Source organism: Acipenser ruthenus, chromosome 3, assembly GCF_902713425.1.
Source record: "Acipenser ruthenus chromosome 3, fAciRut3.2 maternal haplotype, whole genome shotgun sequence".
NCBI classification, from domain to species: Eukaryota; Metazoa; Chordata; class Actinopteri; order Acipenseriformes; family Acipenseridae; genus Acipenser; species Acipenser ruthenus.
Window position 1 is genome coordinate 84504237 of NC_081191.1, and position 72089 is coordinate 84576325.

The 72089-nt window shown below is 36.3% G+C and overlaps 2 protein-coding genes across 2 annotated transcripts; both read left to right on the top strand.

Annotated features, from left to right (window-relative positions):
- Positions 1 to 1414: 1414 nt before the first annotated feature.
- Positions 1415 to 20523, top strand: LOC117435392 (transmembrane inner ear expressed protein-like). The gene is made up of 4 exons (XM_034058506.3): positions 1415 to 1724; positions 14494 to 14611; positions 18753 to 18902; positions 19324 to 20523. Exons 1-4 carry the CDS (start codon positions 1617 to 1619, stop codon positions 19428 to 19430), a joined length of 483 nt encoding a protein of 160 aa, XP_033914397.2. The 5' UTR covers positions 1415 to 1616; the 3' UTR covers positions 19431 to 20523.
- A 39074-nt stretch (positions 20524 to 59597) lies between these two features.
- On the top strand, positions 59598 to 65482 carry LOC117394310 (G-protein coupled receptor family C group 6 member A-like). Its single transcript, XM_059017848.1, has 5 exons — positions 59598 to 59845; positions 60055 to 60361; positions 60932 to 62654; positions 63721 to 63838; positions 65454 to 65482. The coding sequence occupies exons 1-3, from the start codon at positions 59649 to 59651 to the stop codon at positions 61823 to 61825; spliced, it is 1398 nt and encodes a 465-aa protein (XP_058873831.1). The 5' UTR covers positions 59598 to 59648; the 3' UTR covers positions 61826 to 62654; positions 63721 to 63838; positions 65454 to 65482.
- Positions 65483 to 72089: the final 6607 nt, after the last annotated feature.

Below are 72089 nucleotides of genomic sequence, written 5' to 3' on the forward strand. Positions count from 1 at the left end.
AAGCTTTAGTTGATGCAATATATTAGTGTGCCTCTAACACCATAATGAGCTGCTGGATGTGCAGCTAGTGCTGCACATCCACCAACTGTTTAAAAATCCTTATCTTATTAAATGACCATGTTTCCTGTTAAACATGTGCATGTCCTCTTCTCAAAGTCTAGGGACTGTTGTGTTCTCTATTTTCAATCAGTTATAGAAGAATTACACAAAATTGACACAAAAGTAAAACAACAACAACAATAACAACAACAACAACAACAACAACATAATAATAATAATAATAATAATAATAATAATAATAATAATAATAATAATAATAATAATAATAATTGTTGAACCCTTTGTGAGCATGTCTCCAGGTAGTCTGTACACTTGCTGTCATACTGGCTAGAGGTGCATCCACTTTATTCAACCTTCATATCTGAAGCATCACTTGCATACGTAGCTGCTGAAGGAGCATTTTTTTATTATTTATGATTCAGTGACTTTTGTGATGAGAAAACTGTGAATATTTATATATATTTATATATAACCGGCCTTTACAAACACAGAGTTTGCATCTTATTAGTCAGGATAGGGGAGAAAATAGGGCCTGGATTTGCTCTATATTTACATCAGTTCTGCTAGAGTTTCTGCAGTGTAATACACTGAAGTTACAATGGTATCCCAAAATTAAAATATTTGTACCTATTGAAATATTAGCCACATTGCAAGTTTTCTATATCTTTAACTCAGTCAAAGGGACAGTCTCATTCAGATTGTGTTTAACTTACTGAATTATGGTGTGTTGGTTAATTATGTTTTGGTGCATTGGTATCCCCTCGTGTATATATGTACAGACACTACTGAGTTGTGGTTTGCTGCCATGAATAAAAGCTTGCTTTTTCTTCCCAAAATCCCGCTGGGAAATGATGTTGCAATGTGGTTGAGAGTTCACCTCTTAATAAGTCTATAATATGTTCTGTACCCAAAACCAGGGCTGACCACCAGCCAAAACAAGTCTGTGTTTCAGCATTCCTGCAGCTGGAAAAAAAATCTCCCCATAGGGTTTAGAAGCCTATAAAAGGCATAGTGGAAATTACAACATTGAAAAATATCTGATTCCGGGCTTGACACCTGAATTCATGAGAAGGGACATAAATTAGATTAAACTGGTCGGTTTTAGCAATCTCTGTGCTGGGTTTGTATTGTTTGTCTTTTTAAGTTAAAATCTTAAAAAAACGTGTATTAATTTGATATAGACATTATTAATTCTAAAATTGCCCATTCCCTCACATAAACACATAATGGCATATCAACAAATCACTTAAACTGAAAGGGCAGCTACAGGTTTCTAAATTACATTTTCTTTTGCTTTCCCCTCCCTGCCCCTGTGTAATCGCTCTTATTTCCCCTACAGCATTGGTTGTAAGTGACACTGGCGCTTAATTAATTGCCCCTGAGAGACCAGTCTGGGGGCTGAGTGATGCAGTGGAAAGGCAGCTGGCTGCAGGGGGAGTAAAGCACCGTAACAGATTCTAGGGGTGCTGTCAACGGCTAGCTGGCTATATATCATCTGGGCCATTCTGGTCCTCCCATCACGGAGAAGAAGAAAGGGAGAGGGGATAGAAGAGAAGATGGCGTGGGACCTGCAACCTTGCTCATTCCTTTCTCTGCTCGGGACGATATCTGTGTTGTTGTCTCTCTACATGTCCATTGTTGTTCCACAGATCCTGGACCCTGAGGTAAGTGCAGGCTGATCATCTTGCTCAGGCTTTCCAGAATTGTGTTGTCAGGTTACCATTAACACTACAGTTACTGGGCTCTCAATACCTGGCCAGGAGCTGGGAATATAAGGTGGCATGTCAGGCTCACATTATATAGAACAAAACTGCAAGCAGAAACATTGGGTAGTTTCAACTTAAAAGGTACAAAACTTTTTTTTCTTGCTTGGTTTAAAGTGTAGACCACATGAGGCTTTCATGTATTAAATTAACACGCCAGGAGAATTCTTTAGAATGTACAGTAAGGGAGATACATTCAGCTGGCTTTAAAACAAGTCCCATTATAATGATTGGGTTTGTTATAGTCAAAACTGCCAGCTACATTTAAAGTGTAATTCCAATTGGCTATTTGACACTTAAACAGCATTGCTAAAAATAAAATAAATACAAGGAACTGTTGCAATGTGCCTTTAAATTATGTGTTACGCTTGAGCTTGTATCAGATATTTAATGCAGTCAAATGCGTAAATATTTTTACAGAAACGAAACATGATTAAAACCCTAATAGGTGTATTTTAATTCATTCATACTTTGCCACATACCGTTTTCAAAAACATAGAGGGGGAAGAAATTACTGGATTGTGGGTGTCAGCCACATTCCGACCAAAAGAACAGGCTATTGTCCTGAACACTGGGAAGGTATCTCCTAGCTGGGGAGATCTGTCTCCTGTCATGTGCATGCTCTTTTATGTGCCTGCTTTGAGTGGTCTGCATTGCAGACTACTGGGCTGTACTGGATGGTATACCTACCAAAACTCTTCATACTGCCTACCTGCTAATAAAGCTGTTAGTGGTGTTGCATGTGCTTCTTAAAGCTGTCCTGCTCTGTGGTACAACATATTTACACTGGCGCCCAGTAACGAACTGGTATCTCAGCCCACTGAATTTAAGATTAAATCTCTTATAACTTACCAAACCTTAAATAAAAACACCCAAATCGCTATATTAATATTGAAATGTCTCATAGTTTCTAAACCTTTTGTTTAAATGTTATCAGTGTAAACAATATGGAGGGGGATACCTCTATTTACCTTTTCAGCTTTGGGGTGGGGGTGGGGCGGTCACATTTTTTTTGTGCAATACATGGATGTACAAAAAACTGAAATACATGGATTTTCCCCTATGTACAAAAAACTGAAATACATGGATTTTCGAGATTGCACAAAACACTGAAAGGTAAACAATGGCTATACACCACAACTGTTACTTGTTAATATGAAAGCTTTAGAAGAGAGTGTCTTGTGGGAAGATCAGTATATCAGCTGCTAGGAAGAACTCTTCATGCAAGTATCCAGATTGCATGTGCTTAATGTATATACAAGCAGTTGCTATAAGTCCCTATTATTTTTATTTAGTATGCAGGGTTTGTTTCTTCTTAATAAAATACAGTTTTAGATTCATGAACCTTTTTTAGACCGTTTTTGGCTTCATTATCAAAGTTTCATAAATAAAAAGAAGAAAATTTCAAGAAGAAAAGCATTGCCCTGGGTCTGAAAATGTAAATAAATCCATTACAGAAGCATAACATGAACAATTGCATTCAAATGACTTTGTTTGATGTTTAGTGTCTCCTATGATACTATATTGCAGAGTTTGACCGCCTGTTCCACTCGAGTCTCATTTTGTTATGAAATAAGCAAGAATAAATCAATGTTAATCCAGTTCTGATATCGTAACAGAAAAGGTTCTGGTTTCTGTTTCTGGTAAATTATAAAAAACATTGAAAATGAAACAAAGGATTATTCGATTTAAAGATTAAGATTAGATTATTTGAACAAAAAAAACAAACATTTCCTAGCATTTAGTAAGATGACAAGTCTGTTTGTTTCCGTGGCCATTCCATATAAATAGGCCTAAATACATTACTGTAAATCCTTCTGAAATTCTTTGCTACTTAAAGAAACGCTAACCAATGCTTTAAAATAATATATCTTAGTTATTAGCTTTGTCAGTATTATTACTGGTCCTCCTTTATTGTGCTTAGAATCTTTTGGTTCTTCAATTGTTTTCTTTTTTTTCTTCTTTTTTTAAAATTTTAATTAATTCAAGATGTGTAAATATTTCAAATAAATTGCTATAGATAAATTGCTGCTTTCTAGTACCTTTACTGTAGGTCACATGATCTGACCAAAGCTAGATGATTAGAGTTTGAAATAAAACACACTAAGGGGTACCAGGAAGCAACTTTTCTTCTTTTCTTCTTTTATTTCTTTTTTTATTTTTTAATCTATATCTTTCAAATTGAAGTACAAATACATGCAATGAAATAAAACCAGAACATATTCAATCAAAGAAAACTCACCAATGCTTAAAAGGAAAGAAACCACTACTTTAACTTGAATAGCAAATTGGCAGTTTTACACAAAGTAATAACAAAACCATTAAAAACCTTTCTGCGTACAAACAGCAGATGGTGTTCATCCTTGTATGCTTTAGGCTCTTCCCAAATCCATTCCCTCTGTTCATCAAAGATTGAGTCTCTGCAGCCCCAGCTTTGATGATTTCTTGCAATACCTTATTTATATAACAGATTTTCTGCCTTGGCAAATCAGATTTAGGCATTATATTATACATCTATTGGATATAAAATAAGAATACTACCAAAAGGAAACACTGGTGTGTTGGCTTCCATTACTGTAGGCTCAATGAACACTAGGTTACTTACCATAACCCTGGTTCCCTGAAAGAGAAGATGACCACCAAAACATTACGTATGGGATATGCCTGCCTGTTGGTAGGTATTTTCTGAGCTCTCTATACCAGAGCTGCTGATAGGCCCCTTCCTGGGATGACGCCCTTGGTCCCACCTACTGAGAGATTAAAACCGTCATTCCACAGAAGATATTTCTCTTTTTGCATCAAACCCATGAGAGCGACCGATGCGACCTTACGGTTGGTGGTCGTCTTCTCTTTCAGGGAACCAGGGTTACGGTAAGTAACCTCCCTTCCCTTTCAATTTGAAAACGATCATCAAAACGTTTTATATTATATTACGTATGGGAAATGTATACCAGAGCCCTCGCAAGGGAGAAGGAACGGTAGCCAGCATATGAGGGACGCGTCAGAACCGTATGAGCGTGCAACCTCAAGGACCCTCGTGCCTATTGAAGGCAAAGAAGGATCTACCACATTCAAGTGGTAGAACCGGGAGACTGTATGCAGCGTAGCCCAGCTAGCCGGCGCACATATATCGGACAGTGAAGCCCTCTGAAGAGGGCCCAAGATATAGCCAACTTTCTAGTAGAGTGCGCAGCTACACTCCCAGGTGGGGGTAAGCCAGCACTGTCATATGGCACAGAGACTGTGTCCGCAATCCAATGCGACATTCGCTGCTTTGAGAGAGGCTGTCCTAGGGTCTGTATATCGTGACAGACAAAGAGCTGGTCAGTATGATGCAGAGCTCTTGTCCTATCCACATAACACCTCAATGCCTGCACCAGGCAGAGGAAATTCAATCGCCTATCCTCCTCCAAAGCAAACGGAGTTGGATGGAAAGACTCAAATTCCACATGTGGAAAGCTGTGATCACCTTGGGGAGGAAAGCAGGGTTTGTACGCAGTGACACCCTGCTGCCATCGTCCCAAATATGCATACAATAGCTGTGCACCGACAGCACCTACAACTCACTTACCCATTTTGCGGAGGTGATAGCCAAGAGGAAGGCTGTCTTCATAGACAGATGCTTCAACTCTATGGAGTGTATAGGCTCAAACGGGGCCTTCATGAGAGCCTCCAGTACAACATCAAGGCTCCATTCGGGGAGAACGGTCCTTCTGGGAGGGCGTAACCGCAAGCGCCTTTGAGAAACCGGGTAGCCAAAAAATGCGCACGCGGAGATATCGAATCTACGGGGGCATGGCATGCAGAGATAGCCGCTGAATACACCTTCAATGTGGAAGGTGACCTACCAGCATCAAACAGTTCTTGCAGAAACTGCAAGATAACTGGCATGTGCAGGGCTATCCAACGGCCCGACCAGGTGCCACAGACTCCTCTGCCTTCCCAGACCGGCCCCCAACCCAAGTTGGAGGCGTCCGTCATTACCAATTGGCGAGATAACGCCTCTCCCATCCTAACACCCTCGCGCAGGTGAGAGGGCATCCTCCACCATCGCAGGGCCACGGAGCACGTGTGAGACACTGTCAGCTGACGGTGTCTGTTGCACTTGGGGTGTAAATGGAACACATTGAGCTATGCTTGGAGCGGGCGCATGTGTAATAGACCCAGCTCTATGGCTGATACGACTGCGGCCATCAGACCCAACAGTTTTTAGAACTGCACCAAGGGGACCTTCAATCCCTGTTGGAACAGAGAGAGGCAAACCTGAATAGCTGCTATTCTGTCGTCCGACAGGTATGCGTGCATTGTACTGGGCCGACTCTTCGCATCGTTGATGGTGAGGCCCAGCCTCGCCAGATGCTGCGTCACAACTGCCGTGTGGGCCACTGTTCCCTCTCGTGACTGAGCGCAAATTAGCCAGTCGTCGAAATAGTTGATTACTCTGATCCCCTGCAACCGGGATAGCGTCCATGCACTTTGAAAATGTACGAGGAGCTAGAGAGAGGCTGAATGGTAGCACGGAGAACTCGTAAACGCTTCCCTGAAAGGCGAAGCGGAGGTACTTTCTGTGTTCTGGACAAAATGGAACATGAAAATACACACCCCGTAAGTCCAAGGTGGTAAACCAGCCACCTGGCGGACTGACTGGAGAATGTGACGGTGAGTCAGCATTTGGAACCTCCTCTCCTTCAAGAACTTGTTGAGGACTCTCAGGTCTAGGATGGGGCGAAAGCCGGCGTCCCTCTTGGGTACCAGAAAATATCTCAAGTAGAACCCCTGTCCGCAGGAGATGGGGTCTAGGAGATGAATGGTTCGCTTGCAGTACTGAGCTTCTGGATTTGAAGAGGGTCCGACATGGATGTGTGCGTGACTCCTTGGAAGGGGGGAGGTCCCAAACGGAACTGCAGCGCATAACTGTTGTGCACGGGGGGCCTGCTAATGCCTCAACCTACCCTGCACCGGAGCACATTGGAGTCGGGGGAAATCCTGCCAGGCCCAGCTTCTCTACGCCCTCCATGAAGCAAGCCGAATGGCTTGTTTCAGTACACTCGATCCTAAGAGGAGCGCACCTCCTCCATAAAATCAGGGAACGGTGGGAAGGGCTTCGATGTGGGAGCCACTGCCTGCGTCCAAAACACGGACTGACAGGGCTCTGCCTGTGAAGCCCAGGGGATCTGCAAAAAGTTTGCAGTGCCCCATCAATGTCGACATAGAGCTGGACAACGGTGGCAAACTAGCAAACTGGACCGAGCACCACATGCACCGAGCACCACGTATACCGAGTGCACAGAGCAACATACTGTATTCGTCAGGGTGCTATGCGCACCTAAGGCACCGAGCACCGAGCACACCAAGTGCACTAAGTACTGTGCACACCAAGCACCGTGTGCACTGAGCACCGTATGCACCGAGGCGCTATGCACCGAGCACCATGCGCACCGAGTGCACTAAGCACCGTGTGCACCAAGCACCATGTGCACCGGGGTAACGTAAGCACCCAGGCGCGATACACTAAGCACCGAGCACACAGTGTGCACCGAGCGTCGAGTACACCAGGCACCGTGTGCACAAGGTACCGAATCACCTGGGGGCAGCTGAAGCAGTGGTGCCTACCCTAACTGCGTGTAGTCTCACACCTGGTCAGTGCGTAGCATATACCAGGGGACACACAGGCCGAAGCCGCGGGGGGCGAATCTGTGGACAGAGTACAATAAACAATAAACAATAAACAATAATAGTGGGAACACACTGCTGTTGTTGTTGTTCGATTATTATAAAAAACAAATTTTTGAAGGCCCATCACACCGAGGTGGGCGGGCTGATGCAGCCCTGTGGAGGACAAGACCTGCTGTTGTTTATTATATATATATATATATATATATATATATATATATATATATATATATATATATATATATATATATTTATTTATATTTTCCTGCTAACAGCAGCCAGCAGAGTCGCTCAACAGCGGGGGTAAGGCGAAGCCTAGCCCCATTGGCGTGCTTCCACACGAGTGAAGGCTGGAAGAGACAACAACACTCACTCCTTTAAATCAATACTGCACAAGCAGTTGACTCACGTGCCACAGATAGAAAGCAGCAGCCTGCAATGCAAGCATGTGCAGGTTGCTGAGGAAAGATAGAAAGAAAAAAGGCTGAATCAGGAGTCACTGATTCCGTGAAAGCAGCAAGCCAGCTTTCAGCCTGAAAGGCAAGGGAACTGTAGCAGACTCAAGCTCTTTTTTCAAAGAACGCTCAGATACACACAGCGGGTCTTACCTTACCGTCCTGAGAGGCAAAAAGAGAAATGGCTTCCATGGAATGACAGGTTTAATCCCTCGGTAGGCAGGACTGAGGGCGTCACCCAGGCAGGGGCCTATCGGCAGCTCTGGTATAGAAAGCTCAGAATACCTACCAACAGGCAGGCATATCCCATACGTAATGTTTTGGTGGTCGTCTTCGAATTGAAAGGGAATCATCAGTTCATAGCAACTGTTAACTTACCCTGTAGACGAAGCATGGAAAGTCGGTGTAGGTGTAGGTACATATTAACAGCTGTTTTGCAGTCTTTCTTAATCCATAAAAATATATAATTGGAATAATGCACACCGTCCGTCTCTGATTCATGTTAATTTAGTCAATGAGGTAAAACTTGGCAAAGAGGACTGCTCCAGTGCTGTAGCTTCAGAGACTTTTCTAAGTGAAGCAAATTGACTACTACTGTAATGGAAATTTCAACTGCACAAAGATAAGATGCAAAATGCAACCCCTATTCTCTAATCATGGAAATTACTACTACTGATGTAGGAAGTAGTTAAAACACCTGTCTGCTTGATTTGACTTTACACTGTAAATTAAGTTTAGGAATTAAACTATTAAAATCTTATGTAACACATTAAACTTGTTTTTTTTTTTATATATATATATATATATATATATATATATATATATATACACTGCAATGTTTCTTTGTATGTCTAATGTACATGTATTTATTTAGCAGATGCTTTTATCCAAGGCAACTTACAGAGACTAGGTTGTGTGAAGTATGCATCAACGTCTCACCTGAAAGACCGGGCACAAGGAGGTTAAGTAATTTGGTCAGGGTCACACAATGCCTTAGTGGCTGAACCAGGATTTGAACCAGGGAACCTCTTGGTTCCAAACCCTTTTCCTTAACCACTGGACCACACAGCCTCCTGTGTATAGTTTAATATACGCGCTAATAATTAACTAAGATCAACTAAAATGTGTTTTTCTGGTATATGCAGGGTTATAAATAACATTTTACACAAACTGTAAAAAAAGATTTTAAAAAATCACTAAATTATGACAATAAAGAAGACCACTTCCTGCTATTCATAGACTGTCCAGTAGGTGTAGCTCATGGTCTAGACATAAAAACATGTTCTTTCAAGGCACTAAGGGACTTGATCCACATGGCTAAATATGTGGATCTAAGTTTTTAATATAAAATGGCAATTGTTCTTTTACTGTAAGTCCTTTTCATGTGTAACTGTTCTCTGAAGGTAGATGCTTTTTTTAAACTAACATCTTCAGAACAGTACTGAACCCTAGAAGCTCATCTAGAATGTTGTGTTCAGTTCTGGTCACATCGCAAAAAAAAAGACATTGCTGCTCTAGAAAGAGTGCAAAGAAGAGCATCCAGAATTATCCCGGGTTTAAAAGGCATGTCATATGCAGACAGGCTAAAATAATTGAATTTGTTCAGTCTTGAACAAAGAAGACTACGCGGCGATCTGATTCAAGTTTTCAAAATTGTAAAAGGCATCGACAATGTCGACCCAAGGCACTTTTTCGACCTGAAAAAAGAAACAAGGACCAGGGGTCACAAATGGAGATTAGATAAAGGGGCATTCAGAACAGAAAATAGGAGGCACAATTTTACACAGAGAATTGTGGGAGTCTGGAACCAACTCCCCAGTAATTTTAAAACTGACAACCTGGGATCCTTCAAGAATCTCCTTGATAAGATTCTGGGATCAATAAGCTACTAACAACCAAACTACCAAGATGGGCCGAATGACCTCCTCTCATTTGTAAACTTTCTTCTGTTCTTATGTTCTTATGAAGCTGCGCCCCGGGAAACCTCCAACCAGATTTATTGTGTCTGACCAGTGGGATTACTGTGAGATTAACTAGTCCCAACTGATATTCAACCCAAATCTGGTGCAAGCGCAAAGGTCTGCTAAGAAATAAATAATAATAATAATAATAATAATAATAATAATAATAATAATAATAATAATAATAAAAGGCAAATGCAGCACACACAGTCAAGATCGGCAACTGAGCACTAAGATTCGAATAAGCAAGAATCAGCAGACCCCCCCTCCAATGACTTCTTGTTGTCTTCAACCATGAAAGTACAGCGATAGGTTACCAACTTCAACAGCCGCTACTAAAGCATGTCTTCAAACTAAGGGGTTCAAATCATTCTGGCAGGCATCTCTAAAGATCTTAAAAAGCTTTGACAGGTTGACACTTTTGAGTTCATTTTTTCTAGAATCAGAATGTGACTCAGCTCTGGGTGCTGAACTCTAGCTAGTTCTCAATGACCTTGCCACAGGAAGTAATGAGGCTTGAAGGTATCCTATAATATTTGGAAGTAAAACCTAATTTAGTGTATTATTTTGCAGTACCCATGTCATTTTTGTATACTTCTAAATCTGTACCACAAACTACATGGCAATGCTTAGGTATTTGGTTTTTATTTCACAATAACCTGATAAAAAAAAAAAAAAAAAAAAAAAAATCATTAGTGTTTTTGTAATGATGTTTTTGTAATGTACAGTTAAACCCTACAGATTACTCCTTTTGAATGAAATCTCAAAAAAATGTCAGCTTTCTTATGTTGTATTAAAGCACATGGCAGTCCATTTGGTAATAATCCAAAAGTATGACAGTTTATTACATAAAAGATTCACTGTGACAGATATGGCCACTCCTCAAAATAAAGGGAAGGCTGATAGTCCAAAATGTATGTTTCATGTATTATTCATTAGATCTTTTTTCATTATGATTTTTTTTAACAAAAAACAATGAATAAAATATAAAATAATATATGAAGTTCATCCCCCACCATAAATAACTTCAAATTGCATCAATTTTCCGTGCTGCCTTCTGTATGAGTCTTGACAAAGTGACCCCCCCCCCCCACACCAATAAAAAATAGAAAAGTCAATTTTTTTATCTTCGTCATGACGTCAACAACCGTAAAACTACCATTGTGTATTTTATGAACGTTAAAATATGTAACAGTTACGACCATTAATATACAATGAATATTAGGAGAATAGAAGATTTTTTGGTTCCTGTCGGTAAGACGATAGTGACACAATCATATGCTTTTTGTATATTTTGTAAGGCACAGTTAAAGTTATGCATTTTATACAACAGGCCTATTACTAAGATTTTTTTTAGTAATTTGTGATTTGTATAGCAGGATTTAGGGGAGTTGTGTTTAACAGTATTCTGTCAAAGGATTCTGTCAAAGGATAACAGTATTATTTGTTTTACTCTTGTGTCCACACTGCTTTTAACATGATGTGGTAGTAGAACTACATCTGCTCCCACTTTACAGTTAACTTCTATGACATAGGCTACTTACCAAACCAAACAGTATGTAAAATAATAGATTTTTTTTTTTTTTTTAGCGTTTAAATAGTTGCATAGTAATCATTATTATTCAAATTGTTCCATGTTGGTGTATTGGATCAGATATAGCTTGCATTTTTAAAATTGATCAATTTTGTTGACTTTGTTAATCCGGCCCTGTTTACATGGGATCAACTGAGTAGAGAAATAGTTAATCCGCCCTGAGTAGAGCTGTAAATTTGATTAACAAAATAGAACTGTCATCTGGATCAGTGGGTCCTTGGGATGCGTATCCTGCTTCGTACTTTACAGTCCACTCACTATTTTCTGCAGGAGTCTAACCCTGAATAGGGCCCTGAGTCTCTTCTACATGATCAATTACAACTGAATGTACAATAGAAAATATGACCCCGACTAAGCACTCTGCATAGTATTCAAGTCACCACTTGGGATTGAAGAGCTCTACACGGCTCTAGCCGAAGGGCATACTCTGCTTGACATGAAGGACTACTGTACAGAGTTATCAGAATTTCAAGTACCATTAACCGTAATTAAACATTTTGTGATAAACTCTAACAAGAGCTCTTTTGAGTGACACAACATTAATCCACTGTGTTGATGTGATGAGATGAAACGCTCAACATCCATTAATGGCACAGAAATTAACATACTGAGGGGTATTATAAAATATTTACATTATTTGTGAATTATAGAACATATTTCAAGAATGCCTCTACTGTATTTCACCTCTAAACTTCCTTCTTTGAAATGTAGTATATTACATACCTTTTTCTCTTTTTTTTGCTACATAGACATTTCTGATTGAAAGACTCATTGTCAGCGAGTTTTATTTTTTTTTTAAATGTGACTTACAAATTGCCAGCAGTAGTACTAATAGTACTTTCTTTTTTTTAAGGTCAAGGGCACTAAGAGAATGGAAAGAGTGTTATATAACCATTGCTTAATCAACATTTTTTCCTTATCTTGATTTATAATCACATACAAGCCATAATCAGCAGAGACTGTACTAATCAGGGCCCACTTTTAACACTTTTCCCTTTGATTAGGGGTGAGAATTATTCTTTTAAAAATGTTCTTGTGCCTTTCAGCATAACTGTGTTTTTATGAAATTGCACATCCCAATGAATTGAGACTTTGTCAAAGAAACTCCTGTCCAAACATATGTACTGTACAAGTGTAGTTAAAACAATAAAGTGTACAGTAGTTAGTAGAACAAATCCCAAATTATGTATGAAACTCTTGTAAGCTCTGTTTGGCAGAATAGTGAAACAAACAACTGCATACAGTACTTTTCTGCTGAGAAGTGAAACCAGAGATATTAGGCTTTTTTTATGCAGCGACATGTAAGGCTTTTAGAGAACTTTAAGTATGTTTTAGATTTAGCAGTCTCTTAAACAGAACCAATGTTGCATCGGCACAAATATGTGACAGCTACAAAAATGGGTCAGCCCTGTAAAGATGTAAAAGTGGCTGTTAAACTCGACACAACTGGGGAAAATTTGGCGCCCCCCATAACCTGTTTTTATTAGAGCAGGAACAAGTGGCAACATCAAAAAATAAGCAGCAGCTATGAGAGTAAGGCGCACAAAATCAGGCAAAAAGGCGGGAAATCAGGCAGCTGCTGAATAACGACACTATCGAAAACATGTATTTAACAAAAATAAAACAAAAATAACAATTTAACAAATACCTAAACCCTAGTCTCTACAAGACTAAACATACAAGCTTAGTTGCAGCCTTTTATAAACATCTGCTTTAAACTAAATTTAATAATTAATTGGCCTACCAATCAAGGACCACAGTTTACTCCATTCCCTCCACATTCTCACATGGAAATTAAGTATTTTAAACAAGGCTCAAAATGAACCCTTTCCTGGATCCAGTTAATATATAGTATACATTTAACAACAAATAACACAATTCAACATCTATAAAATAAACACATTTAAATATGAAAATAAAGCTGGCTGGCTTGCTGTGTTGAGGTGAAGGCCTGTGTGAAGCCTGGGTATGTGCAGACCTGAAATAAAAGGTATTCATACTTGAATAAGTGTTGGGCTTTGTGACTGGTAAACGGCTTAGCTGTCCAGTATAGTTAGAACTGAATAAAAGTTTAGTTTAGCACTCCTGGAATGAGTTAGGCTTTTTGTTTTGTTTTTGTTTTATTTTTTATTTAATAAAAAGTGCACTTACGTGCCTAAAACATACTTGGTGACTAGGACTTGTTTATTGGTGCACCCACATAAAACAGTGGTAAAGTCCTGGACCTAACACAAAGGGGCTTTGCCACATATGGTTGCAGCCACCCTCACCAAGATAGAGTAGGTAATACAACATAACGTTGAAAAGGAATAAATAGATAATGTGGAGCATGCAAAATCCACAACACATCCCAGGTTCTAGGTATTCATAATATATATATATATATATATATATATATATATAACTTAACTTTTTTTAATTACTATTTTGGAAACAATAAAAATGTGTCATTCCACTTTCACTATCCAAATACCCCCAGCATCAATATACTGTACAATGTCTTTTGTATTTAAGGTTTTACAAGAGTGTAGCTAACAAAATATTCCATAAATCTTACAGGTTTATACTGCCATTCATTACATATGTCTTAAATGTCCAGTTCTGACAGAAACACATGTTATTTTAGTTTAAAACATTATATATGGTACATTAACCAACCAGCTGCTTCCCTATTCACTGACATAATTCAGCTAGTAACATGCTTTGTCCCCAAAGTGCAAATAACCATGAGAATAAGGAATAGAAACTGAGAGCTTCCTTTAATGTAATCCTATACTATAATACCATGTATGAAAATACAGCGTGTTATATAATGTGTTTCCTTCAAAACTGCACATTTGAGACCTATTTAGTGAAAGAAATGGGAAAACAAGAAGGATTTATGAAATACTTTTGTTCGCTACAATCACTGTCAAGTTTAATTTGTTGCACAGTCAGTAGCCTTGGTTTAATCTGATAATTAATAACTATGACTTCTTTATTTTCAGTTTGGAACAAGCCCCCCAAAGAAGAAACCAGACCCAGTTACATCAGAGACTGTTGTTTTCTGGGGGCTTCGGTTATGGCAAGTCATTGGAGTTTTTTCAATGTTCGTTTTGGCAGTTAGTAAGTCACTTTTAACAATTTCTTATGTAAAATATTTAGAACTATGTAATTTTTCATAGCATAAATGAATGACTGATCCTGAATTTAAAGCAACCATTGTGAATTACAGTCTTACAAAACTTGATAGAACACTGTGAATGCCAGAACAGCTCCCCTTTGATGATTTAGCTTCAAGGTAAATCCTACTCAACTGCTTCAGCTCCATGAAACAAAAAAAACAACAAAAAACATGAATAATAATAGTGCTATTACATAAAAAAATTCAAGGATCATACGTATATTTGCGTTGCCCTGTGCACTGCCCATAGGCCAACCATTGTGCATGCAAACCTGTATAACACTGAAAATCGAAATATTACAACTAAAGGTGGAAAGAGTTATGTGAAAGAAAGAGTTGACAAGTGCCTGGCTTTAAAAAAAAGTTTATTATCCACTGCTTTATGTTTATTCCAAATTTACACTATGATGTGTGCTGTATAATATAGCCTAATACTTGAATCGGCCGTTTCATAAATAGTGACTGAATTTTAATAGAGGTGTGTGGGAGGGTAGAGGGCGGAGCTTAGGGAAGGACCAGAAATGACAGCACACAGGAGCCGGAAGTGACGTTTAGTCCTGGAGCCCTGTACCAACAAAGGTATCTGGGCAGGATTTTATTTTAACACACAATGAAAATAAACAGTCCAGTATTGCAGAAAACAAACCAGAAAATCACCTGGAATACCAGCAATGGTAAACTAAAAAGAGTAAACAAAAAAATTGCGGTTACAAAAACAACAACAAAGGAAGCACTGGGTTTCTCTGTGCTACTGCAGTGGGTTTCCTCTCACCGCCTCTTGGCTCCCTTCCAAGGAATAATGACTAGTCCTGTTTTTTTCCCCCACTGCGGTAATCCACCAAGGTTTTCCAAAGTTTCAGGATTCTGTGAATTACAGCAGGTTTTGTAAAAGCAAAACAACAAAGCACAGCGCGTCTCCTCCGTGTTTTCAGTTCAGGACATGGAGACCGAATGGCAAAACCACACTGCCTAAATATTGCCGAGTCCCGCCCCTGCAATCAGCACGCTACCCCACATCAGCCAATCGACGAGCACAGCACAGCTGATTGCAATGATGGGACTCGGCTGCCGCATGGTTCCACCTTGGGTCAAGATGGCCGCCCGACCAGGAACTTCCTGTCTGGTTCCAATCATGGTCAACCCTACACAGCACTGACGGTGGTCTGGAGGGCGAATTACGACAGGGACTCCTTTCAATCCTGTCACAAGGTGCGATTAGTGTTGTTTATTGACATTATTTGTACAACCCCTTACAGAGTCACTGATCGATGCCATGAGGAAGAGCCACTTGGTTGTTCATCCAAAAATATGTATGAGTTTCCAGTCCCTGCAGCTGTGAAACAGCAGCTCATTTCATAGGGTACTCTAAAATGGCTCATTGTAAAGCATTGATGCCCAACTTAGATTCAGCCTATTACTTATATGATAATGAGTGTTTGTCTTTTATACGTATGACCCAACTATTTTAAGCTTCCACAAATATGATCTGTACAGCTGAGAGTTTTTCTGTGTCAGGGGTTCATTCGCTCAGTCGCTTAGGCAACTGAGGATAGAGCATTTTCCAAGTATGAAGCAAACAATACATAAAGACTGCAGGATTTTTCTCCATTGTTTTTTTGCAAGCAGTGTTTACTACAGATTTAAGCAAAAGTTCTACTATAATATAATTGTAAAACATAAACTCACACAAAGTTTATTTTTGGTCAGTCTTTTTTTGTGCCTAGAAAGAGAGGCCCTGAGCCTAATGATCTACATATTCCTACATGGCTACTTAACTGCTTAAACCAAATACATCAGATATGTTGCCTCAAATTTGCATTGAATGAAAAAAGCCTTAGTCTGCAATATATACAAATATAAGTTATGTGAAAACTATGTAAAATCATAGAGCAACAATAATGGGAATGCAGACTTCTTAAGGGGCCTGATCCTGGATGCCTATGCAACAGTCTTGTGGCTGCATTGATCAATTTGTCCATTAAACCTGTCTCCTGGATGTTCCTGGAATGGCAACATTTGCAGAAAGTACAACGCAAACCGCATGGTGTCATGACAGATCATGCCTGAAGAGAGAGGTGTGCACCGTATTGTGACATGCATCTGTTTTCTCTGGAACAATGTGTTGGGAACTACCTGGAGTTTATATTGATTATTCTATAACAGTTATTCCAGAATTGGTTGTATTAGTGGAACTGAGAGAACAAAGAAACCTAAAATTGGGAAACAGAACCAAACCAGCATGAAAATGATTTACATCCTCCACACAACTGAATCAACAATACATATTTTCCAACAATTCAGGTACTTAAACCCAGACTTCCATATCTGTTGACTATATTCAAAAGAATACATGTAAAACAGCATGAGTGTGCTTTTACACAACCATGCCGACAAATGAATCTATCTATTAGAGAGAGAAACAACGTGTTTCAGTTCAGTGGCATACTCCATTAGGTTAAATCAGGATGCACATTTAGACCTCCTGTTGGCCTGTCCAGCATTGTGAACAGATGCAATCTTTTGATTAGTGCATAACGAATCTATGCAATGCAAAGGCTTTTAAAACAGAATTATATCTAGTTTGTGCTGTAAAATAACTCCCTGGCATTTGTCAGCCTGTATGACCTATTTTACATGTATCTTGAGAACACAATATGTTATTCCCTATATTGTAAATCAGTTTTTATTATATTTTTCCATTATATTAACATATCATTTGCTTACCTAATAATATTCAGATCTTACATACAATTTATCCAATTTTCATTAAACTTTTTATTGTCTATTTCTTATTCCATTCTATATTGTATATACTTTTATGGTGATTAACTTTGTAACTCCTTGCTGTTAGTTAGTTAACGTTTTCCAGACTTCATTTTCACTCCTGTAACCATAATATACAATAAATGCACTTTATGTGCTGCAGTTCGTACTTGACCCTCACACTCACTTTAATGCACACAAAACTTGCACAGGCAAATGCAAAATCAGAGAGGAATACAATTATTTTACCAGTAAAACACTAGCAAGAAACCATTTGTAACAGAAATGTAACTGCTCATTCCTCAACTGTTTCTTGTCTGTTACAATTGTTTTTAAAAACATATTTCCATATTTTACAGGGTCCTATATGGTGTTAGGTGGGGACCTAATACCTGCTGCACAGGAAGGACATTTATATTGTGGCAGGATAAATGTGCTTCACACGAGTCAGAATCAAAGTCTGGAAAACTAAACCATCTGAAGAAAATCAGATGTTTCTGCTTATGAGGGACAAGAAAGATTTTAAAATGGTTTCTGCTTATGAGGGACAAGAAAGATTTTAAAAGGCTTGGCTACTGTATTACTAATTTTTCATTAATTTGAAAGGGGTGATGGATTCCAAAAAAGACCTAAAAGTAATTCCCCATTGTACTATGCATCTCCTTTGCTTGTTGTTTCTTTGTCCAGCGCCAAATGTTCAATGAACATCAGCATCTCATAATTTTGCCCCAAACCCTATTCTTAGTTTAAAGTCACTACAAGACTGCTAAAGTTCAATTAATTCAGTCTCCAATGAGACAATTAAAACATTATTTATCTAATTCAAACAGTGACTGTTTCTGAAGCATTTAGCATCAGACGATTCAATGACTTGAACGCCCCTTCTACAACACTACAGGGCAGCTTTCTCCTACATTTTTTCCTGCATGTGCTGGACAGAATGTCCCTTTCAGAGGAAATATTGAACTGTTGTGCATTCTCCCGTCCCATCAAGAAAACTGCTTGACACATCATGTGTGGAGTTCTAACTAGAATGCAAAGAAAGGGTGATAGTCGTTTTTTGTGTATTTAATTCATTGTTTATATACAATTATATCCAGTATCTACAAATACTGTTTTTCTGCACCCTGATAAAGAATGTTTCCATCCAAAAAAAAAAAATCAAGTGTTTTTCTTAAAAGAGAAATATATACTTTAAGTCTGAATAAGAACATTTTTGCTTTTTTTGCATTACATTAACATAATCTCTTAATCAAGTGTATAGGTTGTAAGGAATAAGAGTTTTAAAAATGTTCAATTACAATTTTCTATTTTCCTTAGTAATCACATTGTGTTGCATCTTCAAATGTCGAATCCCAAGAACGAAAAAGGAGATTGAGGCACGCTTTGCACAAAGACAAGCAGCTAAAAAGTACGCCGACACACTGGAAACAGTACCTCCGCTAAGCGAACTGACAGACATACCTGGAGGTAAGACAGTCAGGTTACTTTAATGACTACCAAGAGTTGTTCTGCAACAAAACTTATCGTATTTGAAAAAAGATAATCAAAATGACAGGGCATTGCATCTTCATAAACTAGAACTAGCAAAGCCACAGGGGTCATCAAGGACACACCTTTAAATACTGAAATATACATTTAAACTTATTATGATTCAGTGTACAAGATAAATATAGTATAATAGAATATAATCTATGAAGACCAGCCACGAGTAAAAGGACATTTTCTGTAAATTTATTGATTCATATATCATATTATAAATGCTAGAATCTTAAAAAACTGTCATAGCATCAAGTACCTTTAACTGCTCTTTCTGTACAGTTCTGCACTGACCCATGCCCCCTTTCTTTCTTTCTTTCTTTCTTTCTTATTTTCTTTTTCTGAATGGCAGGCTCTTCTGATTCTGCCTCCCTTCCGACCATCTCTGGTCAGGTTCAGTCGAGGAGCATCAACCCTCTTCCTGTTGTGAAAGAGGAGGATGAGATGACTCTTCACTGAAACTATGGGCTGGGCTGCTTTTCTTCTGTTCCTCCCTCTTCTGCTCCCTGATGACTCTTCTTCCAGGCACTGACTATAAAAACTTTTGGAAGCACAAAGCGGAAAATTGAGTGTTTCCTGTTCATCTTTCAGAAACTGCAGATGGAGTGTCATTTTACATTATCTTCATGTGAAAAAAGCACATTTTATCAACAACATTTTTTTTAACAGTAGTGTTAATGGTTTTATTAATACAAGACCAATCAAACTATTGGACCTAATTTACAAAGCTTAAACTTGTGTGTTATTCACATAGTGTTTCCAGCAACTAAGTTTGACATTCATAAAATTGTTCCAGTCGGTTGTTAAATAAGCCAACAACAGCCTAGAACAGTTTATGAATACCAAACTGTATTTTATTAATAAAAAAATAAGAACAAAATGACTTTTAATATCTCCTGAGTTATAGTTTTGGGAAAAGGGTCCATTCTAAGATTAGAACACAGCAAATATTGACAAAGGCTTCCTTGTGATTGATTGTAGTGTTGCTAGGTTATAAGTAGCCAGCACACCTGCCTACTCAACCAGCACACGGGGTATGTTTTGGACACTTGGTACACTTTTAAAACATTTACCTAAAGAACAGCTGGATATTTTGTGAACAGCAAAAAAGCTTGTAAGCCTTAAGGTTGGGAGTGTAGGAGACTTCTGAAAATGAGCATGTTAGAGGAAGGCTTTCTATTGTAATTTGTGATACTGTGTGTCATGTATTAGGCCTGGTGGGCCACTCATAATAAATATATATGAATCCCACTCCATTCCTGACTTAATACATACATACATACATACATACATAAATAATATCAGGTCCATAAGATTCTGCTTTTATCTGGCTTACAGGTTTTGTGTACACTGTGTAATTCTCAATTTGGGGCAGTCTTAAAAGTGAATTTTGGAAAATTGACATGCCTGAATTAAATATAAGTTTAATTTATTTATTTAGTTTTTTATTGTTATTATTGTTAGACTGAATGAATAAAATTACAGCTTTAAACTTTAAAAATATCTTTAATTCAAATTGTCATTAGCTTGTTTTTTTTTTCAGGAAGAAAAAATGCACATAATAAAGTTATCAAATGGACATTTAAATGAATGGTTTGTCAACAGTGTTCGATTGTTTTTTTATTTGTTTTAGAATTGAAATTGCTGTTTTTTCCTTTCAGAAACAAAATGAGCTAATGGCGATTTGATATAAATAGCTTTGTGGCAGACCCATTATTATTATTATTATTAACAGTAATATCATCAATCAAATATCATGTTTTCTGTTACTAATGTTGTCAAATGACACAGTCAATGTTTACATATATTATTATTTATTTCTTAGCAGACACCCTTATCCAGGGTGACTTACAATTGTTACAAGATATCACATTATACAAATATCACAATTTTTATTTTTTCACATACAATTACCCATTTATACAATTGGGTTTTTACTGGAGCAATCTAGGTAAAGTACCTTGCTCAAGGGTACAACAGCAGTGTCTCCCACTGGGGATTGAACCCACAACCCTCCAGTCAAGAGTCCAGAGCCCTATCCACTACTCCACACTGCTGCCCGATATATATTTGTGTATGTGCTTAGCAATTATTTAATATTTAGGAGATACAGTACATTGCATCAGCCCTTGTGCATATGCAAGCATCAGGTTAATTTCCCACTGGTATCTGTCTCTTATCCCAAACTAACCATTCAGCTAAATAGAGTTGTTTGTATTTGGAGCTGTTATTGTTATATATGGTTTTATGTCATTCCCCTGTCATTCATTCTCTTAAGTACCGTTTTCTTTCTTGTATATTTTTTTTAAAATTTGGATACATATTTTAAAACTCTAATTCGGGCCAGACTCTTATCCATTGGTCAAGTGCCCCTCCCTCAGCTCAGGGTAGCTGAGGAAACTAAATGTCTTTGGGTGAAAACCTGACAATTAAAACCATTAACACAAAACTTGTGCAATAACTACGCAAGGTATTACACTTTTTTAAATTTCAATGAAAAAATCCCAAAAAAAACAGAAACAAGTAAATGTAAACAAAAATAAAGAAAGAAATAAAAATTGATTGAGGCAAAGGTAATTAGTTGCTATTCAACAGGAATTTTAGTCTAGCTAATTAATAGCTTACAAGTAGCCAAGAGGTCATTTTAATAAGGAGATGTATTTCTAATCTCTACCGTGTGTTTTCTTTAAAATGTGATTTTATCTGTGGACTTTTTGAGCGTATTACTTATTTGAAACTCACGATTCATCCCCAGTGAAGGGAATAAAATATCCCACTCCACAAGGGGTGTCTCCTGATGCAATGGCAGTAAAATTCATTTAAAACTTGAATTGCTTTGGAGAGCAGTGTACGCCTTGTGAAAATAGGTATCTGTAGAAAGTGCCTCTCTAGCTTTTGCAGCAATTTATTTTCTCTCAATTTCATCAAACTGTCTATCGCCATTCCATTTTGAGATACAGGTAGTGGACAAAAAAATGGAAACACCAATGTAAAGTCACTTAATAGGGCGTTGGTCCACTATGGTATCCCACTCTGTGGAGTTCTCGGCGGACCGTTTTTGATGAAACTGGCTGCTCGTGCCCCAGGTTGAAATTTGCAGTCAATTGATCTGCAGTTGCTCGTCTGTTTTGCCTTGCACTTCGAATTAATGCACAGATATCACGATCATGGAGTATGCGCTTCCGCCCACTGTTGCCCTTTGCTGATGATATCTTTCCCTCTGAGTTCCATGCTGACATCACCTTAGACACCGTTGCTTGTGAAACATCAGCAAGTTGAGCTGTCTTGGTCACTGAAGCTCCTGCCAAACCCACCCCAACAATCACCCCTCTTTCAGTCACTGAGGTCTCCATTTCCAGACATGCTAGCCGTAATTATAGGCAACCAGGCCTGTCCAGCATTTTTATACATGTCCCTAAGCATGCTGGGATGTTATTTGCTTAATTAACGCATGAGCCACACCTGTGTGGAAGCCCTTGCTTTCAATATACTTGGTGTCCCTCATCTACCCAGGTGTTGCCATTTTTTTGTCCACTACCTGTATGTACCATTCTTCAAAGACAAATAGCATTACGCTATTTTCCTTTAGCTAAGATAAATATTTCAGCCTCCAGTGAACACATTGGGCCTCATAAGTGCAACCAATTAGTTTTGTAACACTAAAATACATATTTTTTCCTTTCAAACACATTGATTTTTTTTTTTTTTTTTTTTTTTTTACAGTTAGGGTACTGATAATGTAGCCACCCAAAGAGTATTGTATTTCCCTAGTTGATTAATTTGCATGTTAATGCATTAGAAAAAATATGTAGCCCATATGCTACCTTTTTAAAAATGTTATGATTATTCACATTTGTTTCTTTTTAATACATAGTTTTATGTAATTATTTAAAGAAATGTAATTATAATTCCATTTTATTAGGTTTTATAAATACACAATATAGTTATTGTTTTGTATTATTTGACAGAATGTTGCCGACTTGTTGCCATCTGTCATCAGAAGGCTTGTCTTTCGTTTGACCACAATATTTACATGCAGGCAACAAAAGCTGTTTTCATGACAAGGCCTTAAGCATGTACAGCCAGATTCACTGATAAACTGAGCCTGCGTATTGGTAAATTTAGAAATGTAGCAGTCAATATCTCAAAGTTGATTTCCTTCACCAGATGATTTTCCTTTAATGCAATGGCTGATTGGTAGAATAGTCTATGAGATATCAAATGTTGTTTACAATGACATCATAGAGGGCTACTAGTTACAGTAGACTACCATACATTATATAAACACAGAGTCTTCACAATTAACATTCAAAGTTCCATTTCAGGTGATTTTTTAACAAAACCTTAAAAGAACCAGCCAAAGAATTCCAGCTGGCCTCACCAGTAGCCAAACAGAAATCTTAATTGGCTTGTGACCCACACAGATTAAACACTGTTGGCTGAGAAATGACTAAGGAAACACAGGGATTGTGAGAGACGGGCTGGAATACCAGATGGCCATTCTATTGAGATTAACACTTAGCGAGATTGGTGTAACAGCAGAAAGAAGAAATACACTGCCTTATTATTATTTGTATAAAACACACAATACACACATCATCATCATACTACTACTACTACAAATAATAATAATAATAATAATAATAATAATAATAATAATAATAATAATAATAATATTTCCCTAAAGATTACAATATTAAAGGCTTTTTTCATAAATCTAACAAGCACTCTTTGGTGTTGCTGTTTAAGATTCAAGTAACTTAAAAATAGAGTTGTGTTTCTCTGCTTGATTCATGTACTGTAAGTTAGTATATACTGTAATTTGTACTAAAAGACAAGTTAATTAATTAGCAAAGCCGGAATAGGCATGTTTAAACATAAATGTCATTGTTATGTCTGCATAAACAGACAGAGACAAGTATATTGATTAACTCATTTTGTATATTTACACAAAAGACTGAGATTAGCAAGATGAGCCGTAAAATTTAAATGTACACTTTCAAAAGGTTCCTTCATTGTTCTAATTCCTTTCAAAAGTTTCCTTCATTGTTCTAATTCCTTTCAAAAGGTTCCTTCATTGTTCTAATCCCTTTCAAAAGGTTCCTTCATTGTTCTAATTCCTTTCAACAGAAAGGTCCAGTTTCTCAAAGCTAGTGCTATATACTTTACTGGAAATGAAATCTTCACGTCTGAGTGCTTCAGCTTTTAACAATAATCAAATGGAAAATCACTTAACAATTCAGTGCAAAATAATGCATTTGTTAAGATTTACAGTAGCTTTTTTATGTTTTACTATACTATTAGAGTGCACTGGTTGACAAGCTAAATAATATGTATGTTATGTAAGGACAGTTTTCTGTAAATAAACATATTTATTTACAGTATGTGAGACGCAGTATACACTGTATAATCAAATAATTATCTGTTTACTTTACCTTAATATTTTTACTGTGACTTTCAACATTGGCATAATGGATGTCATTTTAGCTGGACTTGTGAACTGTTAAATTGAAGCTGGATGTTCTTTTAAAATCAACTTTGGTTGTTCATATCTTAGATGAACTCTGAGCGATAGAATGAAGAAAATTCATGCAGCCTCCTTGAAAAACATTCTAGCAATGGCTAGTTGGTTTTCAGCTACTTTAGCAGAAGATGTAAATACAAGAAATGTACTAAACAAGTAGGTGAGTAAAATACATCCTTCTATTTCTGTCAATGTAAAATGTGAGCATGTATGACATATATCAACAATATCTAAAGAATGGCAGCGAATAAGAAATGACAATGCAGTGTTTTATCACAATTTGCTAAGCCATTCTGCAGATATGCAAACATGTAAGTGTGTCATACAGACAGATATACTGTATGTATGAACAGTCACCTCAATATCTCCACAGAATTAGATTCTCTCAACAGTGTAAGCTAAACAATGTCAATACTAAGTTTCATGACAATTTGAATAAGCTGTTCTCCAGATATATGGACAAATATGAAGTGTGACATATGCACGCCTCCACTATATCCCCTTGGATAATAAGACTATAGTGAATAATATTCTTCTTTTTTAAGTTGGTTAAGTTTGTGAAGTAAGTGAATATGAATTTCAATTAAAATAAGTTGTAATTAGAGGCACTTACAGCACCTCTAATTACATGTGAAGAATCTGAAATTAAAGCAAAGAAATAGGCTTAAAATATTGACATTATAAATTATCCACAGTGAAATGGTGGGTACAATTAGACAAAAAAAATCAAGTAGAAGGGCCTCCAATGTAAAGTATTTGTCTGCAACTCATTGACAACCGTATATATTTGGCTGATCTGGTTTTGAATACAGTAGAACTTTCTTTAAGAGGCTCTTGAAATAAGTATATTTGTAATTCTGTATAATGTTACTGTTTGGGGTCAAACTACTGTCCATAAGGAAATATCCATTACATTAGATGTTAACTTCATAGTAAAAAATGATAGAAATAGCAAAGGTTGTATTTGATTTGGGGTGATGTTTCAGGTATTGACTGTATTGCCAAGGGTCTCTGTTGAACGCACAGTACATATATACTCTCTTGATAGCAGATTAGGACAGCCAAGGATATTGTTCTCATAAATCATTTTAATTAGAACGTACATTAAAATAAATATGAGATGAAATTCAGTACAGTAAACATCTACTATAAGAAAAATGTAAGATTAAGGAGTTGAATCTACTATAGTAAAATTGTTTCTAATGGACAAGGCAGCAGAACTCATAACCAACTTATAGAAAGAGCTCGATTGACAGGCGATTCCAAATCAGAGACTGCACAAATGACAGATCTTTCACGAGGAATGTTTTTAAAAGTGTTGACAGCTGGCAAACAATCTGAAAATCATCTCTAAGTGGTCTAAGCGCAGTGATGGCCGGAAGAGCATTTTAAATGACTGTGATTGCTGAGCATAACAGTGAGTTCCACAAGTAAGAGGAAGAAAACCACTAGCTAAGTGTCAGATGATTTCAAGAGGAATGTAACTGTCCTCCTGAAATTTTAGTGAAAAGAATTCTGCATGGCAGAATATTACTGTATGTGGAACTCTGTTTTCAGTCAGGACAATCTTGCATTAAATAACCACAGATTTCCAAAAACATTCAACCCAAGCAATGGTTGAAGAAAAGTAAAAAGTAGAATAAGAATAGTTGGAGCATTGCTTCATCCTCTGGAGCATTACGGTGCCACCTGCTAAAAAACAAAGAATAAAATAATAAATCTATGCGACGTGTTCAACCCGGTGAACAAGAAATATTAGGCAAAGAAGCATCGTATACTCCCCCCTTCCCCCGCCCCCCTTTTCGGACAAGGCTGGGAGTGAGGTGGTGGTGGTTGGGCAGGAGGTGGTAATTCAAAAGCACGGCAGGACTGTGTTTGCGAAGTAGGTTTTTATACCTAATAGGCTGATGGGAACTTGCCAATAATTGGCTTGTAGATTGACCAATGAATAAATGCGCTGTACTAGGGGGCAGCAGTGTGGAGTAGTGGTTAGGGCTCTGGACTCTTGACCGGAGGGTTGTGGGTTCAATCCCCAGTGGGGGACACTGCTGTTGTACCCTTGAGCAAGGTACTTTACCTAGATTGCTCCAGTAAAAACCCAACTGTATAAATGGCTAATTGTATATAAAAATAATGTGATATCTGTATAATGTGAAATAATGTATAATGTGACATCTTGTAACAATTGTAAGTCGCCCTGGATAAGGGCATCTGCTAAGAAATAAATAATAAATAATAATAAATAAATAAAACTAGGAACTGCATTAATGACACTATAGATTTCCTGCTTGAAAACCTTGGAAGCTTTATATCATTGCTGTCACATCAAGAATTTAGACCTAAATAGAAGAGGTTAGCATCATGTTTGTTCTCAAAAACAACTTTTTAGCAAATAGTATCAATAGTAGATTTAATACTCTTGAATGCACCATGTAAAGTTTAATAAAGTCATTCCAATTACTGCATTTCTGCAGGTTTGTTTGAAAAGCTAAATGCTTTCTATGATTTCTCTCTTAATCTTTGATGCAATCAGTAATAAGTGGACGCATTAAGGATTTCAAATCATGTAATGTAATCTCTGTTCTTCTATATTCCTGAAAAAATACCAACTACTATATTAAATCTGTTTCATTGCTATGACAATAGGGAGAGCAGCAGTTCAGACACAGGGTGTGCTCATTGAACACATTTTTTCAATGTAAAACATGAAAAGTGCAATCTGAATGTAAATAAAGTTACTCTCACAGGTCAATTCAGATTGTGTTTTACTGCTCTCTCCCTCTCATGTGGCAACACCCCCTGCTGAAATCCAGCACAGTGAACATCTAAACAGAAAATTACAGAGAATTTAGTTGGATAACTTAATTACATTCTGCTATGCTTCCCAGCTGAATGGCAATTCTTACTCAAGCCAGCCGGGGAAACTAAATGCCAGACTAACTATATTTGTAAAAACACAATGATTAAATAAATGTGATAGTTTCTTTCACAGCATTAAAAAAACACACTATTGTAATCTATAAACATTATAAATCTAGCCAGGATGCTTTTTGCAGGGTAGATCCTATGAACAATTTTTATAAAGATACTTCTTTAACATTATTGGTGAGCCAAACTTTCTTCCAATCTATATAACCAAGTATTGAATTCCAGTAAGAATTTGCAGAAGGAATTGTAGCACCACTATATACACTTGTTACGTGCTTATTGTCAAATTTATGATGCACTACATGCCTCAGAAACCAATACTGGTACAAATACTTGTACTTGGATGGGGTCACCGGAAATGGGCGGTGCCAAAACCGAAAGCACTGTTAAATGCATCTCTGGCCTTGATTTTCACTCAGAAAGTGACTATAGAGTGTCTTAATGCTTATTTGACCTTCTGTCAGTGGCAGTAAGCTCACAGGCAGAAAGGGATGCAAATTGACCCCACATACATACATGGTTAATTTATAATCTAAGGCAAAAGAATGACAAAAAACAAGTTTATATTTAAACAGTTCTATATTTAATAAATGTTGTTTTGAAGTGCTAAGCGTTTTAAAAAATATTGTATTTATTATAAAAAACAAAACCGTGCTAACAGTAAATGCCTTTGCAATACCACAAACACAAATATAAACTACAAGAATAAGTATTCTATTGTACTTGCAAACATAACATGTACAAAATCTAATAAAAAAAACAAAAAAACACAAGATAGGCTCCGTCCTTTGAAAAAAAAAAGAGAATGCCAATCCAAATAGTGCTGTTATGAAATTCTCAAACTTTGTCACATTTACTCCAAATTGCCTGTCGTCTCTCAGGCATCAATTCTACGAGTCAACAGATGCTGCGCAATACTGGCAGCCTAGTATGTGAAAGACATTTTTTTTCAAAACTCTCAGAATAAAATATTTCTGTAGGAGGTAATAAGCAGGCTACTGTAAATAATGCAGTACATCATTTCTACATCTATCCCAGCTCTCCTGCAACTCTCAGAAGTCTATTCTGCCTGTCAGTATATCATGAAAGACAATAGTGTACTGTATCGGGTAATAAGCAGAACACTGAAAAGAATGTATTTATCAAATACAGTGCTGGAAACCAATGCATTATACACACATAGACGCACAGTTTTATGAAAATGACATACATATTTATGGATAAATTAATGTTTAATCACATGCAAGGCTATCCCGCAATCTTCAAAGCGTTATGATACATGTTAATTTTAAACAAGCTGGGGTGCATTTACCCCTTGACGTTAAAATTTTTTTTTATCGTTTTGAAGTCCTTTTCACCCCTGAGACAGTGAGCTTTTTTAAAGATTTGCAATGTAAAATATGCACTATGTTCATGGTTTCTGGGGTGGAAGAAAATAGCACTACACACCCCAAGTGTATATATATATATATATATATATATATATATATATATATATATATATATATATATATATATATACATATATACTGTATATATATATATATACACTGTATTGGCCTTGTTACAGAGACATTTCTCCTTGCTCAGGTTTGCTCATGTATTAATGGAACTTAAAGCATTAACTGGCCAAAGTAATAAGATGCAAAGTGCTGCCTCTTTATTTCATGATTTGTTCACAAATTCTGTGAATTCACTTTTCAATAATTTCCCTAATTCAGATAGCAAAAATAACTATACATTTACCTTGCATCTTTAAACTCTATGAAACACTAGAACTATTGCAGCTGCTGAACACCTGAAAGCACCCTGAGCTCTGATTCTTAAATATGAATATAGTAATCAAATTCAATTCACATGTGTCACTGGCTGCTATCGGCAAATACAAACTAAGGGCAAGGTTCTCAAAGTTGTTCTTCATTTGTCATTAGCATTAGCTTTCAGCAAGCAAAAACTAACACACACAATAAAGCTACCAAACCAGAAAAAAAACAACTCCTTTAATTCAAGAGAGTAGTCATTTTGCTTAAAGAAGAAATATTCATTTCATCAGTTTAGCCATGGTGCCAAAAGGGGTTAACACCTTTATGTCTCTGAAAAAAACGAATCAACTGTCTGATAGACAGCCCGCATCTATTTTCCTGCCGTTTCATTCATTGTAGCCTACACCTTTTCATTTGTTCCCATTGCTTCAGATGTTTAATGGTTCATTTTCTTCTGAGATCTCAGTAATTATTTGCATTTTTTGCCATAAATTATGTAAGCGCCCATGGGAGTGCAGATAATTATATCTACTATTGCTAATTATGTTTATTGTATATTAATAAGAACATAATCATAGCTTTCATCCCAAGTTGCTACCGGTAACTCAACAATTTGCTTCATTAACCACACATCCATGCTGTAATTGTATAGAATGTTAATAGTCTATTTATATTTATTCAGCAAAGGAAATCTAGTGCTATAGCAAGCAGTAAAACTTACAATTTAGCATTCAGAAATTCTGTTTTGAACATATAGGGGACGTATAGGCAAGGTGTTTTTCAGTCATGCTTTTTGTTAGGGGCACTTTTTTTAGTCTAGTAACAGTTAACGACTTGCTTACTAACACATGAACAAATGTTGTACATATATTGATAATGATTATGTAATATTTAGACATTTATAAAGGAATAAAAAAATGTATAGATAAAACTATTAAGCAAATATCAAATCTCCAGGATTACTTACTCCAAATTGATCATATCATTGAAATTGGGGGGGGGGGGGAGGTTGTTTAAAGGCATTTTAAGTGAATATTGAAAGTTATTTTAAAAACTGACATATTATTCACTAATGAGTCATCACAAATCATGAACTCTTGTTCGTCTGCTTGCATTGTATTTAATCTGTCTGTCCCTAGCCTGGAACAGCCAAACAATAGTGTTCAATTTATTATTAGTATTATTTTTTTTAAAAACATTGTATGTTTCTAATATTCCTTGAAATGTAATATTTTTATGATTTTCCTTTGCAGCTGCGAAACCTGAAGAAAATAAAACAGAAGTGCCCACTGTTTCTGGGAAAGTGGATGGGAATAAGGCAGGAGGCAACAAGAAAGATGGCAACAAAGAGGGCCAAAAGAAGGAAGGGAGCAAAAGCACCAAGCCGGCAAGAAGGCAGGAGAGAAGGGAGGTGAAAAGGGAGTGCCAAAGAAACAAAAACCTGCAAAGGGAGGAAAAGCAGCTGGCAACAAGGGAGGAGAAAAAGGTGGAGGCAACGCCAAGGCTGGAGGGAAAGCAGGAGCCAGTGCTAAAGGGGAGCTAAGAAACCGCCAGCAAAGAAGTGATAATTGGTTATTAACAGCAAACTTAAGTCAAACAAAGGTGATTGTTTGCATGGCCGCTGTTTGAATACTCACTGCACTTGTGGACGGCACTGTTCTTGAACATAAGATGTTCAAGCAGAAATTTTGCTGCTCATCCTTAACTTTTTTGAAGCATTTTTTTCCATGAACAATCCACTAATAAATGGAACAAAGGAGAATTTTTAATACCTGAAAAACACATATTTTTCATAGCAAGGATGCAAGCAAGGATATTATATTTTCTATGGATATTACCATATAACGGGAAATTTTGGCTGGTATTAAAATCACCGGATTTGATACCGTGGTAGATTTTGATGGTTTTTGAATTGGTGTTTTTCACTTAGCACGTTCACAAAGAAAAATGCCACAGTTTTGTATTTCTACTTTTAATTTAAAAAACATTCAAATACATGTTTACTCAATGAAATCTGTCTTCTAAAACAGCATCTCATTTACAGTAACTCGTTATAACATCTACAATATCTCACTGCAGCAACTTGAATAAGAACAAAGAAGGTCTTCAGAAAATGAGTTACAGCATTAGCATTATATAGTCCTTAATTTTAAGACACCAGTAATTGGAAAGGATTAGTAGCTGCAGTACACTTTAACAATAGGCATTTGCTAACTCAGTTTTAAAACGTAGCTCTGGTTCACTAACATAACACAGTGGAATGATCACAATATCATTTAGTAATTGTAGGACAGTATTGCACGTGTGAAAACTTTAACAATAAAGCCTAAACCAAAATGCTTTCAATTTAAAACTAGTTAATAGACTAGCAAGCACTGGCAAAATTAACTCATTTTTATACAGTGCAGAACTAATTTATTTTAACATATTGTTTAGGGACGTTGCGATAATGGGTGTCTTAATAGTAGTATGTACAACGAATCGACAAAAACAATCCAAAGCAAATTTGCTTTTGTTACACACTTTCTAACAAGTCTGGAATAAACTATTTTGCTGTTACAGTACTTAATTAACCACTTGTAAAAAAAAAAAAAAAAACACAAAACTGCTTAACATAGAGGTCGCATTAACGCAAAATGTTGCATCCTAGATACAAAATAAATCCATTGGACGGAAGCATATTTTGTCTTGGAATGGAAAGGGATGCAGACATGCATATTCGTGGTAATCTATTACACTACAGCAATGACCGTAAAATATTTGCTTGTTAAAAAAAAAAAAAAAAAAAAAACTGTTCTGCAATATAACAGCATTGATTAAGGTACACTCCAGTCCTGTAGGTGGCAGCAATAAGCCTAATATTTGGCTTTGCTAGCAATATTAAGGATATTTACTTTTAGGCCCTGTCCACACTACATAACCAATCTCAAGAACCGTACTCAAAAACATTTTAATTAATCCAGCTCAAACTTTAGTGTTCACACTGAAGTACCGTTTCATGTTTAGTCGGGCGTAATGCGTACACACACTAATGCCATTAGAATAGTTTGGTTACAGTTCCTAGCAGCGCAATGAACATTGGAAATTAATACGATAGTATCCCACCATGGACTGTACTTTATTTTAAAATAATGTGTTATGCCCCATATTAACAAAGGTCCATATTGCTAAGAAATAAAACAAGTATTTTGGAAAAAGTAAATGCGAACACACACACGCACAAGTAGGGCTTGAAGTTTTCGGGTTTTATTTTTAATCAGGTGACAAATTTAGCTGATTCTGTTTCATAATTCAACTCAGAAAAAGCTGTTAATCACAAAACAATCTTTGCTTTTACTTTCATATCTTGCCTGAGCCTAATTCTGGTCCCTTTAATTCTATTTCAAACAGAGCTGACAAATTACATGAATTGTTCATCCCCGATCCTACTTTTAACTCGCATTTCATTTTTTTCAGTCGCCTAATTTAACATTGTGCTTTTGTTATTTTCCGCACTAGTTTAACAGGGATGCCCTTTCTGATTTTTTAAGCATAAAAATGAATACCTAGTGTTGAGTGTACACTGATAGCAAGTCGGTTGTCAATCGGAAGTTTGTTTGCTAAGCAGTCAGCATCTTCAGGGGATTCTCATGAAGAAGATCACCCATCTGCATCTCAGCCATCTACTTCTGATTACGAGTACTACAGTGACCGAAGCAGCTGCAAGCAGTAGTAATGCAGAAAAACACAAACGAAAAATACGTTCTTATAATTTTGAAATGGAGATGAAGTATCCGTGGCTTGTTTGCTGCTGGGCAAACAACAACAACAACAACAAAACTATATACGCACAGATGTAGTTTTTCAAGCATCTTCGCTTAAAAGACGCTGCGATGCTGTTGTTGTTATTGGAATGCAGAAAAATATTAAAACACACGTAAATGAAGGCAACAAACAGTGCTTAGAATCCTGTCTTGCTGGCATGCGAATGGTCTACTGTTAGTATATATAACAAAAAGTGTGTCTGTGTTTATGTGTATATATATATACACAGACAGATACTTTTTAAACTACTACATGCCATAGAGTTTAAACGTTCATAGAAATTTACCAGAATGCACATCCCTGGAGTTTCTTAGCCTTTGTTTTAAAATGTATATTTGATGGATGGGACGCAAAATTTTGGGCATGTGCGTTTCAGGAACGTACGAACAGAAAAACTAGTGCGATCTCTGCATAAAAAAGAACAGTCGTACAGGTACCACAGTGGTAGGCACAGTTTACACTGCCTCAGAGTTCCTGATCGCATCATAAATTCCAGATTTTCTAAATCCATTGATGTAAATGTCCAGTCTGCTTTTAATTTTTTCAAGCAAATTGGCTTCATCACACTGCCATTCTCATATTCACTTTGACAGCCGACACGTTTTTTTCTCTTGCCCAGCACTTCTTTAACCTGTGCTGCATACCAGTCTGTCAGAGGCCGGGATCACTCACTGTATGCCACACTCTGATTGGTGGAAGAATTATTGGCGATCCAATCAAAACCGCCAATAAAGCCAAAATAAATTTGCCGCCAAAATTTCCCATTATACGGTATAATATTTATTTCTAAAGACAATTTAAAATGTATTTCTGGTATACATAATACATAACATGCATCATACATTTTATAAATAAAAAGTAGAATCTTTTATGAAGAAATATTCAGAGACAAAATAAGCATATTTTTTTAATTAAAAAAAAAAGACAAAAGAAGTATATTTTCAAAACAATAACATAGTTGAACCTCTAGCTGTAGATGTTTACTTTATTTCAATAAAACATATGTCACTGCATTTTAACAAATACAATTATGTAAAGTTATGTTTTTTAAAAATAAGCCATTAAACCATTTTGTTATAAGCTTCTAGAAATGTTAAGAAGACATGTTTTGGGAAGGATTAAAACAGATATTTCACTTATTTGGAATAGACTCACTATTTTAAGGACTTTTTTGGCATTTATTATAGCAGTCTAACTCCTACAAGAAAGGAAATAACAATGCATTATAATAGTGTAATCCCAGATCTCACTCACTGTGCTGACCATTGAATCGTTGTTGTATTGCAAAAATAAACAACTAGCCTGTAGTCAAAAAAATTGTAATTTAATGTTTAAAGTGTATTTTAGTATTACTAACTATACCACAAGTGAGTGTTTTATGGTTATAGATTTAAACATAACCGGCAGCCTGTGTGTTTTTACTGGTGTTAAAATATTTGTGGAAGCCAGCAGTAGGCTTACTTTGGTATGAAGTCAAAAATTAATTCTGTATGCAGCCATTGGGGTGCATGGCTTCAGTATTTCTTAATCATAAATCTAGTATTTTATGAATATGGCTCAAAATCTTGGCCTTGAAAAAATCTTGTCAGCTACAACTAGCACCAGACCTATTTCACAAGGAAAAATATAATTCTTGGAAGCATGTGGTTTACTATACGTGTTGCAGATCTGCTTGCCTTTACATCTGGAAGCTTGTGTTTTTATCTTATTTCCAGTCACAAATTATCACAATTATCAATGTCTGCTTTAGCTAGGTTCTGATATAAAAAGGGTGGTCATGTCAAGATGGAGGTGTGATGACAGCAGAATTACTGTAATATGTGAAGCCAATTATTTTGACTCTCATCTTTCATGAGCACTACATTCTCTACTATCTTTTTACTTTGGTACAGAAGGGCTATTCGATTCCTTTGTAATGGGTTTTACATAACAGCAATGTTGTCATTTAACCCCATCACTTCACTTAGTAACATCATTTCTAGCAGAAGGGCATACAGGAGTCAGCTTGCTGAATTATGGATGCTTGTCATTTTGTCAAAATCAATCAATTCTGTGAACAGCCGGTTGTTGCTCTGTGGAGTGCATGGCTTTAGTGAGAAAGTCTCTTAGCACCCCAAGTTGCTATCAGCAAGCGGAAAAGCTATTGTCAGAACCAGAGTTAGGGTAACTCGCTACTTACTGTAACAATATATTGTCAATAACAAGGTAATATAATGTGTTAGATTTTTAATCCGAGTACTAATATTAGTTACTTTCCTCAAAAAAGAGGCAAGTTTGTCTTGTTACCTTGTCAGTCTTTCTGAGCCTTGTTATTGAATAAGGCTTGGCACTAGGAACAAAATGTGTATCCCAACATGCCAATTTTGATGATACACTTCAAAAACACAGGCAATGCGTCACCACCACATATTTGGAAGTTTCATAGGACAAGATCGAGAAGAGGCTTACTTGACTATACGTATTTATTTGTTTGTTTGCTCACTTACACAGTGGTGGCCACATTTATTGCATCACCACATTAGTTTACGTTTCCTGCTTTATCACTATATAGTTTGTTTTTCTAAAGACTTTTTTGTTGTTGTTATTGATGATGTTCTATTTGTGGTTTTATTGAATTCTGATGTTTGTAAGATTTTCTCTTCATAATGAAAAATTATTGAAAGTCAGGAAATATACAGTACATTGTTTATATGCCAAAAATGAAATGCATTTATACTATAACAATTGTAAAAACCTGTTTGGCACATTTAATAAATTAATTACCAGACGTATTCAATAGTTAAAAAGCAAACAATAGTCACAACAACTGTTTCGCAGGACAAGACGGGAAAGAAATATAACGAGTAATATAATGCGCTACTTGTTTTTATTAAGTAATAAGTAAAGTATTTTTTCTCTGAAAAAACGAGTAGAGAGTAATACATTATGTTTACAGTAACATGCCCAACTCTGATCATAACTAATTTAAGGAACCATTTTGTACTTGTAAAGTTGCCTATAATTTGAAGTATCTGTGATATATAAGCCAGTAATGATTCTGTACCTATTCCTTGGGAAAACCTCGCCTCTACTTGTCATTTCACAACATTCACTTAAACTTGAGCTCACAGTTCCTATGAAACCCCATCTATCCTCTAATATGTTTTAAGTTAATAGATAACAATCTGGAGGTCACTTATTTTCCATGATGTATTAATCCAATGCCACTGAATCTGCCATGTGTGCTGGACAATATAAGCTACAAGCGGAGACAAGAGAGTGAGGAAGAAAAACTGTTCCACCAGGAACAACCACACGTCATGGTCTTGCTGGCCCTTTCAGCATCCACAACTTGAATATCATCGGCTGTATAGATAATAATATTTAAATCGTCCTAGGACTGCAAAGCAATTTTGCAATCTCAAATAAATTTAAGGTAAGAATAAAGTTTGGGATTAAAATTCAGATTTTAGGATTACTGCATGTGTGTAATCCATCCTTCCTGGAGCATTTGGCTTTTGATGAATCAGCCCTTTCTCACAAAAGAACCAAGAGATCTTACATTTATTGTAGTGTCAGGAGATGCAAGAGAGTCACAGGTAATGACAGAATACCTGCTGCAAATCACAGAAGAGAAAAACAATGTTGCTCTGACAGGCTATATCCTTGATTGATGCTGCAGGATATCCATTCTCTCTGGATGTGGCCAGTTGTCACCTTTCTGTCTTTCCTTTTATTTATTTTCTTCCACCCAATTTAAATGCAATTTAAATTGCAATCAGGAGGACTGAAATCCCACTGAAAGGAAACGACTTGCTCTGTAATTCATCCTTATACAGTAAAAACCAAGGAAATATATTCCCTATATCTGGATTAACACATTTACTGTATCAAAAGGAATCACTTAAGCTAAACATAACCTGCACCACAAGGTGTAAAATATGTATGCAATAACACACAAGGAGGCATGGGTTGTATTATTTATTTATTTATTTATTTATTTATTTATTTATTCATTTAATACACTGTAGCTGGAATGTATTGGTTTCTTTTTTTTAAAGAAAAACTACAAAAATGTAAAGATAAAACTGACTACTTGTATGTTTTATTCACGTTGGTATATAACTTAGATTTCAAATTATTGTTCCTCTACAATCACACTCTGCACCTTTAAGTTTCTGTATCTTTTCACCACCATTGCTGCAGAATGTCAGGCTCAGTGCATCTGAACTCAGGGGGGCAGTGGCTGGCAGGCAGGCTGGCTGGCTGGCTTGCTGGGAGCTATTTATTTGTGTTTACTCATAGTAAACACAAATAAAACTGCTAACTGCATTTTAATACACACTGATGGTTGCAATAACTGGACTATTGTTTACCTGAATACTTCTGATCCTATTGTTTTCCCTCATACACAAGCCCTTTGTAGTTCAGTGAGCTGACTCTACTTCCTCTTTTAGTCTGTCCCCATCAGCTGCTTTAATCTTTGTACCTGTATATTTAGGGTTGGAATACATGCCTAACATCATTGATCATTAAATAATGGGGGTGTGAAGTTTGCAAAATAAGAACGTAAAAGGTTTTCTGAATATTTATTATAGACTATGGGGTTAATGATCTAAACAGTAGGGAAATCTAACTATTGTACCATCTAAATGCCTCTGCTCTATAATAATATTGGTGGTGTTTACTGTCAGTACTGATTTATTAGGTCTCTTCTTAATTTAACAAAAAGAGGTCTGTGGTAGAGCAAGCTTACATTTTAGGTCACCATTATTAAATGGCTTATTGCTTATTAAATATTTCCATAAATCTTACCTGTCATAGTGAGTGAAATTCTTCCACACCTCCAGTGCCTTATTTAAAAAAAGCAGCTCTCCTAACGACTGTAATGTTAAAAAAGGAACTAACCACATAAAGACGTAGTATGGTAAGTTAAACAAGACACAATTGAGGTCAACTTGGTCCCCTTTTTATTGAAGTTGAAACCAGTAACAATATGATGCCTTTTGTAGATATTACATGTCTGGTTCATTTTTTTCTAACTTGGTCTTTTTTGCACCTGTGAAATGTTTTTGGACTGATATACATTTTTTACTACTGTATTATGAATGACCACAGTGCTTTAGACCGCTAGGACCTTCTGACTTCTCAAATGTCTGTTTATTTTATATATATCTGAACTTGGCTTGAGTCACAAATTTGAAGATGATTAAATGTATCAATGCAAAAAAATAAAAATAAATAAATAACATGAACAAAATTACAAAAATCTAAGTGTTACAGAGTTCCCTACTCAGGGTTTCCCAATCCTGGTCCTGGGGGCCCACTGTATCTGCTGGTTTTCATTCCTACTCAGTTCTCAATTACTTATTTGAACCCTTAATTGAACTGATCATTCACTTAATTGGACCTTTTATAATTGTTTTCAGCTTTTAAACAGTTGGAGAGGTCAAGTTAACTATACCATTTTAAACTAACAATCGTCAACTCTTGAGCCGAGAACAATTAAAAAGGTCTAATTAAGCACACTATTAGTTTAAATAGGGGTTTGATTAAGTAATTGATAACTCAGTAGGAATGAAAACCAGCAGACACAGGGGTTCCCCAGGACCAGAACTGGGAAACCCTACCCTAGTTCATCTAACTCTCAACAAGTTCAGACAAAATACGAGCTGGTAATGGTGACATGGGTTGGATAAAATAATCACTGTACAAAAAGGACAAGAACAAAACGGACAAGAATAGCGAGATGGGGTTTTTTTTCCCACTTTCTCACTGTCTCGCTCTCTTCATATATTTACATGCATTCAAATGTTGTTTTGAGCTGACCAGAAACATATTTTAAATGGTTCTGAAACAACTGGCAATACTCAAGATTTCCCATAAAGTTGGGTCCAGTAAAGGTAGCCACAGTAGTTTTCCTTCATTCTAACTTGGCTAGGGAAACTACCATGACTCCCAATGCTTTTTGATCCTTTAGACAAGGGGTTCTCAAACCCGGTCTTGGGGACCCCCTGGGCAGGATTTTCAAAAGTTTGTAACTGATAACCCCATTGTTAATTAAGAAATCGGTATGTAGCATTGATTTGGGCATTTTCAAGCGGTCGTTGTGCCTATTTCGTTAATTAAATAATCTTTCTAATGTGATTTCCGAAATTATGTTGATTTCCAAAATAATGTTAATATTTTAACGAGCAGTGATCCTTGCAACTATTTATTTTGTTTGAGTGGGAATTTAAAAGCAAATCTTTGTTAATTGTCATCATTTATCAGCAGTTTATTTGCACTTGTACAAAAAGGGTTTGAATTAACTAAAGAGTATATAACTCACCTTGAAACAGACATTTAACAGACCGCATCTGTGATGCTGATGATACAGAGAGAGAGCGTACAGGACCAGGGTTAATTTCTTACAGACTTCCTCAATAATTCAATATTTGTAGTTACTTTTTCTATACATGTGGATATATATATATGTATATATATATATATATATATATATATATATATATATATATATATATATATATATATATATATATATATTAGATTTATTCACTTATTTAAACTATTTCTAACCTTATGGAACATTTGTTGTATTGCTAAAATGATATACCATTATATGACAGCTGACATCTACTGTAGATTTTATTTGAATTATACACAACATAGATATTCCCATTATTTTTTATTTCCATTTGGCTGCTGCTCGCTGGTGGGAGAGTCGCCCTCCTGCCTGCTAGTAGTTTCCATAACAGCAAATTATGCTTCCATTCATTTTTCTTGATCTTGTTAACATGCATTTTGATTAACGAGTTCCCCTTATCTAGTCGCTGAGACAGGAAGTGATGTAAGCAATTAATTAATTAACATCCTACAGATGTCAGGACTGCCCAGTCCCTGACCACATTCCGGCGCCTCCTTAAGACTCACCTCTTCAAACAGCACCTGTAGAACTCCTCTGTATCCTGGGACACTATCACCCTTCATTTAAATGTGCTTTATTTTGCTCTTATCTGCCCCCTATTTTACTGCATTTAATCCTGTACTTCAGAATACTGTAATCTGCCAAGTGTTTAACCTGTAGTATTTTGTATTTAATCATATCCTGATGTAACTATCACTATTTAATCATATCCTGATGTAACTATCACTATTATCTGCTGTATTATTGAATTGTGGTTTGTCACACTTGAACAAAAGTTATTGTATTTCTTGCTCTTATTGTATTACTTGTATTGCAACACTTGAAATGTATTTGCTTACGATTGTAAGTCGCCCTGGATAAGGGCGTCTGCTAAGAAATAAATAACAATAATTAAGTTTTTTTAATGAGAAATGTGTTAATTAATGACCTCATCTACTCAATTTCAAAGCATTAACAGATTGATTTAATTAACACATTTTGTTTGAAAATCACTTGCTACTAAAGCTTTCATTACTATACCACGAGTTTGATACAATAACACTGTTTTTTGAAAATCCTGCCCCCTGTGTCTTCTGGTTTTCATTCCAACTGAGCTCTCAATCACTTAACTAAACCCTTAATCAAACTAATAATTTGTTTAATTAGATCTTTTTAATTGTTCTCAGCTCTGTAAAAGATGCAGATATAAAATGCTAACTTGAAATCTGCAACTGTTCAAGAGCTGAAAACAAGTAAAAATATCTAATTAAGTAAATTATTAATTAAAATAAGGGTTCATTTAAGTGAATGTTTTGTTTTATTTAGCAATTTCAAGCAATAAAAGAGAATTTAATATATATTTAAACGACAATAAAAAATATTAGTTTATGAGTAAAGGAAACTGTAAATTAGTGGTGATTTAGCAGTTGATTCAAATTATTTAACAACAAATGTTGGATTGTAAATAAATATAAAACTATAAAGAAGGACCAACAAATAGGATCCAGAATCCAGGAATAGGAAAAACTGGTTTCTTATGCTGGGTTGTTTTTCGGATAATAATAATAATAATAATAATAATAATAATAATAATAATAATAATAATAATAATAATAACTAGAACTGCCAGGCAGTTTTACGGCTTCGAAGTTCAGTACCAGTTGGACATTTTGGCAAGCTGTAGCATTGCAGCACAAGTGTCAGCAACAAATCAGTTTTATGGAGCAGTTTCAATTCAAAATACTGCATTAGTTCATTAATGTTTTTTTAATGTTTACATTTCAGAAGGAAAATGTATCTTATTAGAGGATGGCTTATTGATGCTTGTTTCCTACATTGCTGTGGTTGGAACAGTACGAGCATTCAAAAGGTTTTAATCATATTACAAATTTGGCAATGGTGCAGACTTCCAACAGGAATAAAAAGGTAAGTATTTAGACTTTTATAATTATGTATATGTGTGTGGGAAATTGACCTGCATATCTTCTTTATGTATCTGAAACAGAAACACATTGGAAATGTGAAAAAAACGGCAAGTTATAAAAAAAAAAGTGCCCAGCCATTTAAAGTGGAGATATCAAAAAACACAAGACAAGTTTCAAGAAACCATTGGAGCAACCTTGCCCAGCACAAAGCAAATATTAAGGCACAACTGTAAAACCGATGGGGGCCAAGTTTGCCCCAATTGTTTCTTTTAAGTTGTATCAAAAACACAAGCTAAGTTAGAAGAAACAATTGGGGCAACCTTGGCCAGAACCAAGCAAATAGGCTCAACTGTCAAAGGTTGCCCCAATTATTTCTACTAACTTGGCTTGTGTTTTTCATGCGTTTGATCTGCTTTTATTGTGCCTGAAGAACACATAATGGCAAGAGCATTTAAATGCAAAGTTATAATATTGGACAAATTTCACAGCATTCAAAGTGTGAAGATTTTTTAAATCTCAGAATGATGATGACGAAGATGAATGATGACTCGAAAAATCTCAATAATGGAAGTCCTGAGAATTCTCAGCTGGCTGACTTCATCTTTCCAAATACTGCTTGTCTCAACTAATGGGCAGCAGTGTGGAGTAGTGGTTAGGGCTCTGGACTCTTGACTGGAGGGTTGTGGGTTCAATCCCAGGTGGGGGACACTGCTGCTGTACCCTTGAGCAAGATACTTTACCTAGACTGCTCCAGTAAAAAAAAAAACACTGTATAAATGGGTAATTGCATGTAAAAAATAATGTGATATTTTGTAACAATTGTAAGTTGCCCTGGATAAGGGCATCTGCTAAGAAATAAATAATAATAATAATAATTGTGTAGCACTGACAGTCATAACAAAACATACTTGCAAACTGAAGGTTGTAAGTTCAAATCCCACGTATACCAGACGTTTTTAAATTTATATAAAGATTGTCTTGCACTGAAGTGAAGACTGTTCTTGGCCATATTAGGTCCTACTAGCTGCCTGTATATGATTAATATCTTGCTAACAAAGCAGGAAAAACAAGGTAACAGTTATTTTTTCATGACATGCTCCGTTTTTGCTAAGATTTTTAAATATACTTAAAAAAATAATGCATGTAGGTTTGTGTGTATAACGTACTAATTTTTTTTTTTAAATGTACCTCGATAAACTAAGTTTTCATAACAAAGATAAACTTGAACAAATGTTACTGTCCTATTAGTACCGAGTATTGCAGTCTGCCCCTGACTTATTTGTAAATTTTGCCACCCTGTCTCTAAACTCTCTTGCTCATATCTCCACCATTCTTCTTTACAGGATCTGCTGATATCCCAGCATGCCTTTCTTCTTAAAGGAGACCGCTATAACTCCCCAATAGCTCAGAACAAAAGGAATACGCCGTTTTCCATTTTTTGGTACAATAATACCTGAAAACAAATTGTAACCTTGCGTCGGCTACTTTTATATAAAAGAAATTACGGTTTATTTTCGGCTATTATTGTACCAAAAAAAAAAGGCGGTCTCCTTTAAGAAGAAAGGCATGCTGGGATATCAGCAGATCTCTTGTCAGCAAAGAAGAATGGTGGAAATCTGAGGAAGAGAGTTTGGAGACAGGGCAGCGAACTTTAAAAATAAGTGAGGGTCAGACTGCAGTACTCAGTACCAATAGGCACTGTAACATTTGTTCAAGTTTATCTTTGTTATGAAAAGTTATTTTATTGAGGAACATGTTTGTTTGTTTTTTTTTAATATTTGGTACGTTATACACACAAACATTCATGCACTATTTTGACTTTAAGTATATTTAAACATTTACTTTTGCGGTTGTGTTAAAATGTCCATAATTATATTAATCAGAGATGAAAAATCTCCGCTAATTGGCGGTTTTCCGGAGGTATGACACAGGCTCGATTTTTGGGATGGAACTGCGTAACAGTCTCGTGTTTTGATTGGTCCATGTCTGTCACATGAATATGTCGTCACACAAGTGTTAAAGCTTGCAGGCATTTTTAACATTGCGATTAGAGAGAAATCTATCGATCGAGCTGCTTTCCACAACCTTTCAATTAAAATATAATGTGGTATTTTGATGTACTAATATAACAAACTATGGGTGATTACTTTATATGAATTATCATGTTATGCACGAATGTAAGAATTTGCTTTCTGTAGTGGTGTACTTTTTTCTTTCAAATAGCATATATAATCGTTTGCGCAATATATTTTAATATCAAATATATATCTTCCATACTATTACAGTTTTGTTACAGGATATATTAATTTATCTCTAATGTAATCACAGTTTTACATATAGACTGCCCCTGTTTTCATTTATGCCCCAAATTCTGGGCCGCTTTGGTTTGCAGATAATGTCCCAAATTTTGGGCCGCTCTGATAAAGTCCCAATTTCTGGGCCTCTCTGATTTTTAGATAATGTTCCAAATTCTGCATTTTCGAATTCAGCCCAGTTATTCTGCTTAGCTGACAGACAAGTTTCTAAGTCATGCATGCACAGTTTACCATAAACTGGATCGTGAATTAATTTAAAAGTAACCGTTAGTACATTAATCAAAGTTAATACAGAACTGTATTTAATAGCATTTTCTTTTTATGAGTAGAAGAAATAAGATACTTACAAAAAAAGAAAACGCTTTTAAATACAGTTTTGTTAAGTGCGATTAGCGGGTTGTCAAAGTTTTGATTTGGTCCCAGCCATAAGCAATTAGTGTTTGTTTTTATTAGCACTATTTTCTTACATTTTTTTTCCCATGGTAACATAAAACATAAAATGAAGCAGAAAATGCCAACTTTGTGCTTAAAATAAACATTCACAATATTAAATGATTAGTATTGCAAATAAGCCCAAACTACTTGATGATTAGCTCAAGTTCAAGAGCTCTTGCCTTGTGTGTGTGTGTCTGCACTGAAAGTATTTTGTGTGGCTTCTTTCGTAGGTTCAATGTATTATTATTATTATTATTATTATTATTATTATTATTATTATTATTATTATTATTATTAAAGCTCAAAAAGAACACTTGAAAGTGTACATAGTTCTTTTTTGACCTTTAACAATTAAAAGTGAGTGACTTTCTGATGTAAAGTTGCATTTGAGATCCAAAGGAACAAGAACATTAAAAGAAAATACATGCTGTAGAACATTTATTTCAGCCCTTGTGCACAGGTAAGAAAAAATAGATTTCACTTGAAATTAAATATATATTTTACCTCAACTTTATTTGACTGGATACTTGCATCAAGTTTCACAGACCCTATTTTACCATCCATATTTTACTTTCCAAAATAATAATAATAATAATAACAATAATAATAATTATTTACCTAATTTTGCTTGGCAGGTGCTGTTTTATTCACGCAAGTATTGACATCTCTGGGTTTGTGAAAACAGCAGTTAAAGTTCACTTGTTATTTGGTATAACTTCTAATTTCAGGTGTAATCTGAATCTTAACTTCATTTAATTTGGCTTCCTTGATGTGGGAACTTGTTAACTACAGTTCCATATTGGTGTACCGTAATAACTGATCACTAATACAGAGAAACTTTTTTTTGTTGTTGCTTGGAGTGGAAAAGTTTTTACTTACGGTATACAACCCATTTATAAAGTTAACAATACTATTTTTCAATACAATTCAATAAAACACGGCTCTTACTCCAATGCACACACTGAGTGGAAAAAAAACCCTGTAGCTTTACAGTTTTGTGTTGTTCGCTGCGCCTGTGGTGTATTAAATCAACCTAATTACATTTTTTAAAATGGTAAAAATCCTAATCAGAAAATAATAAGAACATAAGAAAGTTTACAAACAAGAGGAGGCCATTCAGCCCACCTTGCTTGATTGGTTGTTAGTAGCTTATTGATCCCAGAATCTCATCAAGCAGCTTCTTGAAGGATCCCAGGGTGTCAGCTTCAACAACATTACTGGGGAGTTGGTTCCAGACCCTCACAATTCTCTGTGTAAAAAAGTGCCTCCTATTTTCTGTTCTGAATGCCCCTTTATCTAATCTCCATTTGTGACCCCTGGTCCTTGTTTCTTTTTTCAGGTCAAAAAAGTCCCCTGGGTTGACATTGTCTATACCTTTTAGGATTTTGAATGTTTGAATCAGATCGCCGCGTAGTCTTCTTTGTTCAAGACTGAATAGATAAAATTCTTTTAGCCTGGTTGCATACAACATGTGTTTTAAACCCAGGATAATTCTGGTTGCTCTTCTTTGCACTCTTTCTAGAGCAGCAATATCCTTTTTGTAACGAGGTGACCAGAACTGAACACAGTATTCTAGGTGAGGTCTTACTAATGCATTGTAAAGTTTTAACATTACTTCCCTTGATTTAAATTCAACACTTCTCACAATATATCCGAGCATCTTGTTGGCCTTTTTTATATCTTCCCCACATTGTCTAGATGAAGACATGTCTGAGTCAACATAAACTTCTAGGTCTTTTTCATAGTTCCCTTCTTCAATTTCAGTATCTCCCATATGATATTTATAATGCACATTTTTATTGTCTGCATGCAATACTTTACACTTTTTCTATTAAATGTCATTTGCCATGTGTCTGCCCAGTTCTGAATGCTGTCTAAATCATTTTGAATGACCTTTGCTGCTGCAACAGTGTTTGCCGCCACTCCTATTTTGTGTCATCTGCAAATTTAACAAGTTTGCTTACTATACCAGAATCTAATAGGAATAGGAATAGCAGAGGACCTAATACTGATCCCTGTGGTACACCACTGGTTACCTCGCTCCATTTTGAGGTTTCTCCTCTAATCAGTACTTTCTGTTTTCTACATGTTAACCACTCCCTAATCCATGTGCATGCATTTCATTGAATCCCTACTGCGTTCAGTTTGAGAATTAATCTTTTAGGTGGGACTTTGTCAAAAGCTTTCTGGAAATCTAAATAAACCATGTCGTATGCTTTGCAATTATCCATTGTCAATGTTGCATCCTCAGAAAAGTCAAGCAGGTTAGTTAGACACGATCTCCCTTTCCTAAAACCATGCTGACTGTCTCCCAGGACACTGTTAATAGGTAATTTTCCATTTTGGATCTTATTATAGTTTCCATGTTTACATATAATAGAAGTCAGGCTTATTGGTCTGTAGTTACCTGGTTCGGTTTTGTCTCCCTTTTTGTGGATTGGTATTACGTTTGCAATTTTCCAGTCTGTCGGTACAACCCCTGTGTCAAGAGACTGTTGCATGATCTTGGTTAGCGGTTTGTAAATAACTTCTTTCATTTCTTTGAGTACTATTGGGAGGATCTCATCCGGCACAGGGGATTTGTTTATTTTAAGAGCTCCTAGTCCCTTTAACACTTAAGCCTCTGTTATGCTAAAGTTATTTAAAACTGAATAGGAACAGGTCGACATGTGTGGCATGTTGTCCATGTGCTCCTTTGTAAAAACCTGTGAAAAGTAATCATTTCATATATTTGCTATTTTTTTTCTTCGTCTATGATTTTGCCATTTGTGTCTCTTAGACATTTTAACCTCCTCTTTGAATGTTCTCTTGCTGTTATAATATTGGAAAAACCTTTTGGAATTGGTTTTAGCCCCCTTAGCAATATTGATTTCTATCTCTCTCTTGGCCTTTCTAACTTCCTTTTTGACTTGTGCTTGTAGTTCCAAGTACTCTTTCTGTGTACTTTGTTTTTGGTCCCTTTTAAACGCACTGAAACGTGCCTTTTTTCGCTGAATTTTTTTTTAATTGATCTATTAAACCATTTTGGTCATTTTGTTTTAGATTTGGATTTGTCTACTTTTGGGATGTAATTATTTTGCGCCTCTAATACTACATTTTAAAAAAAACACCCATCTTTTTTCTGTGGATGTTTTCTCTATTTTACTCCAATCTACTTCTGTTAGTCTCTGTTTCATACCTTCATAGTTTGCTTTTCTAAAATTGTAACCCTTAGCTTTGGTCATTACTTTAGGGGTTTTAAAAAACACTTCAAATGAGACCATGTTGTGGTCTGAGTTTGCCAATGGCTCTCTGACCTCTGTTTTAGTTATTCTGTCTTCGTTATTTGAAGAGACTAAATCAAGGCATGCCTCCCCTCTAGTCGGTGCCTTGACACATTGCTTTAGGAAGCAGTCATTTGTCATTTCCACCATTTCAGTTTTGTCCGTCGTGCTCCCCACCGGGTTCTCCCATTTTATACGGGGGAAGTTGAAATCCCCCATTAGTATGGCTTCTCCTTTTTTACACACATTTCTAATGTCATTGTATAACATTATTTTGCTCGGCTTCTGAATTTGGCAGTCTATAGCATGCTCCTGTTATTATGGCCTTTGAATTTGTGTCCATTATTCTGACCCATATTGATTGGGTGTTGTTTTCTTTGTCCAGATTTAACACCTGGGCTTCAATGAAATGTTTTTTCATAGGGCCCTAACTGTTAATGTTAATTTGTGATGTTAAAGCTTACAATCATGTTAGAAATCACATTAAAATCCCCATTTCTGTAATGCTAATAATACCGAATATGTAAAAAATAAATAGTATGTTGCTTAAATTTCCAGTGTTATTGCAAATGTTATCCCTTTACAAGAGATTGCTGATGGCCTTAGAAAAAGAAGTGATACATTATACATTGCACCATTGCTGTATCTGTTCAGGAATGCAGAATGTATCTGACCTTTTTTGGAAAAAAAAAGTATTTCCAATTTAAGGTTGTATGTTTTACTGGGGAAATAATTACATAGCAATTTGTTACAAGTTTTAACAGTTCTTAAAAAAACATTCATAATTAAAAGGATTCTGTCTGTTTCTTTTTTACTTCAACGTATTTGTATTTTTATTTCAGGTTCATTAATGTAAGAGTTTCATGGGGTCCCTGGAGTCTTTACTTCAGTATACAGGTTACACAACTGATTAAAGATGCCCTGGTGATAATTGCTTCTGTGCATTATTTGTTACATCAAAACTGTATTAATGACATATGCTGCTAATAAGTTCTTAAGTAATGTAAAAGCAACCTTTTCTTCAGAATAGGGGCTGCAAAAGTCTTTATTAATGGCCTATATGCTTCTAATAAGCTCTTAATTAATGAAAATGAAACCTTCACTTCAGAATAGGTGCTGCAAAACTCTACTAGTGGCCAATTTCCGCATAATAAGCCCTTTATTGGAAACAGTCCAACTCTGGGATAGAGTGTTATCCATGCATGGTCCACTTTGTTTTGCTGCTTTATTGCCAAGGTATTAATCATATACAAGCAGCTAGTAGGACCTGATATGGCCAAGAACAGTCTTCACTTCAGTATAAGGCATACAAATCCTTTATTAATGTCCAGTAACCTGTTAGTAAGGCATGTCTTGAGAATAAGCATAATAAGTACCTAACAAACCCTTATTAGGAGGCTATACATAATGTATTATGTGCTAAGTAGTCACAAATAAATACATAATAAATGCATAATAAGTAGTGCTTAAAATAAAGTGTCTTAAACTCGGATGTTCTGTAATATACATATGCGTGGATAAAAGTGCCTGGGGTTTGTTTTTTGTTTTTTTTGCGTGCGAAGCATGGGACTAGTCCATTTTAAAATATCAATGAATCGTTTACTATAAATGATACAGATGTCAAAATAAATGCATTCCCTAGTATATTTCTACTTTGACAAAACAAGTTAATTGTCATTAAAGGCAAATGTTCTGTAATATACATACGGGTGGATAAATGTGCCTGGTGTATAAAAATATGGCGGAAGAACAAGAAAATATTTCTCTTACTGTATGACCTAAGAATATCGGAAACTACATATTAAAAGTGGAATGGTGCTTTTGGCTGATTTAGTTTTGCCTCCCCAATACCCCAAAAACATGTAAAGTATCCGTGCTGTATAGAGAGTCACTGGCAGTTCTCGCTGTCTTTTTTAACTTAGCGAGATTAGAAAATCAACCTGCCTTTGTTAAATTTGATGTTTGTTCTCAAAGGTATTCCAATTTGTGCGTGACAGCTCTGTGCCATTGAGCAAGAACAATGTATGCCTTTATTCACTTCCCATTTTCTTAGACTTGTACTTCCCCTTTTAGTTTGTCTGTCTATTTTGGGCCTCCTAATTCAGTTTTTGTTTATCTTGCTTTACCAGGAAGAAAATATTCTGAAATGTGGATGCAAATATTTAAACAGATGTCCAGAAGATAGAATAGCTGAAGCACACACAGACCTTTTGGTTACAAATGTTGAAATAGTTTTTTCTGATTTGCATACAAGAACAATATAAACTGACAATGGGGGGAAAAAAACTTGCTATAAATAACTTATACGAATAATGACCTCAATTTTTTCAATTTCACTTATTAAGTTGTGTTGAAAATGCTTCTTACTTTAAGATACATATCTTATGAAAGGTACTTGTGAAATTAAAACATGGTATTAGGATTAAAAAGAAAATATGAAATAGAGAGAGTGATATGGCATCATTTTCTGACTTGATTAAATGAATGATAAATGAGAAAGTCATGCCTTATCATTACAGACAGTGGAAAATAGGGCACAAAGACTGATGTATTATTTACTTTGGCAACTGGAAAGCCCTGTTTAGTAACAGCTCATTGTTAACCTATGAATCAGAAGTTACTGTGTTTCTGTATTATTATGTAAGTTTCTGTATTATTTTTACATGTATCCAGTAAGTTGCACCTAATTATAACTTCATTTTGAGGTTTATCCTGCATGCTCCTTATTCTGTAAGCTGGCAGATGTTGGACGACGGCTTATTTTCCCACTGGAGATTGCCACCACTAATCTTCGACCTGGTATTATTTTGTGGTCTGGATCAGCACGCCTTGTTCACCTGTTAGAGTTAACAGTGCCATGGGGGGATGCTGTGGATGAAGCGTATGAAAGGAAGAAACTTTGGTATGCTCAACTAGCTGCTGAAGCGGAACAGCGAGGATGGAGTCCAGGTTTACCCAGTGGAGGTGGGTTGTCGAGGATTTGTGGTCAAGAATTGCAATGCACAGTGAAGAACTTATCTGAAGCAGCAGAGAGGAGCAGCAACTGGCTGTGGTTGAGACAAAAAAATTCTGGTGGGAATCACTGTCGCTATTCGATGAAACACCAAGGATGGAAGGTGCCCACTTGAAGACCCCAGAGAAGTACCCTACTCAGCTCAGTCCAGACGGTTGTCATGCTGATGCTCTAAGGAGGCCGCACTGTGGTTGATCCCTGGAGTCAACATTGCAGCCATTGTGCGTGCTGATGTGCCAGGGAGGCAAAATAGGCTGATCCCTGGAGCCAGCATTACACTCCAGCCATCAAGACCAGGCAGAAGGATACCTATATCATCAGATGGAAGGAAACACAGATGGATCACATTAGTTTACAGTAAAATAATGTTTTAGTTGGTGCTTATCTTGGCGAGAGCTGAATCCAATATCAGCATGAAGTTTTAACACCTACTCTCATGTAATGGAAATCATGGAAATCATGTACATCAGGACTTCCTTTCATATGTGTATCTCACTGGGTTCTTACTGTTTTTAAAAATGAAATACATTTAAATCCAACAGTACTTTTAATGGCATTTTTCAGGGTTGGTTGATATTTTAATAATTCAAACGTTTTTGTGTCTTTTCTATCATTATGATGTTACCATGAATTCATTCATTAATGTATTAATAAATGGCCTATGCAAAATGCCGGATTGACAGTTCATAATAACTTCTGGTTAGGAACAGGACACAAGATGACAACCAAACACACTGTTATTCTGACCTCATCTCACAACCAGACTGGTCTTCATATTTAATTTACTGTATACAATTACAGCTGCAGTAGGCATTTTATGAAAATTTAAAAATGACTTATTAATGGTGTCTACAAATACATCATTTCACAGGGCGAGAACTGGGGCTGGAGTGAAAGGTTGTTACTTGGAGAGGTAGTTTGAGGAGTGGCCTCAGGGGATAGGATAGGAAAGGAAAGAGGTTCCTGACCGGCGGGCACCTTCTTGGCAAGAGGAGAGAAAGCGGCCTTGAGAACCAGAAAAGACATAAGCTAGATTGGCTCAGCGGAGCCCACAACAGGCTCTGCGGAGTGGCAGTCGTGTAGGAGGAATAGGCTCTTGCGCTGAAGAGCCTGGAAAAGGAATGATAGAACAGGGAGCTGTAAATTAAGCCCAGTCTCAATTTGAGTAAGATAAAGAACAGGAGCTGCTAAAGGATAGAGTGTGTGGCCGGGGGTCGACTCTGACTCACGCCATGAGAACCCCCCCTCGGCAGATGCGCAGATGGCAGCGGCCATAGAGCTCAGGGAAGTGAGCCTCACTTACCCCCAAAGGTTGGACTCCTGGCTTCCTGCATAACCTCACACCTGTGGGACAAACAGTAGTTCACGTGCCAATGCATAACATTTAAGAAAGTTAGAAAAAAGACTAGACAAACAAGATGGATTCGTTTTTTTTTTGGTTTTTTTTGGACAAAAGAATTGGTAGAGTGGAATTAAGTGTTTACCTGCCCCACCGTGGTGTCATGGGGAAACACATCCATGACTGCAGCAGGTACTCTTTTTTTCAGAATAACATTTTATTAACGAGTTTAAAAGTTTACAACAATTCAAAACAAGGATTTCATCTATAACAACTTAATAAATACAAATTATACATAAACAATGCATGTTAGCAGTAATACATAACTCACCAGTTCATGAGAAAACAGCTAATAGTATATTTTAAGATATATTTCATACATATTTAATAAATAAAGAAAAAAAAGTGGTATCTAAGGTGTATCTATCAACAGGCTTAAAGCTTTGCTCCAAAATGTAATTAATAAATCAGATTTCTGTAATTTATAATAATAGTTTCTCTCATATTATATTGAAGTGCGTCTCCATAACTCAAATGATGGTGGACTGGTATCCTTCCAGTTTATTAGGATGCAGCGTTTAGCAGTGGTCAGTAAAAACAAAATGACTCTTTTCTGAGATTTATTTATAAGTAGAGATGATAAATCCCCCAAAATAATTTGTTGAGGATCGTTTCTTAAAAGTAATCCAATATTTGCTATATAGTGTATTACCTTTGACCAGAGTCCTTGTAATTTGATGCATTCCCAAAGCATATGTAATAATGTTCCATGTTCACTGTCACATCTCCAACAATTTGAGTTCTGTTTTAGATTTGATCTGTATAGTTTATCTGAAACAAAAACACATTGGAAATGTGAAAAAACACCAAGTTACCAAAAGTGCCCAGCCATTTAAAGTAGAGATATCAAAAACACAAGCCAAGTTTCAAGAAACCATTGGGACAACCTTGCCCAGCACAAAGCAAATAGGCACAACTGTAAAACCGATGGGGGCCAAGGTTGCCCCAATTGTTTCTACCAACTTGGCTTGTGTTTTTCAGGCACAATAAAAGCAGATCAAACGCATGAAGGCCAATCGAACCCACCCCCTTCAAGATGCACATTTTCCTCATCGTCTATATCTGCTGTGTTGTTTTCCACATTATTGCCAATATCTTGGCCAACAGAAGCATCCGTTGCATTCACAACAGGTGTGTGAGTGTCACTGATATCATTCACCTGCATTTCATTTTCTTCAGTCATACTTCTGAGCAGTCTGTCTACATTTGCACAAGCCCTTCATCTAAGTGTAGAGCTGGAAAGCAACATCTTTCTGTTCATTTTATCTAAAATTAAAAACATGCATTCTTAAAATAACAAAATGTAAGACTATATAAATATATAAAAGTTATTACAGTATTTGAAGTTGCAATTAAGTTTTTCATGACTAAAAGGTGTAATACATGCACTTGATATACTGTAAACTACAATATTCAAACTTATGAAACAGTAAATTACACATTAAAATTAGAACACTTTCTTTAAAAAAAAAAAGGACATGAGTTTGTAACAACCGAAAAGAATAAACCTGCAGCCGCATTAGATGTTCCTTTAACAGTGATACGGTAATAATAACAAAAATTTAAAAAACTGTTTTAACAGAAATCACATCAATCTGAACTGTGGCTGTTTGTTACCGTTAATAATTTTAATTAATTTTAATTATGTTCATGTTCACAAATCCTAACTCCCTAATTAAACTACTACACTAAATTCAGCTTTTAAAAGTATATAGGCCCAACTGTATATAATATTTCCATAAATAATCCAAACACTACACTACTTTGAAACAAAGTAGGTACAGATTTAACATGAACACTATTTAATCTTTTAAAGGCTCAGTACATGTAAGGTCAGACAATCAATCGGTGCATTGAATAATTGTTACACTTAGCATTTTAGGAAACAGACTCATCACAAATTAAATAAACATTCAGAAAGTTATGTCTAATTGTATTTCTTTAAATACTGATCTTACGTTTTAAAATAACAATGAAAACTAAAACACCTAATTAACCGAGTAGGCCTGTAGCTCACCTAAAAACTGAACAGAATACAGCACAGAACTTACTGCAAAATAGGAAGCCATTTTCACAAACTCTGTTTCAGTAAGTTTATGCACGAAATATAGGGGAGAAAGGATTGGTTTGGGAGCAGGAAATATACTAGAATCCGATCATTTTTAGATAACCGTGATATAACGCGAGTAAAAAAAAACACAATGCCAATAAACGAGAGTAAACAGAAATAACGTTCGCAACCTACCGGCCCATAAAAAAATATATAACGAGTATATCTATCGACGTTTGGCTCAGGCACAATGTGAGGGAGGAGACCCTCACATTTGTCTCAGTATGTATCTGGACATTTTCTGCAAATTGTTTTTTTAACTGTTTGTGTATTGTGTTGCTGAACCTTGTGTCTAGTAAGGAAAATAATAAAAACAAAATTCACTTACCTGGTGTATCGGGACTGGAGGCCTGTTGTTGGGAGTGTCCTGAAAAACAAAAGAAAGGTTAATCAAGAGTATTATTATTATTATTTATTTCTTAGCAGACGCCCTTATCCAGGACGACTTACAATTGTTACAAGATATCACAATATACATTATTTCACTTTATTTTTACATACAATTACCCATTTAAACAGTTGGGTTTTTACTGGAACAAATCTAGGTAAAGTACCTTGCTCAAGGGTACAACAGCAGTGTCCCTCACTGGGGATTGAACCCACGACCCTCTGGTCAGGAGTCCAGAGCCTTAACCACTACTCCACACTGCTGCCAGAGTACTGTTTAGATAGTTGGTTTGGAAGGGTGCACACTTCCAGAACAATGTATGGCCTATTGTTAAGATAAAATGAACAACAGTTATTTTAATGTGCATGTTTTTTGATATGCAAAGATTTAGGTAACCTGAGTTGGGTGTGGTGGTATGGTCCTCCATCTTGACAGGAAGTGGGGAACCAGCCATGTTGGTGAGGGAAGCTTTTATTGACTTCCCTGGGTACTGACTTCCTGTAGCAGGGCAGTACCTGTAGAAGATATTGAAAGGGGGATAGCTGATTTTAATTAAGTTTCCCTCTGCTGGTTTTAAAGCATAGTTTTAATGCATGTGTTAGATTAATGTTTAGTACATATATATATTCATTGATTTGTTTCTTTTTGAATACTTTATTTATTATTGACAACTGTTTGCTGGTTTGTTTTTATATAACCACCTGCATAATGGTTTATTCTGGGGAGGGGTAGGCCTGGAAAGGTATAAAGGCTGTCAGTTGGTTCAGTCAGGATCTTCCTTTTGTGTAGATCAGAGGGCAGTTTTGCAGCTCTATGGTTGGACTCAGTTATTGAAGTCAGTACCTGTGGTTAGGTGACTATAAATGGTTATTTTTGGTTTCCAGTTTTTCTTTCTTCAAATTGTTTGATATTTTGTTCAATTAGCTTTTTGTTTATCATTGTTCTTAAAAAAAAAAAATTGGTTTTACACCAAATTTCTCTGTGATCTTGCTTCCCTGCAAATCAACACCAGCCGCTGGCTGCGCTCGCCAACACACAAGAACGAAATATCTACAAATATCTATTCTTCCAAGTATATAGGTACCTCATTACTATAAGGTTCAGGTTGCACTCATGATAGATCTAGACGCATGTTCGGAACATTTTACATACCTTAGTGAAAAGAATATTTATCAGCTATGATTGTCTCTCCCACTCTCGCTCTCGCTCTCTTCTTCAAAATGTCCGCCCAGCAAGCTAAAGCTCTTTCTTTCCCGCTGCACCCAGCCAGCCAATTGGAGCTCCCCTCTTGTCCCCCCCCCCCCCCCCCTTATTAAATTTTTATTGTTGTAGACAGTGAGTGTGAGAATCAAATTATTAGGCTAGAAATTATTCTAATTATTATTTATTTATTAGCAGGGTTTAATAATCCCCCTCCGGTGAGTTTTAGCAGGCAGCAGTCTTCCAATAAATTAAAAACGAATACAATAATGGCTCTTTATGTACTTTAAATATTGCAGATATGGTATTTTTAAATTATATTTGTATTGATCCCGTTCGCATTTGGCCCATAGATGGACCGCATCCGCATTACTACAAACTGGCTTGCATAGTGCGGGCAATTAAGCTTGGATCCATACCTTTCAATTGTTTGAGAGCAAGCTTAAGTTTTCTAAAAATTCTCATATTTTCTTGAGTCAAACCCAAATTAACTGTCACTTATAGAAATAGACAGTAGGGAAAAAAAATCATTATAGATTCTGATTGCTGGCATCAAAGGGAACAACATTTGATGCTTTGTATTTATTTATTTATTTATTTAACTGGACCTTTAATTTAGGAATTACAAACATCAACCAGCCAGTTGAGCTGCCTTTTAATGGTAAAATAAAGATTTAATAACCTGTCTTAACAAGAAGCATAAAACATTGTAAATGCACATAAAACCTTTTTTGTATGTTTGCATACCACTTAGATGGAGACTGAGGTAATACAAATTGAAATTTAACTGATTAAGATATGAAGCTAACTAGGGCCCAACTTAAAGAGCTATAAGTACTTTCCCGCAATTTTTCTTACTTTGTCCTCAATTGAGCCGCAATTTTTTATTTTATTTTATTTTACATGATTTAGGTATGGCCCTAACTATAACATATTTAGCTATCAGTTACAATCGGAATTCTGTTATTTAGACTATGACAACATGTAATAAGCTACTTCTTCTTCTGGAACAGCTTTCCATCGCCGCACTTAGAGCACCTCCATCGGGGCACACCCTTTGGGCACAGGTTGCAACGACCACGCTGGTCACCAAAGACTGGCCAGTGACCATAATTATCATAGCGCACATCAGGTGTAGGCTTGGTGGCTCTAGGATTTTGGTGGCACTTCTTTTCTGGCTTTCTCAGCTTTGGTGAAATCGATGGTCGGCCAACCCTGGCTGGAGCTTCGTTGACTAGTTTCACTGTCTGAGCGACTGACAGACGAAGCCTTTTGAGTGGTTTTGGGTTTTCCTTCAGAAGATCACAGTCCCTCTTGTACATCAGCCAAGCATTGGTGATGGATAGGTCCAAAATGTAGCCAAACAGGGGCAGGTACTAGCACCGTGACTTCATGGGGTTCTTGTACAGATGAACTAGCATATCAGAAAGGTCAATGCCCCCCATGTGTTGATTGTTGGCCAAAATGACTGATGGGCATGAGACATCACTCTTTTGTTTAGCCTCTTTGTTAAATATCTTGACAGAACCAAGAGGCTCAATACCACAGGCATTGCTGAGCAAATTGACACATTTGCTGTCAAGCCACTTCACTGCAATTACCCCTTCGGAAGAGAAATAGTCATATCAATTCCCTGTCATCCATCAAGGTGGCTCCACCAGTACGGTTTGCTCTCACAGTGCCAATTTATTATTATTTATTTCTTAGCAGACGCCCTTATCCAGGGCGACGTACAATTGTTACAAGATATCACATTATTTTTACATACAATTACTGGAACAATTTAGGTAAAGTACCTTGCTCAAGGGTACAGCAGCAGTGTCCCCCACCTGGGATTGAACCCACGACCCTCTGGTCAAGGGTCAAGAGCCTTAACCACTACTCCACACTGCTGCACCTGATACCCAAGTTAGTATGCAGTGTCTGGAGCAGGTTAAAGCTGGTAAAATAATTGTCACAGTAGACAACAGTGGATTCTGGCTGTTCAATTGTCTTGCAAAGGGTGGTCACTACTTTGGCTCCCATCAGTAGGTCCTGCTCAGTCTCAGTCAATCCAATGTTGAAAAAGGTGGAGCTCCCTTGATACAGCAAAAAGTCATGAATTACACCAGAGTAACTGACCTGACAGAACAGCTTGTACCCCCACTTGTCTGGCTTGTTGGCTGTGTATTGCCAGAGATTGCCAGCTCTGGTTCCTTTGTACGCCACCATGACTTCATCAACACTCTGCTTGTAGGTCGGCGGAATAAGGAGACACTGCTGGTGCAACATGTCAAAAACGGGTCGAATCTTGAAGAAACAGCCAAGACTGTTGTTATATTGTGTATTGTTATTGAAATGAATGCTCATACTTAACAAACGGAACCTTTTCACTGGCACAACATCAGCTACTAATAAGAAACGTGAGTCAACATACTAATAGTCATCCAAGGATGGAAACTGAAAGACACCCACATAAAGCAACAATGACAAAATTTCTTGAATCTCACCAGGGTTCGTGTTGATTGAGGATGCCAGCTCTTGAGCAGAGTACAGGCTGGTCTGCTCTGTGATATGCTCAGTCATCTGGTCAGTAAATAACATCTTGAAAAACTGATATGGGGACTTGACAGAGTCTGGGACATCAAAGACTGGGTCAGGAACCTGGAACATGGGGGTGTCAGCTTTCTTCCACATTCTCTGCCCATGACTTGGAGCTGGAATCAGGGTGGACAGAGTCCAGGCTGAGTCTCTGGCTGTCTCCGGGTGCCTCTGGGAGACTGCTACAAGGGTGCGTTTGCCTTTTCTCTGTCTCTTCTTGGGGGTTGAGCAGATGAAGTGCATGGTGAAGCACTGCTGGAAGATGGTGCACAAGAAGGGATAGAAAACACATCCCCATCATACTCCAGAAGTTCAAAAGCTTGGTCATCATCCTGTTCTTCTGGTTTAGGGATGTAGTCTGGGTCATCTTCTATCTTCAGCATCAGAGTCTCGGATTGTCTGTGATCAAAGCCAAAGTACTTCTGGGTTTTTTTTTCCATAAAAAAAAACTTGACTTCCATCCTCCAATTGAAAAACAAAAACAAAACAAAAACCTACATCACTAAATAGACTAGCAATTTTAGGATATATTCTATCTCAATTAGCTATGCCACGAAATAAAATAAAATAAAATAAAATAAAAAAATCTTAGTCAAAGAAAAAAGAAAACATTGTAATTATATTTATATTATATTTATCATTATATATTATACTGCAAATTAAATATATATTTTTTTATAATTATCATACTGGATACATATTGGATAACTGAAATTTTGCATTACTGTCAATTGCCATAAAATATGAATCACCAAGCATTACTTGCAGAAAGAGCAAAATAGTTTACAGTTTTACTGTTTTTAAATAATTGTATTTATTGTTTAAAGTACATTTAAAAAAAAATTGTATAAGATTTGTTTTTTACTGATTATATCAACCCATTCTTATGAAACCTACTTTTTTCATAAATCGACCATTCAACGCATGGTTGAGCACATTTGAAATCGATCAGTATTCTGTTATTTTTTAACATATTCGGCATGTATTCATATCAGTCTGTTCATTGTGATGTCTAGAATATTAAACAATCAAGTAATTATCACTTGCCTATGAAAAAGTTTATGAAAAAATCGAGTAAAGAAGGGCTGTTTTAGTTTGTGTATACTTCCTGAAAAGTAGACTTCAGAAAGGTGCTGATTGAAGCTGCAGTGCAATCTTGTGGTACCACAGGGAATATATTACTTCAACCAGTTGGTGGAGCTTGCAGGTTAAGTCAGTGTCAAATCCTGCAATTTTTTCATTGTTAATTCATATGTCACAGTATGCTCAACCGTCCAGTTGAGTGGGCCGTTAAAACATTTAAAAATTGCAACATCATATTCTCTTGACAGTAAATACTGTCACTGAAGCAAGCCAATTATGCATTTCAGTGTCTAGTGTATATCTGACTGTAAAAATATGCAAAACACCTAGTAGGTTCAAGTTTCAGTTATATATCCTGTATTTGTATATATTTTTTTATCCAATAATAGCCATCCAATAATCTAGCAGTTCTGCACAAGCTACTTCCTCCATCAATGCAAATAAAGGTTGAATAGGGTTTGTTTTATTTATATAATTGGATAGATATTTAGGTGCTTCCTTTTCAGAGTAGCAACAGTTGTAGACATTTGTTGTTCTTGATATTGTTACTGAAGACATTACGATGAAGGCTATACTGGGATTTCTGATTCTTCCCATGCTGTACCACAACAGCACCACTCTCTCACCTGTATGCGACATTGCAGATGCTTTGAATGGTGCCAGTGCCAAAGGAGATATCATCATTGGTGGACTTTTTCATCTCCATACGCAGGTGGAAAGTATAACCAATAGCACAATGCTAGATTTAAAGTGCATTAAGTAAGTGACCCTAGAAGTACATGATAACTGTACTATGTTCAGCTTTTCTTAACCTTTTTTTAACCAGGTTTATACTATAATATGATATTGGTATGGCAATTCAAGTGCTTGTATCTATGATTTATCTTTTTTTTTTTTTACTTGGAATTTACAGCTGTTTTGATTTGTTTTATTCATGCATTCATAAAAGTATGTCTTTCTTTTCCTAGATTTGATGTATTTGCGTTTCTGCAGTCACAAGTAATGATACACACCATTGAAATGATAAACAAGTCACCCTTGTTGCCGAATGTTACACTGGGGTATGAAATATATGATACATGTGCTGATCCTACAACGGCAATCAAAACAGTGATGAGGCTAATGGATGATAAATCGGATTCTGCTGAGAACTGTATTCCACTGAAATGCAGTTACACAAATTACAACTCCACTGTAAAAGCAGTAATAGGAGAGAGCCATTCGGAAATATCGATTGTTATAGCCCATTTACTAAGTGTTCCTTTAATACCACAGGTAATGTTATATGTTGCATATAGATTCTTTATGAAACATCCAGCAGCTGGCAAGCTGGTGATCTGCAGGTTAGGAATTAGAACACACATACCACTGGATACCAGCTCGGTCTGTATATACATAAATGGTTTAGAACAATAAGAACAATCACCTTTACAAATTTTCAGCAAAGAAAATTTATGTTAACTCAGTCAACATTCCAGTATCTTGAACCAGCATTACCACAATCAACCCTGAACAGGATGAACCACTGCTGGGATTTGTCTGTTTTTTTAGACTGCTTTCAACAATTTGTATGAATTTATTTACATTTTGTGTCCCCGGGATAGCCTCATGAGTTGCAACGTCTTGTTTTATGAGGGTCCCAGATTTATCTGTTAATCATAACAACATCACAACATTACACTGTATAATATATAACAATAACTACAATAAATATAATTTAAAATGTTTATTTTCCAAATTAAGCACATACTATCTCAATAGAGTATAAAAAACGCTCTTTCAAGTGATTTTACAACAATAATAAAAACATTAAATACCATTAATTGTTTATTCCTTACTTTGCAGATTAGTTATGAATCAACAAGTGAAATTCTCAGCCAGAAGACCAGATTCCCTTCATTTCTACGTACCATCCCCAGTGACACTTACCAGTCTAAAGCCATGGCTGAGCTTGCTTTGCATTTGAACTGGATCAGTGTCGGGGCAATTGGAAGCGATGATGAGTATGGCAAATACGGAGTTGAAAGTTTTATTGATCATGCCCAGGAATTAGGCTTATGTGTTCCATTTAAGGAGATAGTTCCAGCATACATGTTCCGTGAGGAAAGTTCTAACCACCAAAAGAAGATAGCTGAAGTCATAAAGAATTCATCAGCTGAGGCCATTGTGCTTTTCACAAAGCCTGAAAATGTAGAGAGAATAATTCAAGAAGCCATAAAACACAATTTAACAAAGACATGGATTGCAAGTGATGCTTGGGCCATTTCAACTAAAATTGCTCAGATAAAGGGGATTGAAACAGTAGGAAAGATTATAGGCATCACTTGCAGAAGACAAACTGTTCCAGGGTTTAAAAACTATATACGCAACTTATTAGCAAATGACCCCCCTGACAGCAACTTTCTACGCCAATATAAGGAGCATTATCCACCATGTTCTAAAAAAACTGAACCTAATATCCAAAACTCCCTTACTAATACCAACAGCAAAACAGTGAATGTTTCACAATGTACAGATGACAATTTTCTGATACAAGAGATTGACACAGATATTTTTTTTGGTGTATATTTAGCCATCAATGCAGTAGCCCAAGCTTTGGCAAAACTGTTAAGATGTGACAGTACAAAATGTGACAGAGATTTCAGTTTTCCTACCTGGGAGGCAAGTAATAGTCCTTTGTTATTCTTGTTAATAACACTATTCAAATTAGAAATACATGTCCCAATGTGTGATACCTAACCCAGCTGATAATTCACCAGCAAGTGACCCCTTATAGAAATGCTTGTATAACAAGTACTGTAGGTGTGCACACCACCATACCCTCTATGTCTAATGTATTTCATGATTCTTGAGTGAAGCTTATCAGTAAAAACAGGCAGATTTGTAATTAAAGCTTTATGGAACTGTACATACAAGTCTTACAGAGATGTAGAAACAGCTCCTCTAAATTCCCTTCATACCCACCTGATTTTTAAGGAGATGTGTTATTTTACATGCAAATAAAAAATGTTTTCATATAGCTGGATTGAAAATAAACATAGTAATCAGCCATTTGAAATTGCTGAAGACAACCTGCAAGTACGTTAAGAGGTACATAATGACCAATGCGAATGGGATGATTTTACTTCAGAATGTTCACTTAATGAGCTGATGAAAAAAAAAGAGTAGAATTTAGAACCAAAAAAATGAAATAACCAAAAAACTGAAATTGTATCTAGAAACAAACAAAAAAAAAATATTAGTGCAACCTCATAAAGTACACGTTTGTTAGTTAAATAACATTAGTGATATTAAATTACGGTTTTGGTTTGACTTGACGTTTTGCATTTTTAATTGTTAAGAATGATATGTTTTATTGTTACAGCTACTTAAGGAACTAAAAAAAATAAACTTCTCAGTAAATAATACAGAATTCAGTTTTGATGAAAATGGTGATTCCAAGCTGGGATATGATATAATAGGGTGGGAGATAGATGGTGCTGTCAACTTCACTACAATTGGAGAATACCAGCTTTCTGGACAAATTACACTATATAATGAAACAGCATGGACATCTGAAAACATCTTGGTAATGCTTTACATTTTTTTATGACATGTTTGTTTCCAGGTATATACAGTATGTTTCATTTTGACTGGTTGTGTGCCTTAGTTGAAAGTCTCAACCATCACTTTACAACTATGCACAGGGCATATAGAAAAATGTATTTGCAAGTATAAAAACACACATTTATATTGAACTTGTTTTATATTTCTATATTGTTGATAATATTTCAGGAATATTTAACTTAAGACAAATATAGGGCCATATTCATAAAGTGTGTTTACTGGGCATTTATCTTTAGGCATGGCAAATTGAAGCATACTTGATTAACAAGGCTTTCAACAAACGTTATTCATAAAACAACAACACTTTTTTTAGCCATGCATGACTGAATGTGAAAGGCACATATTTTAGGAATGCTTGCTCATAAAATGCAAGTATTCTCTCCATACATTATGAGTCATCTGCTCCCGCTGTCACATTAAATGAAGGTAGTTCATTCATTCTGTTTCTAATTTTTTTTTTAAATAAAATGTCATGTTTTTTTATGTGTTACCTATTTTAATTTCAGCTAGGTTTCAACCCTGTTTTTTCTTTTTATTATTATTATTTACGATTCATAATTTTTTTCACCAAGCTAGAACTGAGTTTAAGTCATAGCTGATAAAACATGTAAGTTCACAAGGATGTTTTATTTTCAAAATGTGTTATGTTGTGTCATGCAGCTAAATTCCAAGTATTTAGTTATAGTGGTTAAATCTTAAATAATAATGTTAAAAATTAGATCCTGTAAATATTAGGCACACTGCATCCTTTCTGTTGACAATCATAGGTTACTTTTAGCAGTAATCTGATTGCAGGTTGCATTCCCTGTCACGCACTAGGGAGAGCTGTCATCTGTCATGATCATACTTCAGCAACTGTCAACAATTCAATACAAAATGTAGAGACAACCATGGTCAGTGCCTATTGCTGATGTCCATTTCCCCCATAAATTACAAGTTTATGAAGCGTTACCATAGTTTCTATTGTGCTTATCACTTCTTTAAATGTAACATTTGTAATATTAATGTTTTTATTTTTTCTTAAATAGATAACAGATGCTAACTGCAGTAAGAAATGCAACCCTGGATATGAATGGAAAGAAACCAATTTGAAATGCTGCAAAGAATGCATCCCCTGTCCCGAAGGATCCTTCTCAGCTGGTGGAAGTAAGTAACTTGTTAAGAATAAGGACCTTGTATATTGTTTAAATACAGTTCAGTACAGATGAAAAGGTTATAATGGAAACAAGAGAGACAAATAGACAAATGTACTAATACGCCTGGAGGTAGATTAAATCTAATACTAGCCGGTTGTGTGTTCTGAAAAAGTATAAAAATGGTTTCCAGTTCGCGTTTCTCTTATCCAGCATCAAATCAATCAATTCTTGAAATTTAAGGCGCCACAAAATGGGAGGAGAAATATAATGCTATAACTGGGCAGTTTTACTCATGTTAGGAACATAGGAGCAACAGAAGGGAAGTAAACATGTATTTTGTAATTTATTATTTGATCAGATATTTGCATATTTAGATGCATATAGAAGTATATAAACCCTTTTTGTTCTTATGGGCAGGCTAGATTTCTAGTACATTTGAGAAAGTGCAAGGGGGGGTGGTGAGGGCAAATATGATAGATGCATGATTGTAATAATAGTGCAGTTTTTTTTTCTTTTCTTAATTCTATTATATGATAGTCTGCATTATGTTTGTGCTGCTGACTTAGGTATTGAATGCCTTTAGGGGAAACAAATAATAACAAAGAAAGTTAAAAAAAGAAGAAAAAAACACATTATGTTGAATTTTGTGTGAAAAAAGAGTCAAGAAATTAATGGAATTTTTTTTGTGTTGCACTCAAAAAAACATCTGAAGATGAAAATACAGCCTATTATTGAAGCATTCCAATGTTGAAACAAAGATATCTCTTAAACACTATCAATTAATATCTCAGCTAAATATGTTTGTACAAAATATTTTTCATACAAAGCCTATAAAGTGTAAAATATCTTAGTTTCTCAACAATGGGGCATTTGTAAGTCTTATTACAGAATTTGTAGCATTCAACATTGTACAGTGAAATCTGGCATCACAAGGGATCAGAAAACTGTGCTAGATAATATAGTGTGCTGGTTTATCAAGGTTGTGACTGTAAAATACTGAACCGGAAAAAAAAAAATGTTTTTGAAAAAATGATATTACGGTAGAAGTACTGACTAGGTATACCCTGAAATTCCAGGATTGTATTTATTTCAATTTTACTCTCCATTATGTAAGCAAGAATTTGGCTGCGGATGTACCATACCCATGGAGAGGTTAGTTATTACCTACCTTACCTACCTGATTGTGAGAAGCAAAAGAGAATGTGATCTCCGTGGATTAACTACTTATCCCTCAGTAGGCGGGACCGAGGACGTCACTCCCTGGAGAGGCCTGTCGGCTGCTCTGACATAAAATACCTGGCCTGTGGCAGGCATATCCCAAAAGTATTGCTGTTGGTCGTCTTCGAATTGAAAGGGAACAACTTCAAAGCTGTCTTTAAAAAAGGACCTGCATTACCAAATGCAGGTTCTACAATGCTTAAAAAAACACATGCCCTACAAGCAATTGAAAACATGCTGTACAAAGAGATGTATGGCCTTCTCACACGCATGGTTCAGAAAATACACTATTAAACATACTTTATTTAATACATTTTAATTTACATCTTTAAAAAAAGAAAGAAAGAAAGATAGACATAGAAAAAATGATTGGACACTGATTTAATTGCATTTCATTTTTTTTTCAGGTCAGGCTGAATGCAAACGATGTGACAAGATGGAACATTCAACTGTTGGAAGTGAAAAATGTATCCCAAAAAACACTGTTCACTTAAAATGGGATGACAGTTTTGTAATTGTACTGGTATTTTTTGAGGTGGCTGGATTCATCACCACACTCATAGCAGCTGTTATCTTTACTGTTTATTTTAACACACCTGTAGTGAAGTCTGCTGGCGGTTATCTTTGTTATATTATGTTTGCTTCGCTTTTGGCTTCTTTTGGTAGTATTTGTACGTTTATTGTGAAACCTACGACCACTTTATGTAAAATCAGTTATCCGCTTTTTGCCATCAGCTTTACCCTTTGTGTGTCCTGCATTTTAGCAAACCTGTTTCAAATATTTGTGGGCTTCACATTTGAAAAATCAATCAATGAGAAATTGCAAAGATTTAACAATCCACTGTTCATTGTAACTGTTTGCACTGGCCTCCAGGTCATATTTTGTGCATTATGGCTTGTTGTAAGCCCACCTTACGTTTACAATAATGAGGAAACCTTTCCAATTTATATTTTGATAGAATGTAAGCTAGGATCTACGATCGCTATTTGGGGAGTAATTGGATATGTGGCATTGCTTGCTGTCGTTTGCTTTATTTTTGCTTTCAAAGGAAGACATCTACCAGACCTGTATAAAAATGCAAAATATATTTCATTAAGCATGCTTGTTTTCTTTGTAGTGTGGGCCATTTTTATTCCAGTACATCTCACTGTGCCTGGGATGTATGTCCCAGCAGCAGAAGGTTTTGCAAGTTTACTGTCCAGCTATAGCATTCTGTGCTGTCATTTCTGTCCCAAATGTTATATCATTCTCTTCAAAAAAGAACAAAATAATGAAAAGGCAATTGTGGACAATATCAGAAATCACTTTGAAAAAAAGGGCAAATCAGCAATTACTTCCAGAAACTAAGCTCCAGAAATAGGAAGAAAAAAAAAATCAGCAAAGGTGATGCGCTTTGTGAAGGAACAGCTTCCTCCCCACTTATATAATTAAGACATTGGACTCAGTTTTGTTTTGCTGATTGTGAGTGAAAAAAAAAACCCTCAAACAAATAATGTAATTACTTTGGTCTGCAGTGAGATAGGTCCTGTAAAGATAAATATACACAAGGTACAAGTGAGTAGTTTCTGAATGTTGTATTCACCAGGGAAAGCCACAAAGTAAGAGAAAATTAAACCTGAAATATTGAAAAAAATGAAATAAATAAAGAGATAAAGAAAATTAACTAAGACAGCAGATTATAATGCCTACTACTTTATTTGCTGGACAATGCAGAATGTGTAGAGAATAAACTTTTAAGAAAAGTTACCTTGTTTGTGTAAATCAATGGCACTAGTGTTTGGTGTTGCACCCGCGTCATAGCAGAGTCCGGGGCAAGGAACAGGAAGTTAAGGGTCGCCATGTTGTTGAGGCGTGCTTATGAGACCTCCTCTGGGCCATTGAATTAGTGGGCAAAGGAGGGAGAGACAAGTAAAAAATAATAATAATAATAATAATAATAATATCGGAAAATGCTAATATAAAATTTATTTGAAATCTGTTGGAGCCAGGGCATTTAGTTATAATGCCCCTCGTCTTTGGAATTCATATCAGGAATGCCAGCACAATTTAATCTTTTAAATCCTGTTTGAAAACATATTTGTTTGGGTGTGTTTATTTGTAGCTGGATTATATATTAGACACAGGCTTTTTTATATTTATTTTGTAATGCTTCTATAAAGAGCACTATATAAGTGAAATTTGTATTGTATTGTCGTTGTATTATTATTATTATTATTATTATTATTATTATTATTATTATTATTATTATTATTATTATTATTATTTATCAATTTTTTCATTGTTATTTTATCTTCTTGTTTAGGGGTGAGGGTGGAGGGTGTTCCTTTGAAAAAGGGTGGGACTGACAGGGATGTGCACTAATCACAGGACCGATGGCGACTATTGCCCGGTGGTGTAAGGATGTGAGGGCACTAGTTAAATCTAGTTTTGCTCCTATGATGAGGTTTTAACCAATCACAGGCCAGAATTTCCAAGCATTTTTGTAAAGTTGATACAGTTCTGCAGCCTGAAGTGGGTGTATTGAAGTGTACATGTATATCCATTGCAACAGCACCAGTGGACCATGATGATGGATGTCTCTTGTGTCACCTGGAAAGAGTTGCATGTTCTATGTCTCACCTGATGACGGCAGTCTGCAGTTGCTTGTGTTGTCTGGTTCCTTTGGCTGCTTGTGTGGGGGTAGGAATGGCGAGTTAGGGTTAAAAACTCTAACGCCACATTTCCTTGCTTTTGTGAGTTCAACCCTAACTGCTGTGTTAAGATTTAAGTTAACTTTTTATTTTCATTATAAACTAAACCACTTCTGTGGAGGTGTTCCGTACGTGGCTGCAGCATTTTACCACATTTTATTAGATATTTTAATGCAAAGAGTGCAAACTCAGTAATTCTAGCAAAATAGAATATAGCACCACTATATATATATATATATACAGACGTGCTCAAATTTGTTGGTACCCTTACAGCTCATTGAAATAATGCTTCATTCCTCCTGAAAAGTGATGAAATTAAAAGCTATTTTATCATGTATACTTGCATGCCTTTGGTATGTCATAGAATAAAGCAAAGAAGCTGTGAAAAGAGATGAATTATTGCTTATTCTACAAAGATATTCTAAAATGGCCTGGACACATTTGTTGGTACCCCTTAGAAAAGATAATAAATAATTGGATTATAGTGATATTTCAAACTAATTAGTTTCTTTAATTAGTATCACACATGTCTCCAATCTTGTAATCAGTCATTCAGCCTATTTAAATGGAGAAAAGTAGTCACTGTGCTGTTTGGTATCATTGTGTGCACCACACTGAACATGGACCAGAGAAAGCAAAGGAGAGAGTTGTCTGAGGAGATCAGAAAGAAAATAATAGACAAGCATGGTAAAGGTAAAGGCTACAAGACCATCTCCAAGCAGCTTGATGTTCCTGTGACAACAGTTGCAAATATTATTAAGAAGTTTAAGGTCCATGGAACTGTAGCCAACCTCCCTGGGCGCGGCCGCAAGAGGAAAATCGACCCCAGATTGAACAGAAGGATAGTGCGAATGGTAGAAAAAGAACCAAGGATAACTGCCAAAGAGATACAAGCTGAACTCCAAGGTGAAGGTACGTCAGTTTCTGATCGCACCATCCGTCGCTTTTTGAGCGAAAGTGGGCTCCATGGAAGAAGACCCAGGAGGACTCCACTTTTGACAGAAAAACATAAAAAAGCCAGACTGGAATTTGCTAAAATGCATATTGACAAGCCACAATCCTTCTGGGAGAATGTCCTTTGGACAGATGAGTCAAAACTGGAGCTTTTTGGCAAGTCACATCAGCTCTATGTTCACAGACGAAAAAATGAAGCTTTCAAAGAAAAGAACACCATACCTACAGTGAAACATGGAGGAGGCTCGGTTATGTTTTGGGGCTGCTTTGCTGCGCCTGGCACAGGGTGCCTTGAATCTGTGCAGGGCACAATGAAATCTGTGTTAGTACTAGTGTATTGCTGTGTGTGTGTGCTGTCCTGTCTTTCCCGCCGTTTGAGTGCGTCACCCTGCGTGAGTCTGAGTAGAAGCGTGTTTTGTGTCTAGGCAGTGCTGGCACGATGCCTAGGGTGTCATGTGCACAGTGCAGCTGTCTGTATATGGGGTCTGTGTTGGCTGCACTGTGATCTGTGTTTGGTTCCACCAACCAGCTGTTTGTGCAGGACCTAGTTTGCTGATTGTTGAAGCAGAATATCTCATTCTCCGGGCAGCTTCTCTCACAGACAGGCTGCCTTCAATCATGCCGATAGCAACCAGGCGATTTTCATTACTCAAGCGGGGCATGGTCGCATCTTTCGCTGTTCCTGCGTTAATTAAATTCATGTCTTTTTGAATGGCTATTTATACAGATTCTTAGTCAACTAATTTTGGCAATTTTAACTCAACTCAAATAACAAACACTGAGCACCTGGCATTTTTATGAAATCACATGACTTGAGCTCAGTATTTTGTATCCCAAGGAACAATACTACTCAAATAATCAACAAACCTATCTGCTCACTATTTAAAATGTAAATAACATTATGTATGTGCCCAATGAGCTATTGATGTAAAACTTAAGACTGTTGCATTTTCATTATGCATCAATATATAATATATTTGAGAAAAAGGAGAAAAAGGAAAACTGCTGCGTACCAAAATGATCAATAAGAAAAAAGAAAAAAAAAAGAAAAAAGGATACTTCAGGTACTTAAAAAGGTAGAATAATTGATTACAAATCACTTATCAGGACGTTTCGGACTACAATTCCTTCATCGACTGAATTAAGAAGTTGATAAAAAACAAACAAGTAGTCTTTTAAACAAAATTCCAGAATGTTGATGATAATGATGATGATGATGATGGTGATGATGACCTCAGAATAGAACGTTCATTCCAACTGGCTCCAAAGATATAGTGATACAAAAGGGGTTTCGAAGGAGAACATGATGTATCAGGAGTAAACACAACTCGTAGTTCCCCCTGTAGTCTGGAAGAAGCAGAAAATGTAAAAAACACACATACATGCCAGCTAGAGACTACACTTCCCAGCAGCCCTAGTAAAACCAACTACTGCATGAACTTTAAAAAGCTGCCAGATTCAGTGAACAGGGAGGGCAAGAACGAGACGCCAGCAGAGAGCCAGAGCAATAGCGAACCATTCAAGTTCAGGACGAGTGGGGAAAGGAGTACATTGCTCGAGTCTGCAACATTTCCACTGATAGCGAAGAAGAATAATAAGTGAGCTTTTCAACTGGTTACAACCAAAGCTTCAATTGGAAAATCAAGGTAATAACGGAGCAAACACAACACTGCTACTAAAAGCTGTATGGGTGCAGGTGCTGTAAAACACAAGTTGGATTACAATACAGAAGGAAGGATTTACAACGAGCTGCAAGGAGTCAAAGCAGCGAAGCAACGCCTACAGACACGGAGCAATATTGGACAACGGAGTGTGGAAGAATATAAACACCTCAGTCTAAATTTAGATCCAAAGTTATTCAGTGCACTTTATTAACATTCCAGCAATTGTAGAGAGAGACAATCAGAAGGCAACCGAACATAAGTTCTTCTAGTTAACCCATGAGTTCTCTGCTCGCAGGCAGAAACAAATAGTTTATATAGCTAAATAGGTATGATTCTACATAAGGCAGTAACCAATCAAGTCTTTACAAGTATTCTACTTGTACCAATCACATTTTAATAAGCTTTTTTATAGTAACCTTGTATTTCTATCAACAGTAGCTAATACTTTGCATTGTGTAAGAAAAGTGCAGATGCAAGCAGAAAATGTGTATTCTAGTTTCTTAGCAACTTGCAGTTACAGATAGCGACAGCTAGAACATTCTGAAGAAATAAAAGACCTGTTGTACTCTCTTACTTACATACACAGACTTTCTGTCACGTACATATTTTTTTTCAAACTCAAGTCTATGTCTCACATTGTTTACTTCCACAGGAGCAACACCCATGAACGGCGCAACCTAGCAGTGAGTACACCGTATTTATTTTACATTGTACTCACGGCAGTCATATAAGAGCGGGACTGTGTAAAATTAAGATGGAACCGGGCAATAGCCGGTGTTTAGTTTTGTGTGTTTTGGAAAGAAAACTTGTATTTTTAACACAAGGTTTTTAATGTGAATGGGGCTTCCCATCCACGCTGCAAAACAATACAAACTATACCTCTCTGCCATCACATTTATAAATAAATAAATCATAACAATAACAATAATAACAATAATAATAATACAACAAAACAAATACAAAATAATAAATTGCACAGGAGCGGAGAGGTACCCCGTTCTAAAATAAACAGATACATGTACAGGGCTCCTCGCTCTGTTACATGGGGTAACAATGAATTTCTTAGAAAAACGAGTAACTTATACTAACCGGTGCAGACAGACAGCCAGGCGCCGTGAGCTGTCAAAGTTGATTGATGGGCTATCAGGAGGCTCATTGAAACAATAGAAATGTCAATAGACCACTCACTTGAGGAATGCAGATTGATATAATCAAACTTCAATACATGGCTGCAAGTACTGACTGATAAATACAAATAATACCGCAACATGTAATTGTTATAATCTGTTTTATATGTATCAGTCAATTTGACAGCACCTGTCAGAATAGGTGTGACAGTATTTTATATCCCTAATTTTTGCAGCGATTCTTTCTTTGTCAGGGTAATTAGTACATATATTTAGGAAAAATCAGGAAAGCACAGCTCCATATCTTAAACACTGGCACCCCAATTTAAATTTAAATTCCAAAAACAGTCAAAATGACCACCTTGGTCGTTCTAGTGTTAACAGGGGTCCCTCTAACAGGTTTTACCCACACCAACTGGGGGCTTTGTTGCTGCACCTGGGTAGCAGTGTGGAGTAGTGGTTAGGGCTCTGGACTCTTGACCGGAGGGTCGTGGGTTCAATCCCTGGTTGGGGGCACTGCTGCTGTACCCTTGAGCAAGGTACTTTACCTAGATTGCTCCAGTAAAAAAAACCCAGCTGTATAAATGGGTAATTGTATGTAAAAATA

Excerpts from the sequence above, each read along its gene's own strand:
- LOC117435392 (XM_034058506.3), top strand. The coding sequence starts at position 1,617 with ATGGCGTGGGACCTGCAACCTTGCTCATTCCTTTCTCTGCTCGGGACG. Across the intron at positions 1,725-14,493 it reads CACAGATCCTGGACCCTGAG|TTTGGAACAAGCCCCCCAAA; the intron begins GTAAGTGCAGGC and ends CTTTATTTTCAG. Across the intron at positions 18,903-19,323 it reads ACTGACAGACATACCTGGAG|GCTCTTCTGATTCTGCCTCC; the intron begins GTAAGACAGTCA and ends TCTGAATGGCAG.
- LOC117394310 (XM_059017848.1), top strand. The coding sequence starts at position 59,649 with ATGAAGGCTATACTGGGATTTCTGATTCTTCCCATGCTGTACCACAAC. Across the intron at positions 59,846-60,054 it reads CTAGATTTAAAGTGCATTAA|ATTTGATGTATTTGCGTTTC; the intron begins GTAAGTGACCCT and ends TTCTTTTCCTAG. Across the intron at positions 60,362-60,931 it reads GTGTTCCTTTAATACCACAG|ATTAGTTATGAATCAACAAG; the intron begins GTAATGTTATAT and ends CTTACTTTGCAG.